Raw genomic sequence first — 72,089 nt, forward strand, 5'->3', positions numbered from 1 at the left:
GTGCTGGTGGAGGCAATTTGGCCCTTCGAGCCAGCACCGCCATTCATTGTGATCATGGCTGAGCGTCCCCAATCAATAACCCGTGCCTGCCTTCTCCCCATATCCCCTGATTCCGCTAGCCCCTAGAGCCCTATCTAACTCTTTTAAATTCATCCAATGAATTGGCCTCTATTGCCTTCTGTGGCAGAGAATTCCACAAATTCACAACTCTCTGCGTGAAAACGTTTTTTTTTTCTCATCCAGTTTTAAATGGCCTCCCCTTTATTCTTAGACTGTGACCCCTAGTTCTGGACTCCCCCAACATTGGGAACATTTTTCCTGCATATAGCTTGTCCAGTCCTTTTATAATTTTTTTGTAGACCTTTCTTCAGTGGCAACCCGAAACGCCATCCATTCCTTCGCTCCAGAGATGTCCCGCTGAGTTGCTCCAGCATTTTGTGTAAGCCAGCATTTGCACTTCCTTCCTACACATGCCAAGCGACACAGCAAGATATCAGCAAAAATAGCATGATTCAAAGCCATCAGTTTCCTCTTCACAGGGAAAGCAGCAATTATAACGTACAATGCGTGTCCTAATTCTGTTTCAATATAATTACTAAGATTAGACATTGTTCAGTGACTTGTTGGAACTAATAATATAAAGCAAGCAGAAATATATTCAATAATTTTGCAAATAAAATAGCTTTGTCAAAACTGAAATGGCTACTTGTTGTCATCCAGATGCCAGACAACTTAACGTCTTGGGTCTGAAGAAGGGACTCGACCCGAAATGTCACCCATTCCTTCTCTCCATTCCCCTATCTTCTCCCCATAACCCGTGATTCCCATACTAATCTATCTCTGCCTAAAAAATATTAATTGACTTGGCCTCCACAGCCTTCTGTGGCAAAGAATTCCACAGATTCACCAACCACTGACTAAAGAAATTCCTCCTCATCTCCTTCCTAAAGGAATGTCCTTTAAATCTGAGGCTATGACCTCTGGTCCCAGACTCCCACTAGTGGAAACATCCTCTCCACATCCACTCTATCCAGGCCTTTCACTATTCGGTAAGCTTCAATGAGGTACCCCCTCATCCTTCTAAACTCCAGTGAGTACAGGCCCTGTGCCGACAAATGCTCATCATATGTGAACCCACTCATTCCTGGGATCAATCTTGTAAACCTCCTCTGGACCCTCTTCAGAGCCAGTACATCCATCCTCAGGAATGGGCCCAAATTTGCTCACAATACTCCAAATGCAGCCTGTTCAGGGATTATGGAGCAGAATCTAAATAAACACTGCAATGAAATGGACTTTTTACCTATCTTACGCTAGTTTCAATGTATTATTGCATGAATGTTTTCCTCCTTAAGATCCAACTCTTGTTTCTATACAAATACAAAATGCTGGAGCAACTCAGCAGGACAGGCAGCATTTCTTGTTAGAAGGAATGTGTGATGTTTCTGGTTGAGACCCTTCTTCAAAAACGTCACCCCTTCCTTCTCTCCAAAGATGCTGCCTGTCCCGCTGAGATACTCCAGCATTTTGTGTCTCTCTTCGGTGTAAACCAGCATCTGCAGTTCCTTCCTATGCACTTATTTCCCTACGTTGCATTCCTCCAACATAGCCTGAATAGGAAACGATAATATTTAACCTAACGTGCTCCAAGAAACACCAATAAAATTTAATTCTTATTGGTTCAAAATTGATAAAATCCGTAGGAGAAATAAGTTTAGAAAACACATCTGATTCACAACATCACATTGCATTCACCTCTACTCAGCTGTCACCAATTAACACAAGTAAATAGAAATGAATCAATGGACTCCTTTGTTTCATATTATGCTTATTTTCTCTCTGTTGTATTTTTAGGTTGTCTTAAACAGATTTCAACCTTAACTTGATCCCTTCTCTCAACACGGAAGCAGCTGCTGTTGAAAGGGGTGGCACGGTGGCACAACGGCAAAGTCGTTGCCTTACAGCGCCAGAGACCCGGGTTCGATCCTGACAACGGGTGATGTCTGCACAGAATTTGTACGTTCTCCCCGTGACCTGCGTGGGCTTTCTCCGGGTACTCCGGTTTCCTCCCACACTCCAAAGACGTACAGGTTTGTCGGTTATTTGGCTTCAGTGAAGATTGTAAATTGTCCCTAGTGTGTGTTGGATAGTGCTAGTGTGCGGGGATCGCTGGTCGGCGTGGACTCTGTGCTGTATCTCTAAACTAAACTAAAATGTATATTTTCAGATACTCACACATTCAGCGCGGAGTATTTTACTGTTTAGAGTGGGTTGATTTGTGTATTTGAAAAGTAGCAAATCCGTTAAGATGCATTACATTTTATCTAATAAAGAATGACAAGGATAAAACTTCCAGGCAATTATCCCGAAGGAATAAGTCGGCAAATATACAACTTCAATAGACTTCTTATTCTTTTATTATTTTCCGTCACAAATGGAATTTGATTTATTCATGAATTACCAGTGAAATCAATGGCTCAATGGGGTGGGAGATTGCAACCTTCACGTGGCCCGCCCTGTTTCGACAAATGCAATCAATCCGGTGTGCACAGTCAAATAGAACAAGTTGTCCTACAACTTTAGGCTGTGCACGCCATACGCAAGAAGAAGAAGAATGGCTCAATGGTTCTTTATTGTCACGTATGTACTTCATGATGAAATTATTTTGCACAACTTACACGTGCACAGTCCACATTTTTGGCGTCAATTACAAAAAGATAACGAAGAAGTCTATAGTCCACAGGCTGTTCCACACGCTGGAGGAACTGGGGTACCTCTGATTCAGGTGAGCCCAGGTTAGCCCCAGGCCCATGATCCGACGCCCTTCTCCTCTCCTGAACAACTCTGGGGATGCCTTCCATAGCTGACCATGAAGTTGCTGGGGACAGTACCCCGGTCCCTCTTCTATCGAGCCTCCTCGCCGCCAGCGGCTCCTTCTTCTCCCACTCTTCGTGTACGAGCCTGGTTGCCTCCGAGCTTCCCTTGTACGCAGCAGCCCGCCCAGTCCTTCTTTGTTCTCCGTGGCCCACCAGGTCTGTCCGTGTTCTCGACATCTCGCCAGGATGTTCACAGTGGCCGCAGGGTCATAAGGTCATAAGTGATAGGAGAAGAATTGGGCCATTCGGCCTACCAACTCTACACCATTCAATCATGGCCAATCTATCTCTCCCGTAATACGTGTTTTGCGTAGGAGTAGGCCATCTTGCTCCGCTATAAGATCCTTGGTGCTAGTGTGCGGGCTTCGCTGGTCAGTGTGGACTCGGTCGGCCGAAGGGCCTGTTTCAGCGCTGTATCTCTAAACTAAGCTAAAAAACTTTGCTTGGGGTGCCATCAAGCCTTGGAGAGAACAGCTCATTGTAATTTTTGGCAGCGTGCATGGATATCCCACCTCTTGACTATTATTTATCTGTGGCGATACAAGTATCTTGCCAGATGTCTGTGCGGGTCCCGATTTAATCATTTGTCCATGGCACATGCTGACAAAGCGCGGTGCCAAATAAAATATCAGTGTTACATTGGGAATTGCAATCAGCAATTGACAGTGGCAACACTGCAAATCACTCCAGCCCTATATTTATTGCGAGCTAAGCAACAAAACATAAAAGCTAGGCAGCATAGATGATGCTCTCCAGTTTGCTCTTCCTGGCATGGGATTAAGTTACCGCTATTCACCCATTAGTGTCAGGTGGAAGCTGTTTCGCCTAGACACTTACATTTATGATATTAATGTATTTCCAACATGCAGGTTTTTAAGAGAACTATCGGGAGGCAATTTGCGTCCAACGTTTCAGAATTTTTGCTGCCATTTTTCATTCAAGACTTCTGTATAACCCACATAATTCCACAAAGTGGTTAGCAGAGGGAGAAGGCAGGAGAATGGGGTTAGGACCCCATTCTCTTGCCTTCTCCCCATGACCACGGGGTCCATCGCCATTCAACTCTGCGGTGCATTGTGGCAGGTTTTCTGCCCTCATTATACACTCTCATCATGATGATTACTCGTGAAGATCTCCTTGTTCAATATTTCTCAGTTTAAAACAGAGAGAGATATCCCACCTCCTGATATTTCCTGGTACCTCCTGGTATCAGGGCCGTCTTAATGGGCAGTTGCCTGGGGCCCCACGACCATAGGGGCCCCTTGCTAATCTATGTATTGTAGAATGCCATTGCAGAAGATGAAAATGGAGAAGAACATGGCAAGTGCATGACGGCATATTTGATTTGGCATAAAGAAACTGGAGGTGTAGGGGCCACAGTGTATTGCTTTGCCCGGGGGCGTATAATGCTGTTAAGCTGCCCCTGTCTGGTATCTGCGCATATTAGTATAAACTGGCTAGAAAGATATTTGCAGCAGGCATAATCCCTCTGCTAACCACTGGAATTATGTGGGTTATACTGAAGTCTTGAATAAAAAATGGCAGCAAAAATTCTGAAACGTTGCACGCAAATTGCCTCCCGATAGTTCTCTTAAAAACCTGCATGTTGGAAATACATTAATATCATAAATGTAAGTGTCTAGGCGAAACAGCTTGCACCTGACACTAATGGGTGAATAGCGGTAACTTAATCCCATGCCAGGAAGAGCAAACTGGAGAGCATCATCTATGCTGCCTAGCTTTTATGTTTTGTTGCTTAGCTCGCAATAAATATAGGGCTGGAGTGATTTGCAGTGTTGCCACTGTCAATTGCTGATTGCAATTCCCAATGTCACACTGATATTTTATTTGGCACCGCGCTTTGTCAGCATGTGCCATGGACAAATGATTAAATCGGGACCCGCACAGACATCTGGCAAGATACTTGTATCGCCACAGATAAATAATAGTCAACAGGTGGGATATCCATGCACGCTGCCAAAAATTACAATGAGCTGTTCTCTCCAAGGCTTGATGGCACCCCAAGCAAAGTTTTTTAGCTTAGTTTAGAGATCAGCGCTGAAACAGGCCCTTCGGCCCACCGAGTCCACACTGACCAGCGAAGCCCGCACACTAGCACCAAGGACCTTATAGCGGAGCAAGATGGCCTACTCCTACGCAAAACACGTAGTACGGTCATGGGCAGATTCATGGATGATTATAGGACCCATTTTAGCAACCAGCCATCGCCATCTTGCCTCCGCCATCTTGTTCCGCCATCTTGCCTCCGCCATCTTGCTCCACCATCTTGCTTCCGCTATCTTGTTCCGCCATCTTGTTCCACCATCTTGCCTCCGCCATCTTGCTTCTGAACAAAGATCGGATCTTTGCTTCCGCCTCCGCTCTGGAATCTAAAGAATCTTCTCTTTGCCCATGGCAGCGTCCACATCTACTATTCCTGCTGTAAGTTGCTCCAATCAGCAATGTAGGCGACCCGACTTGTCTTTCTCCAGGTTCCCCGTGCGGGGAGTCTGGCCGGGATCAGCACGGCCGAAGCACCAAAGTGAAGTTGCGGGGAGGTTTACAATGTTTTTTATTTAATGTTGTCCCTTGTCTAGTCTGAAATAAAATTCATCATTGGATATAAAAATCGAACAAAATGTAAATGCGTGTGTTATATTATTATATACATCTAAATCAAATTCATGTATGTGTGTTCTTTCCAGCACAATCTAATCAGTTGTATAGAAACATAGAAACATAGAAATTAGGTGCAGGAGTAGGCCATTCGGCCCTTCGAGCCTGCACCGCCATTCAATATGATCATGGCTGATCATCCAACTCAGTATCCCGTACCTGCCTTCTCTCCATACCCTCTGATCCCCTTAGCCACAAGGGCCACATCCAACTCCCTCTTAAATATAGCCAATGAACTGGCCTCGACTACCCTCTGCGGCAGAGAGTTCCAGAGATTCACCACTCTCTGTGTGAAAAAAGTTCTTCTCATCTCGGTTTTAAAGGATTTCCCCCTTATCCTTAAGCTGTGACCCCTTTTCCTGGACTTCCCCAACATCGGGAGCAATCTTCCTGCATCTAGCCTGTCCAACCCCTTAAGAGCTCGCTGAATAAAACCGTCCTTAAGTTATACATCCTTTGTAAATCGTGCTTAACCAAATTTAATTTAATTTAGATAACCCCACCATTTACAGACAGATCTCATTCCACTCTCTGGCTATTGGGAAGACCAGACCCATTTTATTGTTGAGAAACAACTCCATAGACACAAATACATTAAGTAACATTTCAGGGCTAGAGCAACTGGAATCTTCAATTTGCTATTATTTTCCCAAATACTGCAGTTGTGAACAGTGTGATTAGATGAATGAATTACAGAGTGCAAGGGTAATACAAAATCAACTCAAACACAGCATATGAGCCATTTAAAAATAAATTATTTAAAAAACATTAAAAAAAAATTACCAGAGTCAAATTTTATAAACATTTTATTCTTTAAAAAGAAATAACAGAATTATGAATCTAACCCTATATCACACACACACAAACTGTTCCCCCGCAACGTTGATTACGCTGTGGGTCGGGTCGGGTAGGTTCCGGTTACTACAAAATCAACTCAAACACAGCTTATGAGCCATTTAAAAATAAATGATTTAAAAAACATTAAAAAAAAGAAAATTACAAAGTAAAATTTTATTCTTGACAAGAATTAACAGAAGTATGAACTAACAGTATTATGAATCTAACCCTATGTCACACACACATACTTTTCCCCCGCAACGTTGATTACACTCCGGGTCGGGTCGGGTCGGGTCGGGTCGGGTAGGTTCCGGTTACTAAAATGATGCGCAGGATCCCCTCCGTAGCTACTACACGTGACGTCAGCCCATTGCATTTCGCAGGAGTGGCCTATCTTGCTCCGCTATAAGATCGTTGCTAACACTATCCTGCAGCCACTAGGGACAATTTACAACCTTTACCAAAGTCAATTAGCCTACAGACCTGTACATCTTTGGAGTGCGGGAGGAAACCGGAGCATCCAGAGAAAACCCACGCGGTCACAGGGAGAACGTACAAACTCTGTGCAGACAGCACCCGTAGTCAGGATCGAACCCGGGTCTCCAGCGCTGCGTTTGCTGTAAGGCAGCAACTCTACCGTGACCGTCCAAATTTGTTGTAAGTTAGACCTTACCTTATTTGTAGTTAACTTTTAATAAATGTTAACTACAAATAAAGATGCCCTCTATTTATTCTTGATACCGTGTAACCTACAAAATATATATAATGTGAATTATTTGATTAAACTCTTTGCTTGATTGATTAGCATTAACTTCAGTGTGCAATGAAATACTTCAATGCAAAACGGGTTCATTTTCAGTGTGATTCCTTTCTTTTAGAGAAAGAAAAATATCATACATGAGGCAGTACGGTGGCGCAGCGGTAGAGTTGCTGCCTTACAGCGCCAGAGACCCGGGTTGGTCAGCTGGTCAGCGCGAACGAGGGGCTTGTTTCCACGCTGTATCTCTAAACTAAACTAAACTAAATTTCAACAGGGTAAAGTCTATGTGATATTCTGGTCGGGACCCTTCTTCAGACTGATTGCACTCTCCCAATTACAGTCAGTCTGAGAAGGGTCTCGACTGAAAACGTCAACTATCCCTTTAATCCCAAGATGCTACCTGACCTGCTGAGTTACACCAGCGTTTTGTGACTCGATTTGGTATAAACCTGCGTCTGCAATTTTTTGTTATTACATTAGGGTAAAGTTTATCTTTTAGTTTCGGTGAAGAGGCAGTAGTAATGAACCAGATGTCAGAGTACACAATAACATAAATGGGAGCCAATCAGTCTTTTTTAGATGCTCTTCTGTTTTCTCAATGTTGTCATCTATTTTGCCCTCACATCTGATTATTATTTGAAACATACACATATAATGTGCCACAGCATGGTGGTGAAACTGGTGGACTGGGGGCTCAAACTGTGTATCTGGGCCTGATGAAATGTCCCCATGAGCTGGTAGGAATTCCATATCATTAGCAATATCTGTAAATTGACCAGGTAATGGGGGCAGCACAGTGGTGCAGCGGTAGAGTTGCTGCCTTACAGCACCAGAGACGCGGGTTCAATCCTGACTACGGGTGCTGTCTGTATGGTGTTTGTACGTTCTCCCCGTGACCTGCATGGGTTTTCTCCGGGAGCTCCAGTTTCCTCCAACACTCAAAATACATACAGGTTTGTAGGTTAATTGGCTTGGTATAATTTTAATTGCCCTGTCCCATGGTATGAGTTCATTCCAAGAGTTCTCCCGTGTTTGCCCTGATTCGAACTCTGAGATTTACGGTAATGGCCACTCGTCGGTACTCGGGGCTATTGTGGACATTTTTCATCATGATGAAAAATCTTCACGAGTCTTCCCGTGCTTACCTCCCATTAGCGAGTCTTCCCGAGTACCTGCCGTTAGCGCTAAGTGACGTCCCTGAGCTCCGACGTACCCGCTACGTTCATTCTCCATGCTTACCACGAGTTTGATTTTTTTTAAACTCGGGAGAGCTCTTGAAATGAACTCGTACTGTGGGACAGGGCTTCAAGTTGTCCCTTGTGTGTGTAGGATAGTGCTAGTGTACAGGGATTACTGGTTGGCACAGACTCGTTGGGCCAAAGGGCTGGTTTCCATGGTGTATCTCTAAACTAAATGAAACTAAACTAAACTAAAAGGAAATAGTGTAACAAGGAACTGCAGACACTGGCTTAAACCAAAGATAGACACAAACAGCTGGAGTAACTCAGCTGGACAGGCAGCATCTCTGGAGAGAAGGAATGGGGTGACGTTTCGGGTCGAGACCCTTCTTCGGACTGGTGGAGATATAAAGAACAATGAATGAAAGATATGCAAAAAAGTATCGATGATAAAGGAGACAGGCCATTGTAAGCTGTTTGTAGGGTGAAAATGAGAAGCTAGTGCGACTTGGGTGGGGGAGGGATGGAGAGAGAGGGAATGCCGGAGCTACCTGAAGTGAGTGAAATCAATATTCATACAACTGGGCTGTAAGCTGCCCAAGCGAAATATGAGATGCTGTTCCTCCAATTTACATTTAGGCTCACTCTGACAATGGAGACAAAGGACTGAAAGGTCTGTGTAGGAATGAGAAGGAGAATTAAAGTTTCCAGCAACCGGGAGATCAAGTAGGTTCATGCAGACTGAGCGAAGGTGTTCCATGAAAGGATCGGCCAGTCTGCGTTTGGTCTCGTCGATGTATAAGAGTCCACATTTTGAACAGCGGATACAGTAGATGAGGTTGGAGGAGGTGCAAGTGAACCTGAAAGGACAGAGTCGAGGTTGGAGTGTTATTTTGTAATTTTTAAGATTGTGTAACACAGGAGGTCCTGTCTAGAATGTCACACACATCTCAAAGTAGGTAAAGACACAAGAACTGTAGGTGCTGGAATCTTGAGTAAAACACAAAGTGCTGGAGGAACTCAATGGGCCTGCGGAGAAAATGGACAGATGACTGATGTTTATGTTTAAGTCTTGGTTTATTATGACGTGTACTGAGATATAATTCAAAGCTTCGCATACTATCTAATCAAATCAGCTCATAAATACAATTAAATAGTTAAATACAGTTAAATACAATTAGAGTAAAGGGAAGATGCAGAGTGAAGAATATAGTTCTCAGCATTGTAATGCAACAACTCCTGAGACATTGTCCAATGTCCATCATGAAGTAAAGGAGAAGTGGTCTGTAACCAAGCTCATGGGACCATTTAGAAGTCTGATAACATAGGGAATAAGAAGGTCTATTATTCATCATAGAAACATAGAAAATAGGTGCAGGGGGAGGCCATTCGGCCCTTTGTACCAGCACCGCCATTCATTGTGATCATGGCTGATCATCCCCAATCAATAACCCGTGCCTGCCTTCTCCCCATATTAATTGATTCCACTAGCCCCGAGAGCTCTATCTAACTCTCTCTTAAATCCACCCAGTGACTTGGCTTCCACTGCCCTCTGTGGCAGGGAATTCCACAAATTGACAACTCTCAGGGTGAAGAAGTTTTTTTCTCACCTCAATCCTAAATGGCCTCCCCTTTATTCTAAGACTGTGGCCCCTGGCTCTGGACTCGCCCAACATTGGGAACATTTTTCCTGCATCTAGCTTGTCCAGTCCTTTTATAAATTTACTTCGCAGTCACGCGAGTGACTACGTGAAGAAGCCCGCCACGACGCATGTGTGTCATATCGCTTTCACGCTTGCGAAACGACAGGCGGGGTGGAGCGTTCGCCCGCAGCGGTAAGTTTGAAACCGCGACCTGCAGGTAAGTGATTTACTCTACGGTAGTGTTTGTCCCCGCGCTGTTTTTACACAGGGGGGGGGGGAATCTGGACAAAATAGTGTCCACAAGTGCTGCGAGTGAAGCTGGCTAGGGAGGATCGCGAAGTTGCGGGAGCCAGCAGCAGCTGAAGGCACAAGCCCCGTAAGTGGGATCAGCTGTGCCGATTTCCGATTCCGCGCCAGCCAGAACACCACGGCCGGGCGGGAGACTATTCAGAATGGGGCCGTCGACTTTTGACAAGTCGATAACGGCAGGAGGCGGGGTGGAACGACGTTCCCCCGTAGCGACAATTTAAACCAGGACCTGCAGGTAAGAACTGCGGTCTTTTTGTGTTTTCCCATGCTGATTACAGGTGGAGAAGACAAGGTCTGCGACAAAGCTGGTGAGGGAGGACCGCGGAGCAGCGGGCAGCCAGCAGCAGCCAGCGGCACTCGGATCACCGATAGTGGGATCAGCTGTGCCCGATGTCGCCTCCACACCGGCCTGATCCACGCAGCCGGGAGGAAAGGCTAGACACAAAAACAAACAAGGTCATGGATTCAGAGGAGTCCGACTTTGAACACCCGCGGGCGGCCAGCGACCGAGAGCGCTGGAGCTGGATGGAGCGGTGTGTGGAGCATTTGCTCCAACGTGACAGACTCCGGGAGATGGAGTCGGGTCACTGTGGGCCCTATGATAAACCCACAGCAGTACCTCTTGAAGGGCTGCACAGTGCTTCTACCTCATCAGAGGGGAGCACTGCGGGTCAGTTCTGGGCTGACCTGGAAGAGGGGTCCGCAGAAGGAAAGACAAGTGTGCAAGGAGTGCAGGAACGAGAGAACCTACTGGACTAATAAAAGGGACTCCAACAAAAACCCACTACAGCCAAAGACAGCACCCCTACGCACCCACCAGCAGAACTGGTGAAAGCTCAAAGGCCCGGTACTCAAAACATGTCTTTTTTAGGCCATGGCCCAGGCCGGCCTTCTTCGAAGATGCGGGGACCTCCAATGCCAACCAAACCAAAAATCCAGACACCAGCGCAACAACAGCAGCGAAGAACCTACAAAAAGAAGTAAACCTGCCACTGGTAACTATGGAGGTAGGTGGGTCTGGTTCCCTACAAAATACAGGGAGCATGGAGGTTAGGGGGAGATTACACTCTTTTCTGAATGCATGGAGCATGTTAATAATAATAATAATAATAATTTTATTTATAGAGCACTTTAAAAACAAACATAGCTGCAACAAAGTGCTGTACATCACTAATCATTGACAAAAAAGTTAATACACACCAAAAATAACAATCAAAAGAAATAGTAGGAAAAGACATGTAAAATAAAGAAACATCAAAAACACCACAAACAGAAGCAAAGCCTCAGGCATGGTCAAAAGCCAGAGAGTACAAATGCGTTTTAACACTGGATTTGAAGATGGACAGTGAGGGGGCCTGTCTGATGTGCAGCGGCAGGGTGTTCCAGAGTGCCGGAGCAGCAACAGAGAAGGCTCTATCCCCTCTGAGCCTCCGACTAGACCTCGGTACCTCCAGGAGCAGCTGACCAGCTGACCTGAGGGACCGGGCAGGAGTGTATGGGTGGAGCAGCTCAGAGAGGTAAGGCGGGGCGAGCCCATTCAGAGATTTAAAAACAAATAACAGTAACTTAAAATGAACCCGAAAGTGCACCGGGAGCCAGTGTAGGGAGGCCAGAATTGGCGATATGTGCTCCCTCTTTCGAGTCCCTGTTAAAAGGCGAGCAGCAGCATTCTGAACCAACTGGAGACGAGCCAGTGAAGAACGAGCAACACCAAAATAGAGCGCGTTACAGTAATCCAGCCTAGATGTAATAAAGGCATGGATTACTGTCTCAAAATGCTGCCGCTCGAGAATGGGCTTCACCTTCGCCAGCTTCCTTAGGTGAAAGAAGCTGGACTTAACCACCGCGCATATTTGGCGATCTAATTTAAAGTCACTGTCCATCCTAAAACCCAGGTTCACAACTGTTGGCTTCACGTACCTTGACAATGGACCTAAATCAACAAATGGAGGTTCACGGCAGCCATTGGGATCAAATAAAATTAACATCCAATACTTACATCTTAAGCAGTATCCAGGGATATACAATAGAGTTTATACACAAGTACAGCCCTCCAGTTCAACGTATACCGAACCGAATGTTCGTGCTTTCTGATAAAGAAAAATCAAAAGCGTAAGCTGAACTGGAGCGGCTTTGCATAAAAGGTGTAATTGAGAAAACTCAACACGAACCATTAGAATTCGTGTCCAATATATTTACCAAAAACAAAAAGTAGTTGTCGCATCATCATAGATCTGACAAAATTGAATACATTTGTACAATATATTCACTTCAAATGGAAACCTTTGTTACTGCTAAACAATTAATTTCCAAAGGTTGCTTCATGGCCAGCATCGATTTAAAAGATGCTTACTATACAGTGCCTATACGAGGTGACCACAGACGTTACTTAAAATTCAACTGGATGGGACAACTATGGCAGTATAAAGCACTGCCAAATGGATAATCATCAGCCCCAGGCTGTTCACAAACATTTTGAAACCAGCCCTAGCGTTTTTACGTAAACGTAAACACATGGTAATGGCATATTTAGATGACATACTCATTGTGGGCAAAACTTTGGAATTGGCCAAACAAACTGTAACAGCCACAAAACAGTTATTTGAAAAACTGGGATTTATTATCCATCCAGTTAAATCTAAACTAACGCCTTCCACTACTATGGACTATTTGGGGTTCACCATTGACTCAGTTCACATGTCAGTGACTCTGCCCAAGGGAAAGGCTAGAGATTTAATAGAGGCTTGCAATAACCTCATTGACATCAGCAAACCATCCATCAGATTGGTAGCAAAAGTAATTGGCAAAATGGTGGCTGCCTTTCCAGCCACACAATTTGGACCTCTACATTACCAAAACTTGCAGAGAGCAAAAATACAAGCACTCTAAATGAATGCAGGTCACTTTGACAGACCTATGAAACTACCAATCAAAGCTAAAATGGAACTAAAATGGTGGATAGATAACATTTGGCTTTGTTCCAATCCAATCATTGTCAGTAACCCTTCCATGGTACTACAAACTGATGCCAGTGCACTTGGGTGGGGAGCCACCAATACCATCACCAGCTGTGGAGGTAGATGGACATTTCAGGAGGCATCATTATTACACACTGGGCATAAACTACCTGGAAATGTTGGGTGCATTCCATGGCCTAAAGCCATATTGTACTGGGTCATATCACCAGCATGTTAGACTACAGATAGACAATACCACCAACAATACATTACATTAACAATACAATACATTAACCACATGGGTGGAAACAAATCGACATCATGTGACAATCTGGCTAATACAATTTGGCAATGGTGTATCCAGAGAGATATTTGGATATCAGCCACTTACGTACCAGGAAGACTAAATTTAGTGGCAGACACCAGGTCATGCAAATTTAATGAAAACACCGAATGGATGTTGAATAAAAAAGTATTTGCTGATATTACAGCAAAATATGGAACACCAGATATCGATCTATTCGCATCCAGACTTAACCACCAGTTATCAAATTATGTTTCATGGAAACCAGACCCTGGGGCAGTGGCGACAGATGCATTTTCGCTGCATTGGGGGAAAATTGTTTATTTACGCATTCCCTCCTTTCTGCCTCATCAGTCGGGTATTAAGGAAAATACAACAAGACTCTGCGTCTGGTATTTTGGTAGTACCCGATTGGCCTACTCAACCATGGTTCCCTGTGGTATTAAACATGGTATTAGAACCATGGATCACCATCCCACATAGACCAGATTTATTGCTATATCCCGTAACAAGGGATAGCCACCCATGCCATAAACATTTGAACTCATTAATTTGTAGAGTTTAAAAACACCTCACTACAACTGGGACTGATGGACCGAACAGTGAACATGACCTCGGCGGCCCAAAGACAGTCCACCACAAACCAGTATCTGGTCTATATCAGGAGGTGGGAGATGTACTGCCATAAAAACAACATCACCTACAGAGACATGAACATCCCGTCTGTTCTGGAATATCTGGCAGGCCTCCACTATGATGAGGGGCTCAGTTACAGTGCCATCAACTGTGCCAGAAGTGCCCTATCAACTTACCTATGGCAAGGGACAGAGCGTTACACTGTTGGGACTCGCCCACTGGTAACAAAACTTATGAGGGGAATTTTTAATACTAATCCCCCAAGAACCAGGTACTCCCAAATATAGGATGTAAGTATTGTCCTGAAGATGCTCAGGAATTGGTCTCCAGCAACAGCTCTGTCCCTACACAGACTGACATTAAAAACAGTCATGCTAATGGCATTGGTCACGGCACAAAGGGTACAGTCACTGCATAAACTAAGACTGGACAACATGACTTCCTCAACAGAAAATATTACGTTTCATATCTATGAGTTAGTAAAGCAGAACAGACAGGGATCAGCAGGCCTCAATATAAGGTCATACCCAACAGATGACCGTCTGTCTATAGTAAGACATCTGTCATTATACATGGAGAAAACGAAAATCCTAAGAGGCAATGAGAAGGCACTTTTTGGTCAGCCACAAGCAACCACACAAAAGAGTGACGGTCCAGACCATCTCAAGATGGCTGAAACAGGTGCTAACACAGGCTGGGGTGGATACTAATATTTTAAAATCTCATTCCACCAGGGCTGCAGCTACATCGGCAGCGATACAGTTGGATGTACCAATGGACGAAATCCTCAAGGCAGCAGGATGGTCTGGGGAAAAAACATTTCAATTATTTTACAACAAACCAGTAATGAAACCTGGAACGTTTGCAGAAACAATTTTAAGTTTAATTTAAACCCATAAAAATGGGTTATAATTTTGTGTTAATACATTTTATGATTTCAATGTCGAATTCATGTCCAAATGATGTTAACACAATTCCTCCTATAGTCATCAAGGCAGATGTGATGCATGGACTCGTTTCCACAGCAAGAAATCACAGCTTTGAAATCTTCACGTAGTCACTCACGTGACTCCGAAGTAAAATAGTAAGATTAAACGAGAACTTACCAGTTTGAAGTTTGATCTGTATTTTATGAGGAGTTACGATGAGGGATTACGTGCCCTCCGCTTCCCACCCCAACCATTACAGTTATCTGTGATTCCACACCGCTGCTTTGAAGAATGACACGCATGCGTCGTGGCGGGCTTCTTCACGTAATCCCTCATCGTAACTCCTCATAAAATACAGATCAAACTTCAAACTGGTAAGTTCTCATTTAATCTTACTATTTTATATGTTTAGATATAATTTTATATATTTCATCAGCGAGATCTCTTCTTTCAATACCACTATCCCGACCAAGCTCACCTCCAAACTGACCACTCCTCACTGCAACTGGATCATGTTCATAAGAGATAGGAGCAGAATTAGACTGTAGACAAAAGGGCTGGAGAAACTTAGCGGGTGCAGCAGCATCTATGGAGTGAAGGAAATAGGCAACTTTTTGGACCGAAACGGCCCGAAACTTTTGTCTACCTTCGATTTTCCAGCATCTGCAGTTCCTTCTTAAGCAGAACTAGACTGTTCAGCCCATTGAGTCTGCTCCGCCATTCAGTCATGGCTGATGTTCCCAGGAATAAATGTCACCAGGAATTAGTCCTGGAGCAGCCACTTTGAAGCTATGGCCAAGAATGTACATCTGCTTCCTTTGAAGGCTTCGAACATTTGGCATGTCTCCAACAACCCTCACCAACTTCTACAGAGGTGCCGTAGAAAGCATTGGAGTCTGGTTTGGGAACAGCTCCATCTAAGACAGCTACACTTTGCAAAGGCTCGTTGACGTAGCCCAGACCATCACACAAAGGAACCTTCCATTCATTGACTTTGTCTACACTTCATGCTGCCTCAGCAAGGCCATGCACAAGGTGGAGGACCAGTCTCACTGCAGTCAGTCCCTCTTCTCCCCTCTTCCATCAGGCAGGAGATACGGAAGTTTTATAACACATACCTCCAGATTTAGGAACAGTTTCTTCCCAGCTGTTATCAGGCAACTGAACCATCCTCTCATCAGTTGAAGTGCAGTCCTGACCTCCCATCTTTAGTTTATAGTTTGGTTTGGAGATACAGCGTGGAAACAGACCCTTCAGTCCATCAGGTCCCAGCTGACCAGTGATCCCTGCACTATCCCACACCCACTATGGACAATTTTTACATTTACCAAGCCAATTAACCTGCAAACCCTTACGTCTTTGGAGTGTGGGAGGAAACCGAAGATCTCGGAAAAAAAACCCACGCAGGTCACGGGGAGAACGTACAAACTCCGTACAGACAGCACCTGTTGTCGGGATCGAACCCGGGTCTCTGGCGCTGCATTCGCTGTAAGCAGCAACTCTACCGCTGCGCCATCGTTATCTATCTCATTGGATAGCTTTGGACTTTCTTTAATCTGACTTTATCGGACTTCAACGTTATATCTTTGCAATAAATGTTGCACCCTTTATTCTTTCTCTTTGTACTGTGGACAACTTGATTGTATTCAAACATAGTACAGGAAGGAACTGCAGATGTCGGTTTACAATGAAGATGGACGCAAAATGCCAGAGTAACGAAACGGGACAGGCAGCAACTCTGGAGAGAAGGAATGGGTGACGTTTCGGGTCGAGACCCTTCTTCGGAGTTGATCTCAGCGAGGTTCTGCATTTACTGGTGTAACACATTTGGCAACTTCTCTCGCTGAATAAATAAATCTCAGGTGCTTTCAAGAGAGAGCTACAGAGGGCTCTTAAAGATAGTGGAGTCAAGGGACACGGGGAGAAGGCAGGAACGGGCCGAGACCATTCTGCAGATTCAAGTATTCTCTTTTTTTTGATTGGATAGTATGCACAGAAAAGCTTTTCTCTGTATCTCGGTACACGTGACAATAATAAATAAATAAATAAACAAACAAGCTGTTCGTGAGTTTGGTGGTGAGCACTTTCTTCTGCCCGACAGGCATGAGGAGAAGAAGGAATAGTTGAGTCGGAAAATCATTGGTAAACCGTTTAATCTCTTTATCCCTGTCGGGTCTCCAGTGCCATTGGGCCTAACATCGTGGAGCCGGCGGCGGCCTCCAACCAGAACCAACCTGAGGGCTCCAGTCGCGGAAGCTGCGGACTTCGCCATCGTGGAGCTGGCCGACTTCAGAGTGGGAGGAGCTGTGGTGGCGCACGGCTGCGACCCGACTTCAGAGCTTCGGAGGCTCCAGCCGCAGGCCCGGTGGACGGGAACATCGGGAGCTCGCAGGTCCCTGGTGGGAGACCGCTTTTCAGAGCTCCCGCAACGGCAACCTCTCCCACTGGAATCACGGGGTTTAAACGACTCCCAGCGGGGCTTAACATCGCCCGGCATGGCTTAAACGGCCGCGGGATTTACCATTGCCCGCTGGGGTCTTTAACATCAGGAGCCCGAGTCGCCTCAACGCTGCAGTTGGACTGCTGGACTGCGGGAAAAGAACAAAGGGAAGAGATAAGACTTTTGCCTTCCATCACAGTGAAGAGGTGTTGTGGATTCACTGTGATGGATGTTTGTGTAAATTGTGTTAAGTGTGTGTCTTGGTTTTTTTTTTGTAATGTCATGACTGTAGGAATGAAATTTCGTTCAAACCTTGTCTGGTTTGAATTACAATAAAAGGCATTCTATTCTACTATTCCACATGACCAAAATGGTTCTTCATGATCTAAAGTCTAAAGCCGACTTTGCCTGCTCTGCATATGGAAAGTTAAAATCCCTGTATGTTTAAATAATCAGACTTTTAATGTAAATATTAAACACCACATCAAAATTAAATGCATATCTCTTACCTATTGAAAAATACCTCGTACAATAAGGCTATTTGAGTTTGATTTTTCTTTGCTTAAAGCTCATCCCACCTCCCTACTTTTCGCTAATGACCTGTTGATTTGATTACTTTAGGCTCCCAAATGCTTTATACGCTTGTGTTTGGCTTATTTCCACAAATCATCTATTTGTATTTTGTTGGTGAGGAGCCCTCTTCTCTCATGCGTGGCTGTTGCTATGGTGATCTCAAAATAGAACAAGTATCAAATGGATCAGTCTGGTTGAAAATAAACTAACCCTTTCCATAAAGGTGATAGCTAGGATGTTTGCTGAATGAATTACTAAGTTTTAGCAACACAGCACGCATAATAAAAGTTCTAATAATGGAAATGGACAAATTATTAAAACTAGCACCTCATAATTCTACTTACAACTGTAATGTCACTTACAATATCACAAGTCGGACTGAATTCACCCAAGATACAAGACACAAGATACATTTATTTGTCACATGTGCCAGTTGGTACAGTGAAATGTGATCACCATACAGACATACAAATAAAATAAAGAACACAACACACGATAGAGATCAACATAAAACATCCCCACACAGCAGAATCAAACGTTTCCCACTGTGAGGGAAGGCACCAAACTCAATCATCTTCCTCTGATGTTCTTGATGTTCACCCGTGGTCGGGACATCCCGAGCCCTCCGCAGTCGCCGCTACGGGCGGCCCGCTGCTAAGGCCCGCTCGCCGGGATGATGGAACTCCGACGTCGGAACGGGAGGACAACCTCAGCGGCTTGGACCTCCGAATCGGCCACTTCCAACCGGAGTCCGCGGCTTCCGAAGTCCCCAGGCCGCGCTGGGCGGAGATTTACGCTGGCGGCCCTCGGCAAAGGGCCCCAGGGACTCCGCAATGTTGGTCAGCGCTGCCCGCGCTGGGAGCTCCACAAACCAGAGCTTGGCGATATTGATGCTGCAGGCCCAACACTCTGGAGCTTTAAACGGCGATCCAGGTAGGCATCGCCTCTCCGCGGTGAATCCAGCGCTGCACCACCGCTGCTGAAGCTCTGGTCCCCGGGTCCCTGGGCCCTGGCAGGAAAAACCGCTCCAATCCAGCTGGTAGGCTGCGAGGAGGGGGCGAGGATGCAACTCGGAGAAGTCACAGATTCCCCCCTTACCATAACCCCCTCCCCCACATAGAAAAGCTAAAGAATCCCCAAAACAAACTGTTAAGACAAATTAAAATTAAAAAAAAGATAGAAATAACGGACAGACTGTAGGCAGAGGCTGCCATCAATGCAGCGCCCCTCGGCTTATGTAAAGCTTATGATGAATTGGCTGAAAAAATTGCTACAAATCCAATCTCAATCCAAGGCTAGCAGCATAATGAAGGACGGGTTGCACCCTGGTCACTCCCTCTTCTCCCCCTCTCCCATCATGCAAAAGGTATAGAGGCGTGAAAACGCACACCTCCACATTCAGGGGCAGTTTCTTCCCAGCTGTTATCAGGCAACTGAATCACCCTACCACAACCAGAGAGCAGCGCTGAACCCCCATCTACCTCATTGGTGACCCTTGGGTTATCCTTGTTTGGACTTTGCTGGCTTTACCTTGCACTAAACGTTATTCCCTTATCATGTATCTGTACACTGTAAACGGCTCGATTGTAATCACGTATTGTCTTTCTGCTGACTGGTTAGCATGCAACAAAAGCTTTTCCCTGTACCACGGTGCACGTGGCAATAAGCTAACCTGAAAGGGAGATTCCCATCCATGCCAAATGGAGCTTACCCAAGAAAAATATCATTTACTTTCCACCAGTTATTGCTGCCTTTTGACAAACAGCATGGCTGGGACAAACACTCAACGGATGTTATCAAGCAAATGCAGAGACAGATATCACACATCATCTTGCTGCCTCGTTTAGCCTGTTTTATTGTCACCACCAAAATGAGGACTGAACCTTCTCGTGACCTGGTCTGACGTAGGACTGACATTTATAGCCGGCATTACACTTATCAACTATGAATCACCCAGAGATTTGTGAATCTGTGGAATTCTCTGCCACAGAAAGCAGTGGAGGGCAAATTAACTGGATGTTTTCGAGAGAGAGTTAGATTTAGCTCTGAGGACTAGGAATCAAGGGATATGGGGAGAAAGCAGGAACGGGATACTGTTTTTGGAAGATCAGCCATGATCATATTGAATGGCAGTGTTGGCTCAAAGGGCTGGATGGCCTACTCCTGCACCCATTGTCTACGTTTCTATGAATCATTCTGACCATTATCCCCCCATGCTAAGTGGTCAGCCATGAGTGAATGCAGAATTTTCTGCCTCAGCGGGTTGTGAGTGCAAACACACTTTAATGTATAATCTACAAACCAGGGTGACATTGAGGGGGCACAACAGATCTTTTAGTGTAGATGTAAGGTGGAAGTCCCTGTCTGTTGTCTAGGGCAGGGTAATGTGAGGGAAAACAAGTTGCATGGAAATGCATGGGACTGCTCTGAGTACCAGCATGGACTCCTTCAATGTTACATAGAAAATAGGTGCAGTAGACGGCCATTTGGCTTTTCGAGCCAGCACCGTCATTCATTGTAATCATTGCTGATTATCCACTGTCAGTAACCCGTGCCTGCCTTCTCTTCATATCCCTTGATTCTAACTCACTTTAGTTTCTTCCAGTGAATTGGCCTCTACTGCATTCTGTGGTCAGGCTAACTGGTCTATAGTTCCCTGTTTTCTCTCTCCCGCATACCTCGACTATTACCTCGGATAAGTAGGAGGGGGTGTCTGAGAGTTGTCGCCTGGCCTCAACCCGGTAGAGGTCAGCGCACCGGACTACCACGGCACCTCCTCATCTACTGTATCTGCTGTTTCAGGTGTCAACTTCTGTACATCGGTGAGATCAAGCACAGGCTCGGCGATCGTTTCGCTGACTCCTCCGCTCAGTCCGTCTTAACCTACCTGATCTCCCAGTTGCTCAGCACTTTAACTCCCCCTCCCATTCCCACACTGACCTTTCTGTCCTGGGTCTCCTCCATTGGCAGAGTGTGGCCCAGCACAATTTGGAGGAACAGCGCCTCATATTTTGCTTGGGTAGCTTACACCCCAGCAGTATGAACTTTGACTTCTCTAACTTCAAATAGCCCTCGCTCTCCATCCTCTCCCCCTTCCCAGTTCTCCCACCAGTCTTACTGTCTTCAGCTCCATTCTAGCTCTATCCCACCCACTCCCTTGACACTAGTCTGAAGAAGGATCTTGACCCGAAACGTCACCAATTCCTTCTCTCCAGAGATGCTGCCTCTCCCGCTGAGTTACTCCAGCATGTTGTGTCTACATTCGATTTAAACCAGTATCTGCAGTTCTTTCCTAAAACATTAGCAGCCATGATATTGAATTGTGGAACAAGCTTGAGGGTTCTTATGACTTTTTCTTACTCCAGATTTTTATATTTTTAAGTGCGTTGATTGAAAAGGTTGCAATTATCTCTTTTCAAAATTCATCACACCTGTTTGATAAAGGAGCTTAATTGTTGTTAGTGACCCAGCATGTCTTCAGAGTTGACCTGAACTATGCTAACGTTCCACGTAGAACATTGAACATAGAACAGTACAGCATTGACACAGGCCCTTCAGCCCATCATGGCTGTGGCGAATAAGATGCCAATCGAACTACTGCTACACCCCTCCAGTCCCTGACTATTCTCGTGCCTGTCTAAATGAATCTTTCATATCTGCTTCCACCACTTTCTCAGGAACTGCATTTTAGTCATCAACCTATCTCTGTGCAAAAAACTCACCTGATAAATCTTCCTCCTCTCTCACCTTAAACCTATGCCCTTTAGAAAGGAGTAGGAATGTCTTTAGGTTTGAATCATCTTTGCCATAGAAGACTGTGGAGGGTCAAAATTTATTCAATTATTTACCAACATAGAAAATAGGTGCGGAGGAGGCCATTCGGCCCTTCGAGCCAGCACCGCCATTCAATACGATCATGGCTGATCATCCAGGTCGTTGACAGGTGCCAACCTTTTATCAGAATTCAGAATGGGATTTTTCAGAAGGAGCGTAGATTATGTTAGTAGTTAGTTTGGAGGGATTTTATGTGGGGCGACCTCGCTCCTTTAGAAAGGAGGTGAGAAGGAATGTCTTTAGGCCGAGGGTGGTGAATCTGTGGAATCCTTTGCCATAGAAGACTGTGGAGGCCGTCAATGGATATTTATGTCAGAGACAATTAGATTAGAAACATAGCAACATAGAAAATAGGTGCAGGAGGAGGCCATTCGGCCCTTCGAGCCAGCACCGCCATTCAATACGATCATGGCTGATCATCCAGAATCTGTACCCTGTTCCTGCTTTCTCCCCATATCCCTTGATTCCTTTAGCCGTAAGCTGCAGAGCTATACGGCGACCCGGTAAGGCATTCTCTCTTGAATGACCAGGTCCAGTGAATTGGCCTTCCACTGCCCTCCGCCTGTGGCAGAGAATTCCACAGGATTCACAGTAACTCTGGGTTGGTGAATTTTGGGTTTTGGCGCCAAACTCATGCGCAGTCCTGGAAAAAATGGCCGGTTTTCGGGCTTTTCCTAACACCGGATAAAAGGTTGTGCCCTGTATATTAACTCTCTCTTACAGTGAATTGACCTTCCAAAGAATGGATTTCTGGGTGGAGTTTTTCCCCCAACATCGGGCCTAACATTTTCTTAAACTGTGACCCCTGTTCTGGATTCCCCCAACATATTTTTCCCTGTCCAATCCCTTAAGAATTTTATATGTTTCCATAAGATCGCCTCTCATCCTTCTAAATTCCAGTGAATTCTTGATTAGTACTTGGTGTCAGGGGTTATGGGGAGAAGGCAGGAGAATGAGGTTACGAATGGGATTGATTCACTGCTATTGGTTTGTCACAGCCTCCAACGCTCCAAGGAAAACAATGCCATGTGCTCTGGGTATGAAAGAGACAAGGGGTGTGAGGATAGAAGGGGCCTGGGATTTGGGGTGGGGGGTTAAGGGGATGTACAGAACAACACCAACATACACCTTCGGGTTATTCTATATCTTGACCTGGGAACGGAAATAGTCAATTGAAATTTACGCTCACAAGGCCGACAAAACAATCCGAGGAAGATCGTGTCTACAAAGGACAAAGGACATGTATTGTCACATACCCCAATTTGGTGAGATTTGACTTGCTATTTGCAGCACACCAATAAAAATAAAACACAACATTAAAGAATTGAACATAAAACATAAAAACATCCCCCCACAATGGTTCCCACTGTGAGGGAAGGCAGCAAAGTCCAGTCCTCTTCCCCTTGTTCACCCATGGTGGGGCCTATTGAGGCCTCCTCAGTCGCCGCAATGGCGGCCCGATGTTCAGGCCCTCTCGCCGGGTGATGGAGTTCTGGCGTCAGGAGAACATTCTTCAGCGGCTTGGAGTGTCTGGAACGGCTGCTTCCTCCCCGGAGACTGCGGCCCCCGAAATCCACTGGCCGCGCTGGTCGGATCTCCGACACCGGCGATCTCGGCGAAAGATCCCAGGCTCTGCAGTGTTTAAAGTCAGCGCCGCCCGCGGCTGGACGCTCAGCAGCGACAGCTCCGCGATGTTGGAGTCGGCGGTCCAGGCACTCCGGAGCTTACCACATGGCGACCCGGGTAAGGCATCGCCCGCTCCGCGATGGTGCCTCAGTGCTGTGCCACCGCCAAAGCTGAGGTTCTGGCCGGTTCCGGCAGGAAACGCCGCTCCAGGCCCGTTGGTAGGAAGGGGCGAAGTTGCGGCTCGGAGTTAAGCCGCCTCTCCAACCAGGTAGGGACTGAGAAATACAGTTTCCGCCTCACCCCCCCCCCACATTAAAAGACTAAAACCTCCAAAACAAACACTTTTAGCACACTAAAAATAAAAAAAGGGTTAAAGGACAAACAGCTGCAGGCCCCTACGACAGCCATTGGATCAAAAGGAGAGATAGCAATTGGGCTGCAAGTTGAAGACAGGAGGGTCTGGAATTGAGGGGGCGCCAGGTATCACCGTTGAGCCCTCTGGCGATGTTGTGGGCTTATCAATGAAACATCAAAGAAGGAGGGTGCCCACCTGATACCCCTGATGACGTAACTACCCTACTTTCACCACTCCAATCCCACGGCAAATAGCAGGAGTGCCGACTTACTACAGGGATTGAAACATCAAGTCCTATTAGCTCTACTATTGTGAGTATCAACCAAAGTAAAACGAGAAAAAGGCCTGAACAGAAATATAACAACACCTCAGATTGATGTGTTGCCTGTTCATGGTGAACTATGCCTGAGGGCTTCCAAGGAGCTCAATCAGATGAAGTACCACACCTTACGTCAGGCAGGTGGTTCAATAATACATTGCAGCACACATTTATCACAGTGATACAGAATCTCCCTTAAGAAAAGTTACCATCATTTCTTTCAATTTGTTTATGAACAAATTGTGGGGATGTGTCCCCTGAATATCCTTAAACAAGCATCTTGTGAGGGTTCATATTTAATTTGTGTTCGTAAACCCGTTTGGATTTTGAAACAGCAATGAGATTCCATTCCTATTCTGTTTAAGCTCCTGATGGTAAATTGCTGCTCTATTCAGAGAACACAGGGCACGCACCGTCTAGAGTGCAGCTATATTTCATCAGCACTCATTTATTTGCTTGCAGCTATTTTATGGATTTTTTTTATAACCTCTGTTCTTAAAAACATGCATTATTAATTTAGTAATTTGGCAACGTACAATGGTTTGGGTATTGAATACACTATTCAGACCTTTTGCACTGCGAAATGCATTCTACATTGCTGACAACTAATACTCACATAATCCCAGGATAACATGGCTTAAAATCAACCTTAACAACAACCAACAAGGCTTTCAACTTTTCTTTCAGTTACAGTAAATAATTATTTGCCAATATGCAACTGGAAAGCCTTTGAGAATCGTGTAGGGGTACTGATTGGGGATGATCAGCCATGATCACATTGAAAGGCGGTGCTGGCTCGAAGCACTGAATGGCCTACTCCTGCACCAATTGTCTATTGTCTATTGAACTGCAGATGCTGGTTTACACCAAAGATAGATGCAAAAAGCTGGGGTAATTCAGCGGGACAGGCAGCATCGCTGGAGAGAAGGAATGGGTCGAGAAGAAGGGTCTCGACCCGAAACGTCACACTTTCCTTCTCTCCAGAGATGCTGCCTGTCCCGCTGAGTTACTGCAGCTTTTTGTGTCTATCTTAAGCTTTTGAGGGAGAATGGGGGGAAACACAGGGTTTGGTTAGTGCTATGTGTAATTACATAGCACTAACCAAATGGCTGTGAATCCGTTTGTGATTCTGCTGATTGCCGCCAATGAAATGTTCTCTATATAAATACTGAATGAATATTGCAGACCTTGCTCTGTTAGTAAATACTCTGTTTTTAACCTCATCTCACTTTGATATTTATGAAAGCCAAATGACTCTAAATGCTTGTCAATGATTGTAAAATTGCAGGTCACTTTAGAAGCTCTACACACAGAGCTAGCTTTGAAACAATGTGCGTAGGAAGAAACTGCAGATGCTGGTACACGCAAAATGCTGGAGTAACTCAGAGGGACAGGCACATCTCTGGATAGAAGGAATGGGTTTCGGGTCGAGACCCTTCTTCAGACTGGAGGGTGTCGACCCAAAACGTCACCCATTCCTTCTCTCCAGAGATGCTGCCTGTCCCGTTGAATTACTCATTGTTTCAAAGCTAGCTCTGTGTGAATTACTCCAGCATTTTGTATCTATCTTTGAACCAACATGCAATGAGGTGATGTAATGGTTTTGGTAAGAATACTGTAAAATTGTGATATTTCACAATGGTTGAGCTAATGAAGTCCAGACTTTCCAACTAGGTTTTTGTTCATCAGTGTCGATTACCGCACCACTCTCTCAAATCATGACTGATGTTATGGAATTATGATAAACTAGACCAAGTGAGACAGGTAGGGTCCCTCCCCTCAACGCGCGGTTGCGGGAGGATGGGGGCAGCGGCCTGCGTCCTGAGGCAGGCAGAGTACAGGGGCAGAGGCAGAGGCCAGAGGGCAGAGGCCAGAGGGCAGAGGTAGCGGGTAGAGGCACAGGAACCGAGCAGCCAAGCGAGCCAGCCGAAGAGCCGAGCCAGCCCAGCCAGCCAGCCGAGTCTTCTGAATAACTGGGGGGAGGGGGGGGGGGGGGGGGGGGGGGGGGGGGGGGTGACGTCACTTGCAGCGCATGGAAGAAGAGGACACGGAGCAGGCCCATGATGTCTTCAGTGAAAGAGTTGTTTTCAAATTCAAAGTTTTGTCAGATTTTTGCACATTTTCAGTAATAACTCGAGAAATAAAGCCTGAAATTTTCAGATAAGGCGATTTTGGACTCCACGGGAAAAATCTCTACCGGAATATGCAAAATAGGGCATGTTTTTTCGTGAAGATATGATTACACACAAAAATGCAAACAAATGAATACACATCCAAGATCAGAGATTTATAAGTATACAGATGTCGGCATTGATATTGGTCCATTCTTGTCCTGTCCATTGAGGTGCAGTGAACATCTTCATTTGGGGTGCAGGCAAATCATAGCATGCTGGCAAAATGTGTACCGAGGAAGTGCAGATGCTGGTTTAAACCGAAGGTAGACACAAAATGGTGGAATAACTCAGCAGGACATGCTGCATCCCTGGAGAGAAGGAATAGGTGACGTTTCGGGTCGAGACCTTTCTTCAGACTGAGCAAGGGTCTCAACCCGAAAAGTAATCTATTCCATTTCTCAAGAGATGCTAGTTTGACCTCCCAAGTTACACCAGCATTTTCTGTATTTATTCATACTGTGCAGGAGTTCATGAGGTCACAAATGACAATAGAACTCTGAATAGATCTGCCTAATAAACTATATAGAAACATAGAAACATAGAAAATAGGTGCAGGAGGGGGCTATTCGGCCCTTCGAGCCAGCACCATCATTCATTGTGATCATGGCACAATCAATAACCCATGCCTGTCTGCTCCCCATATCCCTTGACTCCACTAGCCCCTAGAGCTCTATCTAACTCTCTCTTAAATCCATCCAGTGACTTGGCCTCCACTGTCCTCTGTAGCAGGGAATTCCACAAATTCACAACTCTCTGGGTGAAAACGTTTTTTTCTCACCTCAGTCTTCAATGGCCTCCCTTTTATTATAAGACTGTGGCCCCTGGTTCTGGACTCGCCCAACATTGGGAACATTTTTCCTGCATCTAACTTGTCCAGTCCTTCTATAATTTTATATATTTCTATAAGAATTTTCTCGTTCTCCAAACTATGTTTAATCAAATCTAATTAGGATAAAGTAATTAGGAGAGGGACGTCGGTTTGCCTGCCGAGCCAGTCAAGGACGGCGGAAGAGGCCCTGCTGCATTGGGTGCCTCTCCAGTACATTGAGCCCTTGCGAATGATGCCAGAATATGATGACCTGTGTGATCTACGCTGAACGGATTCTCACTGTGCAGTGCACACATTTCAATATAGCAACACATTGAACATTGTTCTGGCATGCACGGTTTGATAGAGAGATCTCATACTCGTTCCAATACACCATGTGGTGGACAGCACTGGAGAGAAATGGCACTCAGGAGAACACAGTGCCAAAGTAATTTTCGCAAAGAGTTGCTGTTGCAGTTGAAGGTCCCACTGGGGTAAAGACCAGAGCAGATGACATAACGGTCTTTGGAGACAGGGAAAATGCAGGAAAGGCAGAGTTAGACTATGTCAGAGGCTATGGTGGACAAATGCATGGAAAGGCTAACAAAGTTGTACGAATCAACGTGAAGGACATCGTTGAAATGGTGCCACTGATCATCAGAGATGGTCTGAAGCTGGCTCGAGCCAAAGGCAAGATGCTGAGCGTGATGGATGTCAGTTTTGCACAGTGACGTTGGGTGCTAGCTGCACCATCTGACTGAGACGAGGAGCTCAGTTCAACCAGGCCACCCAAAGTTGTTGATTCTGGATCTTCTACCCTCCCTAGTCTGGGTCAGTAAAACACTGAATCGAACACTGGAGTCCAAACCCTTCTTTATTAGTGTTCACCGCGGGGCCGGCCTCTGATCCAATCACTCGAGCCCTCAACAGCCTCGTGCAAACAGAACAGAAGGAAAGACAACCAGCCCGCCCCAATAAAACAATTGCCCTTTTATACCCCTATACAGTGGCGGGAGACTAATGGCGCAAAGGTACAGGGGGAGGTGACCCCTACAAACCAATCACGAATACCGGCGGGAATATGCAATGGGAGGCAACTCCTTTGCCCAATCATAGATACAGAACAAGTGTCGGTATATTGAAACAAAACAGAAATCTCTTCAGGGGTCCAGACTTACTGGTGTCAGGTGGGTGACATGAATGGGGAGCAACCCCTTTGCCCAATCACAGACTCAGTGCCTAGAAACAAATTAGAAACAGCCTCAGGAGCCCAGAATCGGTGACAACAGGTGGGTCACATGATTACCAAGAACTGGGCCTCCACCCTATGATGTCACCACCATTTCACAGACCCCGCCCCCACCATCCCTGCAATATCATCAAAGACACCACCCACCCAGCACACAAACTGTTCACTCTCCTACCATCTGGCAAGCGCTACCGCAGCAAGCGGAGCAAAACCACCAGATTCAAAAACAGCTTTTTCCCTCAGGCCATCAGATTACTCAACACACTCAAGAAAATTCCATGAACATTTAACTTTAACTCAATGTCTGCAGTATGCTATTTGCACTTTTCTATATTGCACCTTTATTATTGCACTTTAATATCATACCTCAAAATTTTACTAGTGTCTGGCACACTGTGAATATTTTAAATAATGTATGTTGTCTATCTTATTGGTATATTGTCTGTCTGTGTTATAAATATTACTTGCACATTTGGAGTATGGGGAAACGCAATTTCAATCCAATTTATTTGAATTGACAATAAAGTTTATTTTGAACTTTGATATTCACAGAGTGATCTTGAAAGGTGTTGAGTGGATAAGCAGTGAGACAAATCAAGGAGACACAAGAGACTGCAGATGCTGGAATCTTGCACACAAAAGAAAACAAAACTGCTGGAGCAATTCAGCCCCACAATACATCTGTGGAGGAACGTGGATGGGATGACATCGCTGGTTGGAATCTTTCTTCAGACTGATGGAGCGGAGGAGGGGAGATAGCTGGAGAGAGGTGAGTGGGAGGAGTAATGGGGCCAGCTGGGAAGTGAGCTGGCAAGAAGGTCAGGGCAGAGGTCACGTAAGGCACGGAACTGCAGTTGAGAAAGTCACGGATCTGTAGAGTTATAGATCGAGACAGCATAAAACCAGGTTCTTCAGCCCACTGGGTCCGTGCCGACCATCAATCAATCATTTACACTATTTCCATATTAAACTCATTTTTTTAAATTCTCCTCACATTCTCATCAGCTCCCCCAGATTCTACCTACTCACAAGAGACAGTTTACAGTGGGCCAATTAAACCACCATCTTGACTTCTTGGGATCTGAGAAAAAACCATACTTTACACGGGGAAAGCTTCGTGGACACAGGAGAGCTGTGCAAACTCCACACCAACATCACAGAAGGTCAGGATTAAATATTGGTCCCTGTGAGGCAGCAGTACTCTGAGCTGTGGCATCGTGCGTATTTGCGTACAGTTTTGGTCTCCAAATCTGAGGAAGGACATTACTTGCCATAGAGGGAGTGCAGAGACGGTTCACCAGACTGATTTCCTGGGATGTCAGGACTGTCTTATGAAGAAAGACTGGATAGACTTGGTTTATACTCTCTAGAATTTAGGAGATTGAGATGGGATCTTATAGAAACTTACAAAATTCTTAAGGGGTTGGACAGGCTAGATGCAGGAAGATTGCTCCCGACGTTGGGGAAGTCCAGAACAAGGGGGTCACAGCTTAAGGATAAGGGGGAAATGAGCTGGCAAAACCAGAGACGTAAGGCAAGAACTGCAGTTTTTCACGGATCAGAGAGTAGGTGAGATCTCTAAAACCTCTCTGCCACAGAGGGTCCGTTGACCATCAGTCAATCATTTGGCTATTTCCATATTAAGACTCATTTTTTAGAATGTGGCCTCACATTCTCAGGGGATCAGGGGGTACCTGGAGACAAAGGCAGGTACGGTTTACTGAGTTGGATTGATCACCGATGATCATGGGATCTGAGAACACGGTGAAGGCTCGTGGACACAGGAGAGCTGTGCAAACTCCACACCAACATCACAGAAGGTCAGGATTAAATATTGGTCCCTGTGAGGCAGCAGTACTCTGAGCTGTGGCATCGTGCCGCCCAGCTTCCCAATCCATCTTTACTTCCAGAGGGTCATGACTGCATCTCAGTCTTCAGTAAGTTCACCACGGCTCTGTGCAGAAGGCCCAGCGGCCGTCCCGCCTATATGTGTAGGAAACTATTGCAGATGCTGGTTTAAATCGAAGATAGACACGAAATGCTGGAGTAACTCAGCAGGACAGGCAGCATCTGAAGAAGAGTCTCGACCTGAAACATTACCCATTCCTACTCTCCAGAGATGCTGCCCGTCCTGCTGGGTTACTCCAGCATTTTGTGTCTATCTTCGATTTAAACCAGCATCTGCAGTACTTTCAAACAAGAGGACATGACTTCAGAATTAAGGGACAGAAGTTTAGGGGTAATATGAGGGGGAACTTCTTTTCTCAGAGAGTGGTAGCGGTGTGGAATGAGCTTCCAGTGGAAGTGGTGGAGGCAGGTTCATTGGTATCATTTAAATATAAATTGGATAGGCATATGGATGAGAAGGGAATGGAGGGTTATGGTATGAGTGCAGGCAGGTGGGACTAAGGGGAAAAAAAAAAATTTGTTCGGCACGGACTTGTAGGGCCGAGATGGCCTGTTTCCATGCTGTAATTGTTATATGGTTATATGGTTATATGGTGTCTATCTTCGTTCCACCAATATCACTTTAGCTTATGGCTTACCTTTGGATCTTTGCATTGAGGTGCATGTACAACTGTTCCTTTCCCATTGAGTAAAGGTGGATGTTCCAGCCCAGGAACACTTTGCAGGTGATTAGCTCCATTGATCTTGTCAATCTCATCAAACCCTTTTAGGCTTTTCTTGGCAGACAAACCAAAAATATAATGGAACGTCTCTGAAGAAGAGCCTCGACCCGAAACGTCACCCATTCCTTTTCTCCAGAGATGATGCCTGTCCCACTGAATCCAGTGTTTTGTGTTTATCTTCAGTGTAAACCAGCATCTGCAGTTCATTCCTATGCTTACTAAATATTGATTGACTTTAATTACACCAAGTTACTGAAGGAAGCACATTGTTCCAGTGGAATTGGACCGATAGCTGACTCTGAAGAAGGGTTTCAGCCCAAAACGTTGCCTATCTCCTTCGCTCCATAGATGCTGCTGCACCCGCTGAGTTCTCCAGCATTTTTGTGTACCTCCGATAGCTGACTCGCAGCCTGAGCTCTGCTCAATGACCTAGTGTGGTTTAATGAATTAACTCTGGGCTTCAATGCTTCACAGCAGCAGAGATTGTGGGGCAGGTTTAGTTTAGTTTATTGTCACATGCATCAAGGTATATGAAAAGCATTTTGTAGCGTGTTTCCAGTCAACAGAACAACTATACAGGTCCAAGTTATGTCAGGACTTCTTTCCTTCATGATGGTCCAAGGATAACTGAGATCGCTACACCTGTGCACTGGGATTACCCCTCACCGTGAACTCTGCAACAGGTCAAGGCACTACCTCCCACCACCACCTTCCCGAAGGCTCTTTAATGCTGGGATTCAATAGCGATCTCATCACTACCAGCCACATCCCGAGACAATAACTACAATTTTTCTGTCCTTAAAGTAGCTCTCATACCAATTGACAACGCTCGTACACACTGCTGAACAAGCAAAGTGCACTGGCTCGCATCCACCTTCATCCCAGTGAGATGGACACAAAATGCTGGAGTAACTCAGCGGGACAGGCAGCATCTCTGGAGAGAAGGAATGGGTGACGTTTTGGGTCAAGAACCTTCTCAGAGTTGATGTCAGCGAGGTTCTGCATTTACCGGTGTAACACCTTTGGTAACTTTTCTCGCAGAATAAATCTCAGGTGCTTTCAAGAGAGAGCTAGATAGGGCTCTTAAAGATAGCGGAGTCAAGGGACATGAGGAGAAGGCAGGAACGGGGTACTGATTGGGGATGATCAGCCATGATCACATTGAATGGTGGTGCAGGCTCGAAGGGCCGAATGGCCTACTCCTGCACCTATTGTCTATTGTCTATTGTCTATTGTGCTGGCAATATTTACATGTTTACAACTTAGTTAACAATGTCAGCCACCAGAAGAGGGATGTTGTGAAGGAACGATGATTTCATAAAAGGAGACATGAAATCCAACACCCTTCATGGCCGTTTAAACACAAAGTTGCCTTGGATCTTCATTCCCTGTGATCTCTCATTTTCGCACCTTACCCTTCATTATCTCTGTGTCTCCCTCTCCCCTGACTCTCAGTCAGAAGAAGGGTCTCGACCTGAAACATCACCCATTCCTTCTCTCCAAAGATGCTGCCTGTCCCGCTGAGTTACTCCAGCATTTTGTGTCCATCTTCAGTGTAAACCAGCATCTGCAGTTCCTTCCTAGACATGAAATCCAATCTTCCTTTGTTGATCTTCTACCTAATCTAGTAAAATGATTGAAATGATTGAAACAGTCGCTCCTTTGTTGTATTCCAGGACACTGGGTCACAGATTGGGAGGGGAACAGTGTTGAGTGGCCTTTGTTTTGTGAATGTTCCTCTTTGGCATCTTTCCTGGTTGTTCCAGGCAACTTAGTGTTTAGCCAGGACGGATGCGGGCGGCAGCCTGGCAGGAAGAAGATTAAGTCACACAGCTATTTTCTTTCGGGAAATCCAAAATAAGAAAAGATCCCTGAATGTGTTGGCTTAGTGTGGTATTTATCTCTTACTGAATGGAGCCAAATAATGGGTGAGGGAGAGAGACAATTTTCCACTGAATTACGGAAATCACACTTCAATCCATAACAACGAGCCCTCTATTGCAATTCATAATTGGAGTTATAATTTTTTCCAATGCTGGTCACTCTCAGGGAGAAATCTTTACGGTGGTTATTTTAAACCACCTAAACTCTGATAGTCTTAAGGGCCTGTCCCACCAGCATGCGACTGCATGCGGCAAGCATGACATAATGTGGTCATACGACCTCGTGGGGCCGGTCTCACTTCGATCGCCAGAGCCGTATGGTGTTGTGCGGAGCTGGTCCCGACATCACGCGGGGCTCCGAAAAACTGACACTGTCCAAAAATTCCGCGTGGCTACGGCCTGCCGGCCCGCAGCCGCATTGAGGCCGTACGCACCGCCTCGACTGGCGTGCGCAGCGTCTCGACGCCGTACGCCGCGTCTTGCCGCCTAGCGCAAACTTCCCGTGGACTTTGCTCGAACCTCACGTCAACTCGATATCAATACCAATATTAAATTTGGGTTAGTCTATGCTTGAATGTGGCACTAGTCTCCAATACAACACAGCACTTAATTTCACTACAGAATCATTGCAAGAGTTCTACTATATCTTTCACTCAGTGTTCTTTATCTCTCTACATCATCGCCTATATCTCTCATTTCTCTTATGCCTAACCAGTCTGAAGAAGGATCTCACTCCTTCTCTCCAGAGATGCTGCCTGTCCCGTTGAGTTACCCCAGTTTTTTGTGTCTATCGACTTCTGAAGAAATCAGTACAAGTCCATGGGAGACATGCCGCATTGACTTTAGTTTAGTTTAGAGATACATTTAGCCTACAAATCTGTATGTCTTTGGAGTGTGGGAGGAAACCCATGCAGGTCAGGGAGAGAACATACAAATGCCGTACAGACAGCACCCATAGTCAGGATCGAACCCGGATCTCTGCCGCTGTGAGGCAGCGACTCTACCGAATTGTTGGTGATATTTACACGTAGGAATTTGAATCTCTCAACCATCTACATCAGCAAAACTCATGCTCCCACTCCTGAAATCTTTCAATAATAGAACCATCAGGAAATACACAGGCACAGAAATTAGTTTCCATGCCTGAAGCCAGTCCGGCCCCTTATGTGGGTCTATTACCGTGATTAGTGCGGGAGTTAGGGGTTATGGGCAGAAGGTAGGAGTATGGGGCTGGGAATGAGAGATAGATTGCCATGATGGAATGGTGGAGTAGACTAGATGGGCCAAATGGCCTAATTCTGCTCCTATCACTTATGACCTTATAATTGCCATTCTATTACCAGATTATATCTTCCCTAAAGAACAGCAGGAAGCTGTAGTCACTATACTTTATACAACATTTATAATGAATTGCCTTCAGTGATTAGAAGGGAAACTACTCAATGCTTGTGTACAAAAAGCATATTGGACATTTAAAAGCGGCATGATTCATTTTTTGTGTCATGCATTGTTTAACATGGAATGTGGAATTTAGACGTGAGATGTAACATACCAATGCTTCTCTTCCCTGGGGTAATAGAGAACTCTTTGATGTAACGGTGCAGTTGAGAAAAGAAAATAGTAAGATTAAACGAGAACTTACCAGTTTGAAGTTTGATCTGTATTTTACGAGGAGTTACGATGAGGGATTACGTGAAGAGCCCGCTCAGCACGCAGGCGCGGCATACTTCAAAGCAGCGGTGTGGAATCACAGATAGACACAGTTATTGAAGTAAACATAGTAAAGACAAGGAGACATCCGTTTATCAGTTTGACCCATATTATTGAGGGTGGGAGTGGAGGGCACGTAATCCCTCATCGTAACTCCTCGTAAAATACAGATCAAACTTTAAACTGGTAAGTTCTCGTTTAATCTTACTATTTTACTTCAGAGTCACGTGAGTGTGAGTGTGAGTGTGTACATGGCTGTGTAGGCCCTGGTCTAAAGAAGACTTTCAGTGATAGAATGTGGACCCCGAGCTTTCATCAGTCCCATATGGTAGACGTTGACTGATGGACGCGATGGGGTGCTGCTGCGTAGGAATTATTGTTTTTAGTTTGCTCGTCCCGGCCCTGCCCTCATGAGACCGAAGTTTTGTAAAACCTCTTTCATGTCCTTCATATGCTTTGTGAGGTTTTTGCCAAAGAGCAGTGGGTCTGGCTCAGTGGCTGGGATATGCACAACCCAGCAAATGTAGGATTTTTATGGCAGGTCTTTTGATTTGTTTACGAAGGTTGTGGACATCTCCGTATTTGTCCACGGAATGAGGAAAAGGATGTGATGGCTGTCGTCAGTCTTTTAACGGCCTCCTGCACGTGGGGTTACCACGTAGCTGTCCACCACACCTAGCAGCTCTCCCTGTTCCTGCCCCCCTTGCATACCCCCGAGATCTTCAGCCATTGTCCCCTGTTCTTGACCAGCCCAGTCCTGTTCACCAAAGCTACCCACGGGTAAGGAGGAAGCAATGGACAGTGCACAAGGCACTGTGGAGGGAGTGCCTGAACTCCCCCTGCGAGAGCGTCTCTCACGAAGCGCGTCTCGCTGGAGCTCCTGGTCCAGGAGCCGCTCCATGTGGCTCAGGCGGCTGCCTCCCCTCCCCGTGCGGGTGGAGAGACGTCCCCGTCCGACAAGTCGGAGCCACCGGCCGGACGCCTCTTCCGTGGCTTTACTTCCAGCCCGCTGCTCAGGCACTAGCGGGCTGGGCTCGGCACGGTGTCGGGGTATAGCGGGCCGCCCGGTAAGCGGTCCTACCGCCTTGTTGCTGCCCCCGCGAGATGGAATGCTTCTCCGTGGAGTCGAACGGGGGGGCAGGTCTGTTCAGGCGGCTGTCATTCCCCCCGTGCAGTGAGGGATTATGTGAAGAACCCGTCCAGCACGCATGCGCGGCATACTTCAAAGCAGAGGTGTGGAATCACAGATAGACACAGTTATTGAAGTAAACATAGTCTTAAAAGACAAGGAGTTTAATCTTACTATTTTACTTCATCACATGAGTGTTTGAAGATCATCTCTGTGTTTGACCCATATTTACTCCACTGCAGTTTGTGTCTATCTTCAGTTTTAAACCATTAACATCTGCAGTTCCTTCCCACGCTTAAATTAAATATTTGCCCTTATTTGATGGTTTTAATGAAAAGTCCTAATCTTCATCCTGCTTAATGTCCTGTAGCCACCGATTTGTTTGTAACTGTTTTAATGCTTGAGCCATCTCAAAATGTCTGCACCCCACATGAGGTTTTTTTATCAGGCGTTTCGAGTTGTGTCTATATAAGATTTATTTGAAGTGTGAAGCTAGCAAGCAGAGAGTTTCCATGCCCTGGTTCTGACCCAGGTCTTCACATGCTTAGGGCCTCGAATCAATACTTTACTAAGTTGTTGCTAACCGGACCACTGGGGCTCTTGTACTGTAGACTCCCGAGTCACTTCACATCATGCCTCCGGAGACTGTTAAAGTTTCTGAGAAGTTTGGCCAAAAACAGAGTCAACGGTGGTCCCATCTGAGTTTCCCATTTTTATTAGTACTGTTTGCAGATGATGGATGCTAACATGGTGTTCCAGTTTTATATAGCACGTATGTTTCCAAAGCATCATTGATAATGGGTTGGAGAGGTGGTTGATGCTGGCCTTAGGCGGACTCTTTAGGCAACTGCCAAGGCCTAGCTCTTCCTGTTTAATGGAATTCACGTACACCCTCTTCTTGACCAGGCCCCTGGCCAAAGACTATCCTCTGGAAACCTACAAGGCACTGTGGAGGGAGTGCCTGACCTCCTACGACTCCTGGGGTGCAACCTATGACAGCTCCAAGAACCGCTCCATGTGACTCATGCAGCTGTCTCCCCCCCGCCATGGGGAGAAAAATTGCCGCCACTGTCGCCAAAGATTTTTCACAATATTGAAAGTTTTGCCCAAGTATTGAAAAAATCGCCCAAGTTGGACAGGCCCATAACTATTCTTGCTGTTAGATTGCATAAACCTCAATCAGCATTTCAATACATGGCCAATAGTCCTGACTCATGCATTGATCAGTTCAGTTAATTTCAGTTTATTGTCACGTGCACCGAGGTACAGTGAAAAGCTTTTGTTGCCTGCTAACCAGTCAGCGGAAAGACAATACATAACTGTTTTAATTTGTGTCTGCTCCCACTATATCATTCGAGTTTTATTTGAAGTGTGAAGCTAGCAAGCAGAGAGTTTCCATGCCCTGGTTCTGACCCAGGTCTTGACATGCTTAGGGCCTCGAATCAATACTTTACTAAGGCACATACCAAGTTCTGAGTATTTTATTTATTGTAGCGGTAGAGCCTCCCCACTTAGGCGCCATTCACAGTGTATAGATACATGATAATTAGGTAATAACATTTATAGCGTGCAAGGTTAACGCAGCAACTGCTAAGTCCGATTAAAGACCTAGTCCTATTGGATGCCGAAATTTTTCATATGAGCCCAAGTATTGGAAAAATAGTAGGTTCAAGTCAGCATTTCAATTGGCCAAGGCCTGACTCACGAGAGTTAATTTTTTATTTGTCAAGGTACAGTGAAAAGCTTTTGTTGCCTGCTAACCAGTCAGCTAGGACAATACAACAAGCCATTCAGTGTTGCTGATAAGGGCTTCAGGCACAATCCGATTAAAGATAATCCTAGGCATAGATAGTATACAAGAACAAGAGATCATGTGTGTCCATGATACTTGCATTAGCACAATATATAGTAGGCATATATACAGACACATATACCATTAATATACACATAAAATATACAGTAAAGTGTAAAGAAACAGATAAAGGGCTATTAATGTTCAGAGTTTTGTCCGAGCCGAGGTTAATAGCCTGATGGCTGTGGGGAAGTAGCTATTCCTGAACCTGGCCGTTGCAGGCCTCAGGCTCATGTACCTTGTACCTGAAGGTAGTGGGGAGATGAGTGTGGGGCCAGGATGGTGTGGGTCCTTGATGATGCTGCCAGCCTTTTTGTGGCAGTGACTGCAATAGATCCCCTCGATGGTAGGGAGGTCAGAGCCGATGACGGACTGGGCAGTGTTTACTACTTTTTGTAGTCTTTTCCGCTCCTGGGCGCACAAGTTGCCGAACCAAGCCACGATGCAACCGGTCAGCACTGCTTTCTATTTGTGGTAGGATGGTCCAGTTGATAACAGCTGGGAAGAAACTGCCCCTGAATCTGGCGGTGTGTGTGTTCACACTTCTATACCTTTTGTCCAAAAAGGAGAGGGGAGAAGAGGGAGTGATTTGCACTGTTTGAGCACAGCTATGAAAGCAGATTGCACACATCCTTTAAGCCTGGTAGTTGGTGAGGAGAAAGCACTCTGGGCATGAAGCAAACCATGTTAAACGTTTCCCAGAGAAATGATAATATGTTTCTGAACCAGAATTATACTTCAACTCAGAATGAGCAGCAGGAATACCTGGATTACAAATCTCGCTGATTTTGGAGCTGCTGCACTTGAAACTCAAAGTATACTTTGCTCAGAAATAACACATTCTTGATTGCAAATTAAAATTCATTTGAAAACACTTCTCATCAGTCCAAGTGCAACCGCGTAATGGCAGCCTGGTGGTAATATACAAACTGCCCAGCCGTTGGATTTTCACATGCAATGCACTGAAAACAGTAGTTTCTAATGTTATTCTATTTTTTAACAATTGCTGACTCAGTGGTGAGGATGGAAATCCCCAGGAGTTGTCAGCAGCACTCTCATTAGTCACCCGAGGAGACACTTGTTTATGTGTAGGAAGGAAGTGCAGATGCTGGTTTAAACCAAAGCTGGAGTGACTCAGCGGGTCCGACAGCATCTCTGGAGAAAAGGAAGAGGCGACTTTTGGGTTGAGACCCTTCGTCAGGCTCATGGGAAAGGTAAATGAGTCACTCGGGTGGACTGAAAGCAAGGAGATGCAACCCCTGTCCTTTCACCTCCTCTTCTCACCATCCAGGGATCCAAATAGTTATTCCAGATGAAGCAGTCATTGACTAACACTTCCCTCTGTACAATCCCTGTTCCAGGTGTACACTGGCCCCATCCCCGAATTCTATCCCCGTTACATTGACGGCTGCATCGGTGCTACCTCCTGCACCCATACAGAACTCGGATCATTAACTTCACTGCTAATTTCCATCCTGCACTCATATTCACTTGGACCATCTCCGACACCTCCCTCCCCTTTCTTGATCTCACAGTCTCCATCACATGAGATAGACCTATCGACTGATGTCTATTAGAAACCTACTGATTCCCACAACTATCTGAACTACACTTCTTCCCACCCTGCTCCCTGCAAGACTCTATCCCTTACTTCCAATTCCTCCGTCTACACCGCATCTGCGTCCAAGATGAGGTGTTCCATACCAGGACGTCCGAGATTCTTGGGGGAATGGGGGTTCCCCTCTCCCATCATAGATGAGGCCCTCACTCGTGTCTCTTCGGTACCCCACAGCTCCACCCTTGCTCCCCCTCCCCCTAGTCGCAACAGAGACAGAGTCACCCTAGTTCTTACCTTCCACCCCATCAGCTGTCACATACAACACGTAATCCTTCGACATTTTCACCACCCCCAATGGGATCCCACCACTAGTCACATCTTCCCATCTCCACCCCTTTCCGCCTTCCGCAGAGATTGTTCCCTCCGCAACTCCCTGGTTAACTCATCCCTTCCCACCCAAACCACCCCCTCTCCAGGTTCCTTCCCCTGCAACTGCAGAAGATGCAACACCTGTCGCTATATCTCCTCCCCTCGACTCAGTCCAGGGACCCCAGCAGTCCTTTCATTTTAGGCAGAGGTTCACTTCTACCACCTCCAACCTCATCTACTGTATCCGTTGTTGAAGATGTGGGCTCTTATACATCGGCGAGACCAAACGCAGACTGGGCGATCGTTTCACGGAACACCTTCGCTCAGTCTGGACCAACCTGATCTCCCGGTTGCTGGACACTTTAATTCTCCTTCCCATTCCCACCATTCAGTCCTCGGTCTCCTCCTTTTTCAGAGTGAGGCTAAACGCAAATTGGAGGAGCTTCTCATATTTTGCTTGGGCAGCTTACACCCCAGTGGTATGAATATTGATTTCTCTAACTTCAAGTAAAACCGGCATTCCCTCACTCTCCATCCCTCCCCCACCCAAGTCACACCAGCTTTATGTTCTTATCCAGCAAACAGCTGACAATGACTTGTTTCCTTTATCATCGTTTCTTTTTTGCATTCATTGTTCTCTATACATCAGCGTGTATATCTCTCGTTTCCCTTTCCTGTGACTCTCAGTCTGAAGAAGGGTCTCGACCCGAAACGTCACCCATTCCTTCTCTCCAGAGATGCTGCCTGTCCCGCTGAGTTACTCCAGCTTTTTGTGTCTATCTTGGCAAACCTGGCATCCAGGGTCTTTGTCTTCTCAAGAAATACAGCAGCAGATAAGAACTTCTGGAAGTATTTAAAAAAGGAAGAAATAAGATAAACTTTGGTCACTCAAAGGATGAAACGTTCTCTAGCAATAAGACGGAGTGAACAGGAAGCTGGTCCAGCAGTGAGTGGGCAGATGCAAGAAGTGGGTGAACAGAAAATATTTACCTGGATGTTACCTGGACTTGTGGCCTTGAGTTAGAGAAAGAGGCTTGATGGGCTGGGATTTCTTTCTTTAGAGCATGAGGGTGACCTGACTGAAATGTACGGTACAAGATGATGAGACGCATTAATAAAGTGGAAAGCTGACGGTCTTTTTCCCATGGCAGAGGATGCTAAAACTAGGGGACGTTGGCTTAAGATAAGGGAGGGGAGATTTAAGTAAGATTTCAGGGGCAATATTTCCACTCAGAGGGTAGTCCGTATCTGGATGTCAGAGGAAACTATAGAAGTGGATGCAATTCTAACTTTCAAAAGTCATTTTGATAGATATATGGATAGGCACAAAATGGTGGAGTAATTCAGGCAGCATCTTTGGAGAGAAGGAATGGGTGATATTTCGGGTCGAGACCTTTCTTCCGACCCATGGTTGGCATGGATAGAGATAAGAGATAAGATAAGATATAATTTATTGCCACACAACCAGGGTCGGTGGAAATTTGGGTTGTCAGCAGCGATACAATAATAAAGAACACACAACCACAATAAAACTGTAACACAAACATCCACCACAGCATTCATCACTGTGGTGGAAGGCACAAAATTTGGCCAGTCCTCCTCCATTTCCCCCCCCCGTAGACAGGACCAGAGTCCAGAGTCAGTCCAGGATCGGCTCTTCCTTACCGGAGACCACAGCTTTAAGATAGTGTAGGCCGATCGGTCGAGATTTAAAGACTCCGCTGCAGCCAGAAGCACCGTAGACCGCAGAGCAGGCGGTCGAAGCTCCCCTCCAGGGGTGTTGGTAAGTCCATGCCGGCCCCGCGGTAGAAGTTGGCCGCGGGCCGGCAGTGATGGCTTCTTCTTCCCCCGGGTCCCACACGAGGGATCCCGGGCTGTAGACGCCGCGCCAGCTGGAACTCTGCAGACCGCGGCTTCAGGCTGCCGGCAGCCCCGGGCCAGCGAAACGGAGCGCTCCCCTCCAGTGAGCCCCAGCGAGGGCTCACCCGCTCCACAACGAGAGTCCACGCTGCGCCTGCCGCTGAAGCCCCGGGCATGTCTCCAGGAAAGGCCGCACCGGATAGAGGATCGGTTTGGTGGGATTTAGGTCTAATGGGACGAGTACAGAATGCCAACTTGTTCAGTATTGACTAGATGGGCTGAAAGGCATATTTCCATGCTGTATAGCTCGATGACACTCTGACTCTAATGGCTCAGCGGCTGGAAATATAGAAACTGCTGAAACACAGCTCAATGTTAGAGCACGGAAACACACAGAAATCTAGTGGCAGCAGTGACCAAATCCCTGGTCTCATTTGGTGACAGGTAGGTCCATGTCACTGAATGTGTGATAGAGGAACCAGGAAGGGGGGGGGAGAGAACTGTTCCAGGTGATAAAAAGTGGACCTGGTCTGGTTTTAATATGGTCCGCCACATTCGGCAGCATAAGGCCAGTTGCCTGCCATTTCCATTGAAGACTGCATCACTTGGATTAACGGCAGCAGAGCTGAGGCTGAACCAGTGGGAGCAGCCAGCATGAGAGAAAACAATGGTTTCAAAGGGGACGTTAAACAGATCCTCAGCTTTGAAATGTTCCAACTACACAACATTTCCACAGCTACCAATCTACTCAAGATGGCAATGGGAAAAATATAGTGATGGGCATTGATAGAATGTGTGTGTGAGATGGCACTGGCTGGGTTTATGGAGCTTCATCCCAATGCCTGCATTACTTCTCTGATTATTCCTGTCAAACAGGAAGCGTTTGAGAGGTTGGGGGGAAAACCAAGGTGTCTGGTGGAATCACCTGGAGTCACAGGATGAATGTGCAATCCGTACACACATGGGTACAGAGGTTGGGAATGATCTGAGTTTTCACAACATTGATGTGTTTGCAACATTGGCCCAGAGATAGACACAAATATGCTGGAGTAACTCAGCAGGTCAGGCAGCATCTCTGGAGAAAGGGAACAGGTGACGTTTTTGGTTGATACCCTTCTTCATCGCCATTCCTTCTCTCCGGAGATGCTGCCTGTCCCGCTGAGTTACTCCAGCTTTTTGTATCTATCTTTGGTTTAAACCAGAACCTGTTGTCCCTTCCTACACATTTTGTTTGATCCAGTGATCCGGATTAAATCCAGATGGAAATTTTCAATTCGAATAATTAAATAATTCTGGTATATTTAAAAAAATGGCAAGGTGGGAATGGATAAGTGTAGGAAGGAAATACAGATTCAGATTGAACCCGAAGATAGACACAAAATGCTGGAGTAACTCAGCGGGACAGGCAACATCTCTGGAGAGAAAGAATGGGTGACGTTTCAGGTCGAGACCCTTCTTCAGACTGAAGAAGAGTCTCGACCCGAAACGTCACCCATTCCTCTCTAGAGATGCTGCCTGTCCCGCTGACTTACTCCAGCATTTTGTGTCTATCGTGGGAATGGATCAATTGCATTGTCGTCATTACCCTTCAGCGACTGATGTTCTGAAGAAGGATATTTGATCTAAATGTTAATGTTTCTTTTTTCACAGATGTTATCTGACCTGTGATGAGTGTTTCCACCATTTTCTGTTTTTATTTCCGATTTCTAGCATCTGCGGTTTAAAAAAGATATTTACACCTTCAGAGCAGTAAATTTGCCATCCCTGCCAAGTCTGGTCTACGTGTGACGTAAGGGGTGTGTTCTTTTGTTAGCGGAGCCTGGCGCAGACTCTCAGATGAGAAGTTTTCTACCATGATCACGACAGACACGTTACGATACGACATACGACGGAACAGCGATTAAGAACGGACATTTATGAGTTATTTCTTTGGTTTGTATTACTTCAATAAAAAGGACAATTAATCAAGGAACGACATCTGGAAGATTCATCTTTGCTGTCGGACGTGTGTCATGGAGTGCGCTAGGCTATACCTCCAAATCATCTCCGATAATTAATGGCTATCGAAGTTGGACTTTGAGAACATTGTAAAGACTGCCGTTAGAGCAGCGATGGACAGACTTGTGCAAAGATGTCTAGTCTCGACACACCAGCTATAGGGTATTTGTATATGGATGCATGGAAGACACGATGAATTTTGCACATTGAACATAGTCAAGAGTGTTTTATTGTCATATGTCCCAGATAAAACAATGACATTCTTACCTGCAGCAGATCGACAGAATAGGTAAGCATAGTACTCTGTAAACAATGTAATAAACGAGAGAGAAAAACAAGTTCAGTGTGTGTATATATATACACATCCTCACAAATACACATATATACAGATTTTACTTCAGAGTCATGTAAGTGACTACGTGAAGATGGGCCGTCCATCTGCATGCGCGTCATTATGTCTGAACGCAACGTGCACAATGGACTGGCAGAGGCACTGCGTCCTCCCAGCCGTTGGGATTTTATAAAGGCGGCAGGTAAGGAAAGTTGAAATACTTATCTGCGTTCTTTTTTGGGCTTGAAGTTATTGTATTTCAGAGACCAGATGTTGAGGAGACGGTCCGTGGGTCCGCTGAAGACCGCGGAATTCCCAATAGCGGGCGACGGTCTTTGTCCCCGACATTACCACCGGCAGCAGAACTGGCAGCAGCAGACTTGGAGCGGGAGGAGAGCACCCTGGTGGTCCCGGCGGGACGTAAAGCCACCCGCAAGTCTGTCAGACCCATTGACTCGGATGAGTGCGGGGAAGAGGGATACCCTCCCTCAACAGGAAGCGTCTGAGGACGACTCTCCCACAAGGAGCAACTTGTGGAGAAGTTGCTCCACAATGATCTGCTCTGAAGGAGGGAGCAGCATCAGCACGGGTCTCCACAACAGACCGTGCCAGCAGCCTCGCACATGGGGCAGCACAATGTCTTCCCCATTGGAGGGGGGAGTACATATGGAAGAAATTACTCTGTCAGAGTATAGAAGTACAGGGGGGGAACATTCCCAGGGACGTGCAGAAGAATTACCTCTGCAATCATCCAGGTTTGCCATTACAACGCCACTAGGTGCTCCCCTGGATGAAGATCTGGCTAGTAATATCAATTACCTAGCATCCCATTAACTTAAAGATCTGGCCATGGAAGAAACCATGAACAGCTACTGTGCTTCCCTGAAGGTCCAAGCAGTGAACCGTGTCATCTGGGGACAGATTGGACCTATCATCCGAAACCACGAATTAAAATTCCAGAAGGTATTAAACCTACTGGGGTCTGGCATCACATCATTTGCAGGAGGAGTGGAAGGAGGACTCCTCACTGACAGAGAACAGGACAAAATGGCACTATTGTGTAATGCCCACTTTGAGATTAATTGTATTCGGAAGAATGCAATCAAACCATCGATTAACTCGAAGTTTGCTGTCCTGTGTAAAGCCAGCAATGTCCAGCCCGCAAACTACCTGTTCTGGGAAGACCTGCCGAGACAGGTACGGGATTTGGACGACGAGGCAAAAATGATCCGCCTCATAACCAGAGGTCAGGTTACCCAAAAGTGTCCATCGCCAAGGATGCATCCTTACAGCTCTCGGCGATTCACGCCTAGAGGGCCAGGCACTGGAGGAAGACCCACACCGGAGTCAAGGTCTTTTTAGGGGCAGGCCCCAGCCGGCCCACAGCGAGGATGAGGAGAGAACAACCACCATCTCAACCTCCCAAACCTCGTGAACGAAAACCTGCGCCATACCGCCAGTAACATCAGAGGTCAGTCAAACCAGTTCTTTAGGGAACACCCCAGACAGGCCTCACGTACAGATGGGAGGAAGGTTAAAATATTTGTGGACAGAATGGTGTTGGGTCACAACGGATCTGTTTGTACTGCACAGGATACAAGGGTTCAAAATTGAGTTCATTTTGAATTCATCACCACCCACAACACATTCAAATTTACGCACATATGTTTTCTCTCAACAAGAAACTATGGATATACAGAAGGAGATTGGAACTTTATCTGACAAAAATGTCATTGAGAGGTCACATGCAGAACCTCACCAATTCATATCCAATATATTCTCAAAAGAGAAAAAAGATGGAGGGGTCCGCATCATTTTGGATCTTACAGAACTCAATACATATGTGCAATATAAACATTTCAAAATGGACAATTTTGGAACAGCAACTCAGTTGGTTTCCAAAAATGGTTACATGGCATGCATCGACCTCAAAGATGCATACTATTCAGTGTCTATTCACAAAGAGTACAGGAGATATTTGAAGTTTAACTGAATGGGTCAATAATGGCAATACGAGGCTCTGCAAAATGGGTTGACATCAGCTCCTAGACTATTTACTAAACTACTGAAACCAATTCTGGGTCTACTAAGGTCTCAGAACCACATAGTCATGGCATATTTGGATGACATTTTCATTTTTGGAGTCACCAAAGAATTGGCAGAAGCATCAGTCAAAGCAACCAAAACCGTGTTTGAAAGACTTGGTTTCCTCATCCATCCAGTTAAATCAAAATTGACACCTACCAGAGTAATTGATTTCCTAGGATTTGCTATCAATACAGTAAATATGTTGGTGACTTTGCCTAGGGGCAAACAAGAAGATTTGAGTAAAGCCTGCAATGACCTGATAGTCAAATACAAGCCATCTATCAGGCAAACAGCGAGTGTAATTGGCAAATTAGTAGTTGCATTTCCAGCAGTACATTACGGGCCTTTGCATTACCAGAATTTACAGCGAGCAAAGGAACGAATACTCAGATCCCATGCAGGCCAATTTGGCAAACCTATGGATTGCCAGCAGAGGCCATTGTTGAATTACAATGGTGGATGAAGAACGTGAGACACAGCTCGAGGGAAATCTTGCTCGAAAGTCCATCGGTGGTTCTTCAAACCGATGCAAGCGGTTTAGGATGGGGAGCTACTAACACAGTCAAGAGCTGTGGGGGCAGATGGAATGAGCAGGAGTCTGTGATTCTCCAACAACATAGAATCAATTACCTGGGCACATTATGGGCCCAAGGCTTTCTGTAGCAACATGCAACATGTGCATGTTCAGATTCAGATTGATAACACTACAGCGGTGGCATATATCAATCACATGGGTGGTGTTAAATCTGTATCTTGCGACAGATTGTCAAAACTCATTTGGCACTGGTGTATCGAGAGGGATATTTGGGTTACGACGGTCTATCTACCAGGTAGATATAACACGGTGGCAGATGCTAGGTCACGAATGTTTAATGATAACACAGAATGGATGTTGAATCGGGCAGTATTTAACTAAATAACTTCTCAATTTGGCATACCAGATATTGATCTGTTTGCATCTAGATTAAACCATCAGTTACCCAGATATGTGTCCTTAGAGCTGGATCCAGGGGCAAGGCAGTGGATGCTTTCTCCCTCAATTGGGGAGGAATGTTTATGTATGCTTTTCCGCCATTTTGTCTCATAAACCGATGCTTGACCAAAATCAAGCAAGACAAAGCCACAGGTATTTTGGTAGTGCCAGATTGGCCTACACAAGCCTGGTTCCCAAAAATGTTGGGAATTATAGTCCAGCCATTAATGGCTGCACCTAAGAGCAGGGATCTCCTAGTGAACCCAGTTACAGGGAGCAATCATCCACTACATGACCGTATTAATTTGTTGGTTTGCAGATTCTGAGGAGGCCATTTCAAGGTATTGGACTGTCCAAATGAACTGAGGATGTCATCACTACGGCATGGAGGGACAGTACTAAAAAACAGTATGCCACAAATATTAAGAAGTGCGAAATGTTCTGCAATGACAGTAATATAACATACAACACAGTTCGGATAACGGATGTCTTGGAGTCCCTATCAACTCTGTCCTATGACTATAAACTAAGTTATAGTGCAATCAATAGTGCCAGAGGCGCACTCTCCTCCTATCTGATGCTGGAGGCAGGACACGGGTCGATAGGAATGCACCCCTTTATAACAAAATTTATGAAGGGAATTTACAATTTAATACCTCCAAGGCCAAGGTACACGGACACATGGGATGTGAGCGTGGTTCTAACCCTACTTCGACAGTGGGGATCGCCAATGGCCTTATCATTATCTAAACTAACCCTGAAGGTGGTTATGCTGATGGCAGTAGTAACAGCACAAAGAGTCCAGACACTGCAAAAGCTACGATTGGACTACATGACCACCAATATGAACAACATAACATTCGTTATCAGGGACCTGATAAAACAGAGCAGGCCAGGAATGCCAGGGATGAAGATTCAGTTATTGGCATATCCAGAGGACCAACAGTTGTGTGTGGTAACATACTTACACCACTATCTGAGAGTTACGTAGAACCTCAGAGGCTCAGAACAATCGGTCCTCATTAGCCATAAAGAGCCGCATCAGAAGGTGTCAACTCAAACCATCTCCAGATGGTTAAAGGAGGTAATGGCGGTAGCAGGAGTGAACATTCATATCTTTAAATCTCACTCCACCAGGGCTGCATCTACGTCGGCAGCAAGAGCAATGGACGTGCCCCTTGACGACATCCTAGCGGCTGCAGGATGGGCGAATGAACGAACATTCCACTGGTTTTATAACAAACCCATAACCGGCACGGGGGTGTTTACACGTACCATTTGAAGTTCTGTCTCCTAGTTTCCCCCCAGGTTGGGAGGGGTAACTATTAAAAAACAAAAATTTCATTTAAAGCATCAGTGTCTTTACTTAACTACGTTATGTCTGAATGCTTTAATGATTACACGCATCCATGGTCAATCCATTCAGTGTGTGACACCTGGATTCGTAACCGGCGTAAAATCACAGAGCTTTGATATAGTCACGTAGTCACTCACGTGACTCCAAAGTAAAATAGTAAGATTAAACGAGCTTACCAGTTTGAAGAGGAGTTACGATGAGCGATTACGTGCCCACCGCTCCCACCCTCATACTATCAAGGTCATCTGGAAGTTCTAGTTTTTTCACAATCTTACAATTCTCAGGTCTTTTTATCTGTGATTTTACGCCGCTGCTTTGAAGATTGACGCGCACGCAGACGGACGGCCCTTCTTCATGTAATCGCTCATCGTAACTCCTCATAAAATCAAGATCAAACTTCAAATTGGTAGGTTCTCGTTTAATCTTACTATTATATATGAACTCAACTACCTCCCCTGGCAGCTTGTTCCATACACCCACCACCTGTGTGAAGAAGATACCTCTCAGATTCCCATTAAATCTTTTTTCCCACCACCTTAAACCTATGACCTCAGGTCACATCTTCTCACAGACATCAGAAGAATGAGAAGTGACAGGTTAGATTTGCATTGACCTTTAGCTGTGGAGAGTCTAGACCCAGAGATCACAATCTAAGAATGTGGTCAACCATTCAGAAGAGAGATAAGAATGAAACGCTAAAGCCAGAGGGCAGATAACCTCTGCGATTCTTTGGCTGAGGAGACTTTTGATGCTGAATGTATTCAAAACAGAGGAGGATAGTGAGGATATCTTGATAGTGAGGGGAGGAGTGAATGGGCCAAGTTTAGCAAGGATTTATAATTTGGTGCTGTCGGGAAAATATCCGCCCTCACTGAACTCCTGGAAGTGCGGAAAGCTGTGTGCAGAGGGACATCTGCAACTCTGGTCCTGGGTTGTGGCTGAGATCCACCCTCTGGTAACAGTTACAGTTTAGTTTATTGTCACGTGTACCGAGGTATGTGCTATCCAGTCAGCAGAAAGACAGTACATGATTACAGTCGAGCCATTTACAGTGTATAGATACATGAAAAGGGAATAACGTTCAGTGCAAGGTAAAGCCAGCAAAGCCCGATCAAGGATAGTCCGAGGGTCACCAAAGAGGTAGATAGTAGTTCAGGGTAGACAAAAGTGCTGGAGAAACTCCAGCACTTTTGTCTACCTTCAATTTTCCAGCATCTGCAGTTCCTTCTTAAAACAAATAATCATTCAGCACTGCTCTCTAGTTGTGGTGGGATGATTCAGTTGCCTGATAACAGCTGGGAGGTCCTGTGTGCTTCCAAAAGCAGACTCAGAACTTGTGCTCAATCAGCCAAAGCCAAGACAACCTGCAGCTTTCTGCGGGAGATCTGCCTCTGCACTGGGGCATGGATTCTGCAATGGGGAACCCTCCAGGCCATTTGCTTGTCCACGACACATCTTCCCATTCACAGATTTATAGAGTCATAGTCATACAACGTGGACACATGCCCTGAATCTGGAGTTGTGCGTTTTCACACTTCTATATTTGTGCCTGATGGGGGAGGGGAGAAGAGAGAGTGCCCAGTGTGTGACTCCTCCTTGATTAGTCCCACCCTGGCTAAGATGTACATTATGGCAAACCCTACAGACCCCTGCAACCATTCATATTGTAGAGAGGAATGTAAGCAGGTGACAATAAATGGAACAGGAATAGGTTTGCTTCTCATTCACTGAGATTAAAGCTGATCTTTGACTCGGAGCCACATTCCTGGTCCAGCGATCAACTGCGAAAGCAGGAACGGGGTACTGATTTTAGATAATCAGCCATGATCATATTGAATGGTGGTGCTGGCTCAAAGGGCCAAATGGCCTACTCCTGCAACGATTTTCTATGTTTCTATGTGCACTTTTTTCTTGAAGGCTCGGTGAATGAGGAGGATGAGGGGTGATCTTATAGAGGTGTATAAAATCATGAGAGGGGTAGATCGGTGATCCGCACAGAGGAGGTGAGTGGGCGGTACTTTGGAAGAAACTGCCAAATCAAATCAGCTTGCACCCTGCAAAGACAGATTACTTATTTGCCACAAGAATTGTGAGATAATTGGATTAAAAACGTCATTTTGAAATCATGAGAGGAATAGATCAAGTTAGATGCACAGAGCATCTTGCCCAGAGTCAGGGAATCGAGGACCATAGGCTGAAGGTAAAGATTTAATGGGAATCTGAGGGGTAACTTTTTCACACAAAGGGTTGTGGGTGTATGGAACGAGCTGCCAGAGGAGGTAGTTGAGGCAAGGAATATGCCAATGTTTAAGAAACAGTTTGACAAGAGCATGGATAGTCCATGTTTGGAGGGATATGGACCATACGCAGGCAGGTGGGACTACTGTAGCTGGGACATGTTGGCCGGTGTGGGCAAGTTGGGCCGAAGGGCCTGTGTCTTCGTTGTATGACTATGACTGTATAAATCTGTGAATGGGAAAATGTGTCATGGACATGCAAATGGCCTGGAGGGTCCCCCATTGCAGAATCCGTGCCCCAGTGCAGAAGCCGATCTGCTGCAGAAAGCTGCAGGTTGTCTTGGCCTTGCCTGCTCGAGCACAAGTTCTGAGTCTGCTTTTGGAAGCGCACAGGACTACAAAGCTCAAACACCACCACTACCTCCACACCCAGCCACAAAAAACCTTGCATTGACATTGGAGGATGCACCTGTGCCCACATGTAGCTGACACACACCCTTAGCTCAAGACTCAGCTGCATGCCTAAATTCCTAGGCAATTGAGTGGGACTTTAAACTGCTGCCCAGCTCTGGAAAGGCCAGAAGCAGTTAAGCATTTCAGAAGCCACATCTATGAAGGTGTGATTACTGGGCTGAAGATCTTGAAGGTGTGCGGTTAGAGTGGGCAGCCAGAGACAAACATAGCACCGATGTTGGATAAAGTGTGTGTGAATCTTTGTTCAGGAGCCAACCTTGGTTGGAGCTGATGAGGCAATGGTCACAGGCACACTCAGATTTGAGCACTGGTGCATCTCAGATTAAGAGGACTTCAGATGACGAAAAATAGACACAAAATGCTGAAGTAACTCAGCAGGACAGGCAGCATCTCTGGAGAGATGGAATGGGTGATGCTTCTAGTCGAGACCCTTGTTCAGACTAAACGGTTTGACATAAAGTGGTCCTTGTCCCTGCTCTGATATTTAATCAGGTTATGGCTAAATTTGTAAGAAAGAACTGCAGATGCTGGTTTAAATCGAAGGTATACACAAAATACTGGAGTAACTCAGCAGATGAGGCAGCATCTCTGGAGAGAAGGAATGGGTGACGTTTTGGGTCGAGACCCTTCTTCAGACTGATGTCAGGGGAGTCGGTGGGACAAAGATAGAATGTAGTCGGAGACAGTAAGACTGGTGGGAGAACTGGGAAGTGGGAGGGGATGGAGAGAGAGGGAAAGCAAGGGCTATCTGAAGTTAGAGAAGTCAATGTTCATACCGCTGGGGTGTAAACTACCCAAGTTGCTGTTTCTCCAATTTGTGCTGGGCCTCACTCTGTGAATGGAGAAGGCCCAGGACAGAAAGGTCAGATTGGGAATGGGAGGGAGAGTTGAAGTGCTGAGCAACTGGGAGATCAGATGGGTTATTGTGAACTGAGCGGAGGTGTTCATCGAAACGATCGCCGAGCCTGCGCTTGGTCTCGATGATGGAGAGAAATTGACACCTGGAACAGCGGATGCACTAGATGAGGTTGGAGGAGGTGAATTGGCTTTGTCACCTAATCCCCAGATTTGATTCTGTTTAATGTCCAAAAATGTATTGATTGTCTTCTCAAAAATAATCAATGACAGAGCATCCGCAGGCCTTTGAGTAAATGCCAGTGGCTACAGCAAAGATATTTCCCTTTTCCTTGGTCTAAAATGGGTGACCACGTTAGCTGAGCCCTTGCCTCCAATTCCAGACCTTCCCATTGGAGGAGATGTCCACTCAGCATCAGCGTCACCTCCCAGAATCTTGCAAAGCTTCCATTTGCTGTCAAGCACTTTGGGAGGTTTAGAAAGTGAACAGGAAGAGCTGTGGAGAAAGAGATAAAAATGTACTTTCTTCTCCAATGCAATATACCGCAATCATCTGTGCACACAAGCTAACTCAGTCTTAAGGTCGTAAGGTCATAAGGTTATAAGTGATAGGAGCAGGATTAGGTCATTTGTCTCATCAAGTCTGCTCCACCATTTAATCATGGCTGATCAATTTTGCTAGCCCTTACTGTCTCCTCCCCTTCCTTAACCCTTGAGCTGTCTCCTCCCACCCTCCTATCCGCCCGCCCTCGGGCTCTTCCTCCTCCCCTTTTCCTTCCTTCTTCCCCCCCCCACCCCCATCCGAAGAAGGGTTTCAGCCCGAAACGTTGCCTATTTCCTTCGCTCCATAGATGCTGCTGCACCCGCTGAGTTTCTCCAGCAATTTTGTGTACCTTCGATTTTCCAGCATCTGCAGTTCCTTCTTGAACACTATCCCTTCCTCCTCACCCGATTCTCCTGCCTTCTCCCCGTAACCTCTGACACCCGCACTAATCAAGAATCTATCTATCCCTGCCTTAAAAATGTCCATTGACTTGGCCTCCACAGCCTTCTGTGGCAGAATTCCACAGATTCACCACCCTCTGATGAATGAAATTCCTCCTCATCTCCTTCCTAAAAGAACGTCCTTTAATTCTGAGGCTATAACCTCTGGTCCTCGACTCTCCCACTAGTGGAAACATCCTCTCCACATCCACTCTATCCATGCCTTTCACTATTCAGTAATGGGGTGTGAGATTGCAACCTTCACATAGTCAACCCTGTTTCGCCGACTGCAATCAACCCGGCGCGCACAATCAAGTAAGATCAAATAGAATAAGTTGTCCTACAACTTTAGGCTGTGCACGCCATATGCAAGAAGAAAAAGACTATTCGGTAAATTTCAATGAGGGGTTCCCTCATCCTTCTAAACTCCAGCGAGTACAGGCCCAGTGCCATCAAATGCTCTTCAGTCTATTTGAGCAAATTACGACATATTAAAGTTATCCTACTCTGCATCGAATATGTTTGTAGATGCATTCAACATGTTGGTCACACTGTAGAAACTGCAGAGGATGTGAGGTTATCTGATACACTGTAGATGACTCGATTGTAATCATGTATTGTCTTTCCACTGACTGGGTAGCATGCAACAAATGCAACCTCGGTACACGTGACAATAAATAAGCTAGACTAATGAATAAACTAAACTCAAATGAACCCAAAAGGTTCCATGCACCCATATTTGCACCTAATTTCCTGTTCAAGCAATGTGTGGCAGTAACCCAAAAATAGACACAAAATGCTGGGGTAACTCAACGGGACAGGCAGCATCTCCGGAGAGAAGGAGTGGGTGACATTTCAGAATGAGACACTTCTTCAGACTCGTGAGGTGTCACCCATTCCTTCTATCCAAAGATGCTCCCTGTCCTGCTGAGTTACCCCAGCATTTTGTGTCTATCTTCGGTTTAAACCAGTAACTGCGATTCCTTCTTACACACTCCATGTTTCCCCATTGGTTTCAGAATAGGCCAACAGATGGCAATTTGTGACAATTTACATGAATTCCAATTATTTAATGTCAGACTGCAGAACCCTTCACATTTGTATACTTAAATGAAACATGGCATTAATATGCTGGCTAATCAATCGCTGTTTAATGTGAATATGAACGAAGATGCTTAAATTCATAATTCTGAGAAAGGCAAGCCTATTTGTATTTATTTGCATATTTAACATGTAGCAGGATCAACTTGTGTCAAAAAACATTCAACGTCTAAAGGGCCTGTCCCACTTGGGCGACCTAATCGGCCATTTTTGGCGAGTTTGTGAGTTTTGGCGAGTTTGCCCTCGACTCATACTCACAGCATGGTCGACACGAGGTCGAGACGCGGTGCTGGCTTGAAGGGCCGAATGGTCTCCTCCTACACCTATTTTCTATGTTTCTATGCAGGAGGTCTTCGTAACTCTCCTTCATGCTCGACAGTGGTCTCTGCGTACTCGACGTCTCAGTTAGCTCTCGCCGTTTTTTTCAATATGTTAAAATATGCCCGCGTGTAAAAAAAGGTCGCCATGGAAAAAATCGATACTTTTTTTTAGTCGTTAGTCGTAGTAGGTCGTACGTAGTAGGTCGGCATGTTAGTCACAGGTAATCAAGGGTAATCGAAGGTAGTCGAGGGTAGTCGTAGATAGTCTTCAACATAGTCGAAGGGAGGTTGAAGGGAGGTCGAAGGAGATTGAAGGAGGTCTCCACTTCACTCTCCACTTTTCGGTTTGCAATTTTTCCGAAGTTAGTCGTAGCTAGTCGTAGCTGATCTTCAACATAGTCGAAGGAGGTCAAAGGAGGTCCTTAACATAGTTGAAGGAGGTCTTCAACATGTCAATTAGGTCGCCCAAGTGGGATAGCCCCTTAAAGCAGGAGAATATAAATCAGCGCGGATCTACAGTTGAATCTTTGGAATTTGCCTTACAATTTCTTGTCTGAAAGCATATGCGGTAGAAGCTGTAAACAATGATTGCTACATGAAAGCTGCTGCCCCTTTGGAAATTCTGTCATGTTTCTAATCATACTCTGTACTGCAACAGTGTGTGCAGAAAACTGCAGAGACAGACTCTGAACACCCCTTCGATGAACTGCATCTGCGGTGAACTTCATTCAAGGTGCAAGCAGTTTACGCTGGTCACAAGAATGGCATGGCAGGGACTCCCTGCCAATAATAATGACAAAGTCATTGAGGATGTCAAGTGACTTCATGGCGGCATTGCTACGATGATTCTTTAGGTTTTTTTAGTTTAGATTAGAGATACAGCGCGGAAACAGGCCCCTCGGCCCACCGAGTCCGCGCCGACTAGCGATCCCCGCATATTAACACTATCCTACACACACTAGGGACAATTTACAATTTTTAACAAGCCAATTAAGCTCCAAACTCTGCACGTCTTTGGGGTGAGGGAGGAATCTGGAGCACCCGGGGGAAACCCATGCAGGTCACGAGGAGGACGTGCAAACTGTGGAGAGACAGCACCCGTAGTCAGGATTGAACCTGCGTCTCTGGCGCTGTAAGTGCTGTAAGGCAGCAACTCTGTGAGATCATGGTTTATTACACCTAGTCTGATGTGCAAATTCTGAACATGATAAGAAAGGCAGAGGCTGCAACGTCTATCATGAACAAAAAGAGAAGTGTGATAGATGCCGCAATGATGGACCATGCAAAACGGCAGTTCATTCCCATAACATCATTCTCATTACATGGTGGGAGTCCATCCACTCAGGTTTCAAATGGATTAAGTAGTTGTCAGGACAAATAACGACAGAAATGTAGAGGACGGGGGGGTGAAAAGGTTCATGACAAAGCCACACTTCCATTCAAAGAGGTTATCCTGTTAGAAGAAATATAGCGAGATAGCTTAGTCCCGAACACCTCCGCTCGGTCCGCATTAACCAACCTGATTTCCCGGTGGCTCAACACTTCAACTCCCCCTCCCATTCCGAATCCGACCTCTCTGTCCTGGGCCTCCTCCATTGCCAGAGTGAGCACCACCGGAAACTGGAGGAGCAGCATCTCATATTCTGCTTGGGCAGTCTGCACCCTGGTGGCATAAACGTTGACTTCTCCAATTTCCGGTATTACTTCCTGGCTCCTCCCCTTCTCAGCTCACCCTCAGCCCTCTGGCTCCTCCTCTCCCTTTCTTCTTCCCCCCCCTCCCCCCCCCCCTCCCCCCACCCACCCAGCATCAGCCTGAAGAAGGGTTTTGGCCCGAAATGTTGCCTATTTCCTTCGCTCCATAGATGCTGCCACACCCGCTGAGTTTCTCCAGCAATTTTGTCTACCTTTGAATAACTTAGTTTTAGGTTAGGTTTATTATTGTGATTAGTTTGGTTTAGTTTAGAGATAAAGCGCTGAAACAGGCCCCACGGCCTACCGAGTCCGCACCGACCAGTGATCCCCGCACATTTACACACACTAGGGACAATTTTTACATTTACTAAGCCAATTAAGCTACAAACCTGTATGGGAGAAATCTTTACAGCGGCTATTTTAAACCACCTGAACTCTGATGGTCTGAGACTGACTAATTGTTCGTATTTGTGTACAACTAACCCAGCATGAGCAAGTGCCTGATCTGTTCTGTTGTGCTGAAGCAAAACAAGAATTTCATTGTCCTATCTGGGACACATGACAATAAACTCTCTTGAATCTTGAATCTTGCCTGAGTCAGGGAGAGGGAGATATAGAAGGTGAGAGAGAGAGAGAGATATAAAACAAATGATTTAAAGATGTGCAAAATAGTAACGTTGATAAAGGAAACATGCCATTGTTGTGTGCTGGGTGAGAATGAGTTTAGTTTAGTTTAGTTTTGAGATACAGTGCGAAAACAGGCCCTTCAGCCCACCAAATCCGCGCCGACCAGCGATCCCCACACACTAACACCATCCTACACCCACTAGGGACAATTTTTACATTTACACCAAGCCAATTAACCCACAAACCTGTATGTCTTTGGAGTGTGGGAGGAAATCGAAGATCTTGGACAAAACCCACGCAGGTCACGGGGAGAACGTACAAACTCTGTACAGACAGCACCCGTAGTCAGGATCGAACCTGGGTCTCTGGTGCTGCATTCGCTGTAAGACAGCAACTCTACCGCTGCGCCACCGTTGCCCAACTGACCTGCACCCCATGGGATGATAGATCTTTCAGCTTTTCATCCCAGTGATGTTGAAGGTTCTGTGAGGCTATACCAGGAACCTGTCATTAGGAGAGATCTTTCATGACTATCTCTGATATTTTGTGCTCTGCAGGAAGGAACTGCAGATGCTGGTTTAAACCAAAGATAGACACAAAATCCTGGAGTAACTCAGCATATCTGGAGAAAAAGAATAGGTGACGCTTTGGTTCGAGACCCTTCTTGAGTCTGAAGAAGGGTCTCGACCTGAAACGTCACCCATTTCTTTTCTATAGTCTGACCCGCTGAGTTACTCCGGCATTTTGTGTCTATAATTGACTCTCTTTTTGCTTAGAAATGCAGTCAAAGAGTGATACAGAGTGGAAACAGGCCTTTCAGCCCAACTTGCTCACATTGACCAATATGTCCCATCTACACTAGTCCCTACCTGCATTGGGCCCATATCCCTCTACACCTGCCCTATCCATGTACCAGTCTAATTATTTTTTAAACTTTGGGATAGTCCCAGCCTCAACCACCTCCTCTGTCAGCTCGTTCCATTCACCCACCACACTTTGTGTGAAAAATCTTAAATCCATTCCCCCTTCATCTTAAAGCTATACCTTCTGGTTCTCGATTCCCCTACTCTGGGCAAGAGACTCTGTGCATCTACCCGATCTATTCCTCTCATGATTTTATACACCTCATTCTATGCAGTTGAGCGTAGAATTACAGGTGTGACATGATTTTGTCGGCGTTGTTACAATTAAGGGCTTGTTCCACTGACGTGACTTTTCAGCGACTGTCTGCGACCTTCAAGCTCGAGGGCACTCGCCAGAAAAACCTCGAGCTGGATCGACCGTCAGCGACGAAACCGCGACACACACACACACACACACACACACACACACACACACACACACACACACACACACACACACACACACACACACACACACACACACACACACACACACACACACACACACACACACACACACACACACACACACACACACACACACACACACACACACACACACACACACACACACACACACACACACACATCGCAAAGGCAGGAGCCAGGGAAAGCGGGGGAGCGCTGTCTCAAATTCAGACCCACGATGAACAGGAAGGAAAAAGATGGCCGGCACAGTTACGGAAGTCCTTTAGAGAACGCGGAGGGGGGAGAGAAGGGAGAGAAGGGGAGAGGAGGGGAGAGAAGGGGAGAGAAGGGGGGAACATTTTTCAGCATCTAGGACCACGTGTCAACCATGCTGCGATTTTGAGTCGAGCGCAAACTCTTCCAAACTCACAAATTTGGTCGCCATAGTGGGACAGGACCTTTACATCCCATCCTTCTAAAGAGTGCATGCCCAGTCTGTTGAACCTATCCTTGTACAACAAAACTGTCAGCTAAGAGTTTGTGCGCAGTGGGTTGTTAAACTCCAATGTCATCTATTGCAAAGTCTGCAGACACACACACACACAAGTGAGGCACCCTCACATGATATGTGTGTTGGTTATACGTGGGATCTTCCGAGACTGCTTCTGAACACTTTAGAAACATCATCACAACCTGAGAACAGTCAGATTGTATTCTACAAAAAGGTAGACAACCTTAAGGGGCTGTCCCACTTGGGCGACCTAATTGGCGAGTTTAGAAGAGTTTGAAAAAATGACATGTTGAAGACCTCCTTTGACTATGTTGAAGACCTGCTTCGACTAGCTACGACTAACTTCTGGAAAATTGGACACCGAATAGGGGAGAGTGAAGGTGACCTCCTTCGATCTCCTTTGACCTCCCTTCGACTATGTTGAAGACTATTTACGATTACCTTCGACTACCTTCGACTACCCTCGATTACCTACGACTAACATGCCGACCTACTACGACCTACTATGACTAAACCTACGAGTAAAAAAAGTATCGATTTTTTCCATGGCAACCTTTTTTCACTCGCGGGCATTTTTTAACATATTGAAAAAAACGCCGCGACCTAGCTGAGGCCTCGAGTACACGGAGACCACTCTCGAGCATGAAGGAAAGTTACAAAGACCTCCTACAACTATGTGTCGACCATGCTGCGAGTATGTGTCGAGGGCAAACTCGCCAGAACTCGCAGATTAGTTCACCCAAGTGGGACAGGCCCTTTAGACAACCCGTTACTTACAACCTGTCATCTTTTCAATTTCATACCCTTGTCATTAAATAAAACGTAACATAATTTAATATATTTACACATTTCAGTTGAGTTGAGTTTATTGTCACGTGTACCAAGGTACTGTGAAAAACTTGCGTACTATCCGTTCAGCAAAAAGACAATTCATGATTACAATCGAGCCATTTACAGAGTATAGATAATGTTTTGTGCAAGGTAAAGCCAGCAAAATCCGATCAAGGATGGTCCAAGGGTCACCGATGGGGTAGATAGTAGTTCAGCACTTAACAGAGTGATAGTTTTGTTCAGTGTGGCAATGGCATCTGTGTTGCTTTGTTGAACCTGGATTTACCAGATAGCAAAGTATCATCCATCCCTGTGCTCAGCCTTGTGTTATCTTGACTTGTCAGAAATAGTGCTTGTTGCTTCTTAATCATTGTGCCATTCAACATTAGGAACATACTTTTATAATAATATATTAAATAGAGAATTACCTTCAACAGAAGCACTAAGAGAAGAGTGGGAACATGAGCTAATGATAAAGATCTCGAAGGATAGATGGGAAAAGTATTTGATGAACACACATAATTGTTCTAGTAATGCAAGACATAATTTAATTCAATTCAAATTATTACATAGACTATATTATTCAAAAACGAGGTTGAATAAATTTTATCCAAACGTCTCTCCCAGGTGCGATAAATGTTTGTTTCAAAACGTTAATATAACACATTCATTTGTAGGATGTACAAAGCTGAATAAATTTTGGAGTGATATATTTGATATATTTACAAAGCTTTTCAAGTCCACAATAGAACCTAAAACGGAATGGATTATATTTGGAATAATAGGAGAAGATACCAATTTAAATAAAGACCAAAACGTTTTTTTTAATTATGGGTTAATAATTGGAAAGAAATTGATATGTAAATTTTGGAAAAATACAACCATACCAACTGTTAAAATGTGGATTAGGAATATGATGGACATAGCACGCCTTGAAGAAATGAGACTCCGACTAATAGATAAATATGACCAATTCTTAAGGAGTTGGTCTCCTTTCATCGACTTTTTGGAATCATGTGATGCAGCGGTACCGTAAAAATTGCTGATTTCAGTTCATGATGCGGATAGATCTACATCTCCGAATAAAGATTTGAAAAATTCTCTTTTAAGGGGCCTTCTCTTCTATTTCTACTTTCCACTTTTTCTTTTTTTTTATATACACACTTCACGTTTTTCTATTCTCTACCATCTATTTTTCCACTTTTTCCCCTTTCTATTGTTTTCTTTTTCTTGTCTTGCTTACTTCCTTCTCATAACATAAAACTAGAGGTTGTACATAGAATGGATTACGGTATGACATAGTTGGCACCTAAAATTAGGTTCCACTGTACTGTTTTGTACTGTATTAACTTCTAATAAAATAAACAAAAAAAAACAAAAAAAAACTTTAGGAACATCTTAACTCTCACAGTCTTCTTCATAATTCTCCTGAAACCCATGCCCTTGGTGCAAATTATCGCACAGGTGGCACAGTGGTGCAGTGGTAGAGCTACTGCCTTACGGCACCAGAGACCCAGGTTCGATCCCAACTACGGGTGCTGCCTGTATAGAGTTTGCACGTTCTCCCTGTGACCTGCGCCTGTTTTCTCCGTGATCTTCCGTTTCCCCCCACACTCCAAGGACGTACAGGTTTATAGGTTCATTGGCTTGGTGTAAATGTGTGTAGGATAGTGATAGTGTGCGTGGATCGCTGGTCAGTGCGTACCCGGTGGGCTGATGGGCCTGTTTCTGCTCTGTATCTTTAAACTAAAATCTACTTGGGTAGCACAGTGGTGCAGCAGGTAGAGTAGCTGCCTCACAGCACCAGAGACCCAGTTTAGGTGCTGTCTGTTTCTTCTTGTGATTGCAAGGGTTTCCTCTGGGTGCTCCAGTTTCCTCCACATACCAGACATGCAGGGTTATAGGTAATGAGCCTCTGTAAAATGCCTCTGACTTGTAAGGAGTGATCTAACATTGAACTATTGTTCCCTGTGGTTGATGATCAGCATGGACTTGATGGGCTGAAGGCCTAATTCCAAATTGTATCTTTCCCTCAGTCAAATTCAATATACTTCTCAGATTCCCTCAACGATCCTCATTGGATTATTTGTTGGGTAATTTTGAGAAGTGGGTACTTCCTTTATTTCCTTGATGCGCTGATGACCTTTTATCTCTGGCCTATTGCGAAGCCTCTACGCATGGTCTGTCAAGCAGACTAAACCTCTATCCTTAAGGATGGACACCAAACGCTGGAGTAACTCAGCGGGACAGGCGGCATCTCTGGAGAGAAGGAATGGGTGACGTTTTGGGAGGAGACCCTTCGTCAGGCTCGACCCGAAACGATACCCATTCCTTCTCTCCAGAGATGCTGCCTGTCCCGCTGAGTTACTCCAGCATTTGGTGTCTATCTTCGGTTTAAACCAGAATCTGTAGAATCCTTCCTACAACACTATCCTTGAGTTTTGTGTTGTGATGAGTATACTGACCCATCTTCCATCTTCTTTGGCATTGTTAGACTGAATGAGATCCAGCCATATGTTAGGTCTCCTGGATCTTATGGGCCTGTCCCACTTAGGCGACTTTTTAGGCGCCTGTAGGAGACTATGCGGTCGCCACATGGTCGACACGTGTTCGCGGGTGGTTGCCGGGGAGTCGCCTTCATGGGCGTGAGAAATTCTGGGAACTAGTCGCGGCCTCATTATGGTCGCCGTGAAGTTTGCAACATGTTCAAAAATTGTCGGCGACCAGAATGAAGCCGCCATGGAGAGTAGCGAGAATTCTCGTGCCGTAGGTGCAGTGGTAGTGGGTCGCCAGGAGGTCGAAGGTTCTCGTTGGTTCATGCAGGTTGTAGCCGTTGCTGACTGGTGAATTTCATTGGCTCATTGGGAGAAAAAAACGTAAGCAGTAGTTTTCAGAACCAAGGATAACCGACCGGTAATGTTAATGTCTGACGAGCTTCACTGCCGTGTATCTCTGGCTTCTTAAAAGTTGTCTCCACTCTTTCTCCCTCCTTCTCCCTCCTTCTCCCCCATCCCCTTTTAAAGGACTTACCATACACTGTGCTTTAGCCGACTTAATTACAACGCCAACCTTCCTGTTCATCGCGGTGTGTGTCTGTATCACATTGGGTTTGCACCGTGTGAATTTCTCTCAGAGAGCGCTCCCCCCACTTGCCTTGTTCCCCGCCTGCATAATGGGCCGGTGAAGGAAGAGATGTGTGTGTGTGTGTGTGTGTGTGTGTGTGCGTTCCACTCTGACAGTCAGCGTTCCAGTTGCCGGTTTTTCAATCGCCGGCAGTCGCCTGAAAAATCGCCTAAGTGGGACAGGCCCATTAGCCTTTCTGTTGGGAAGTTTCCAGGCATGGAGATTGTGCTGGCTTTAAGCATTGGAAAAAACTGTGAATCAGTGCTTGACATGAGTGAATGGTTTAAGGGCCTGTCCCACGAGCATGCGGCAAGCGCGACCTAACGTGGTCGCTTGAGCTGTATGGCCTCGTGGGACCGGTCCCACTCCGGAGCCATATGGAGTTCGGCCGAACGCACTATGGGAACTTCACTCGCCCCCCTGCAGGAACTATACAACAGGAGGTGCAACTCCAGAGCAAATAAAATCATGGGAGACCCCTTCCACCCCTGCAACAGACTGTTCCAGCTGCTACGGTCAGGCAAACGCCTCCGTTGCCATGCGGTGAGAACGGAGAGGTTGAGAAGGAGTTTCTTCCCAGAGGCAATTCGGACTGTAAACGCCTATCTCACCAGGGACTAACTCTACAGAACGTTTTTCCTTCCATTATTTATTATGTAAAAGAATATGTGTGTTATGATTGTGTTTATAATTTGTTTGGTTGTTTTGTTGTTTGTCTTTTGCGCAAAAGTCTGCGAGCATTGCCACTTTCATTTCACTGCACATCTCGTATGTGTATGTGACAAATAAACTTGACTTGACTTGACTTGACTTGAGTCGTGCGGAGCTGATCCCAACATCGCGCGGGGCTGCGAAAAACTGACCGTGTCTAAAAATGCCGCGCGGCAACGGCCTTCCGGCTCGCAGCCGCCTTGACGCCGTACGCACCGCCTTGACGGGCATACACAGCCGCCTCGACGCCGTGTCACTCACTCGACCTCCGCGCGGCTCCCGCTTCTGGTTAGGTCCCGCTTGCCGCATGCAGGTCGCATGCTCGTGGGACAGACCCTTAACATTCCTCCTATCTTTCTTCCCTCCCCTCACCTCCAATAATTACCTACAATTGGTCTGAAGAAGTGTCCTGACTTGAAACGTCACCTATGCATATTGTCCAGGGATGGTGCCAGACCCACCAAGTTACTCCTGCATTTTGTATCTTGTTTCCCATCAGCATGGGAATCAGCAGCTGCAGACGAGAACACCCCACCACCCAGATGATCACCTTCGTGAAGGCCGGAGTGCAGCTGCCAAGAACCACAGCAGCCAGGAATCCGTCAGGAATCCTGGCAACTGCGCAGAACTGGCAGCTTTCCGTAGACCTGGTGAAACAGCTGAAGTTCCCACAGCACATTGCCACGACCACCCTGAGGCCAGACATCCTCCTGGTCTCAGAGGCGACCAAAAACATCGTCTTGTTGGAACTGACAGTGCCGTGGGAGGACCGTCTGGAGGAGGCCCACGAGAGGAAGATGGCCAAGTATGAAGAGCTGGTCATAGACTGCCGCAAGCAGGGCTGGAAGGCAAGGTGTATGCCCATCGAGGTTGGCTGCAGAGGTTTTGCAGGGCAATCGCTCTACAAAGCCTTGAGTGCACTGGGCATCAACGGAGTGGCGAGGAGAAGGGCCATCAAGAACACCACAGAGGCAGCGGAGAAGGCCTCGAGATGGCTCTGGATCAGGAGAGGAGGTCCATGGGGAGGAGCGAATGCCACCTGAACACAAGTCGTGGTCTGATCAACCACGGCTGGGTCGCCTGGGTGAGGGTGTCTGATGTTGAAAGACCCGAAACACCCAATGACCCCAGGTTACATCACTGATGATGTGTTCAGGAGCATCAAGACATGTATTTTACCAATTAAAGTGTAAACCAGCATCTGCAATTCCTTGCTTCTTCCATGACCTGAGTACAACATTTACATTGCAAACTGACCTTTCTGCTTCCCCTTATGAAGCTGGCTGCTAAAGAGAAATGAAACAATGCTTTAATCTCTGTTATCTCACTTTAGCATCCACTCCCTACACACTGGAGGAAACTTACAAGGGCCAATTAACCTACAAACCCGCACATCTTCGGGTGGAGTCTAGGGCACCCAGAGAAAACCCATGCGGTCACAGGGAGAGTGTGCAAACTCCACACAGTCAGCACCCGAGGTCAGGATTGAACCCGGGTCACTGTCGCTGTAAGGCAGTAGCTCCACCAGCTGCGCCACTATGCCGCTCATATAAATGTGGACCATTGACTGAAATAACTTCCTCACAAAACCCTCGCAAATATAGATCTGGTCAAATATTAAATTGGATCTTAATCAGCTTGGGAAGTGGGCTGAAGAATGGCAAATGGAGTTTAATGCGGGTTAGTGTGAGATGTTCCATTTTGGCATGTCAAACCAGGGCGAGGCCCTGGGGAGTGTTGTAGAGCAGAGCAATTTAGAAGTGCAGACACATCGTTCCTTGAAAGTAGCATCATAGGTTGATGGGGCGGTAAAAATTCTCTTGGCACAATGGGATCATCAGTCAGGAACCTGAATATAGAAGTCGAGACCGAAGATAGACACAAAAAGTCGCAGTAACTCAGTGGGTCAGCCAGCATCTCTGGAGAAAAGGAATAGGTGATGTTTCGGGTCGAAACTCAGGTGCAGGAGTAGGCCATTCGGCCCTTCGAGCCAGCACCACCATTCAATATGATCATGGCTGATCATCCAAAATCAGTACCCCGTACTTGCTTTCTCCCCGTATCCCTTGATTCCATTAGCCCTAAGAGCTCTATCTAACTCTCTCTTGAATACAGCCAGTGAATTGTCCTCCACTGCCTTCTGAGGCAGAGAATTCCACAGATTCACAACTCTCTGGGTGAAAAGGCTTTTCTGCATCTTAGTCCTAAATGGCCTACCGCTAATTCTTAAACGATGAGCCCTGGTTTTGGACACCCCAACATTGGCAACATATGAAATATGCATGGTGCTTTTGCTAGAAGCCATTATGTCTCGATCTGCCTCCAGCCTGGTACCCTGCAGACAAGTTCTTCCAGAAACTTCACATGCCTGTAGTCTCAGTTTGTAAAGTAAAAATGACCGCACTTTACCAGAACGAGCAAAGCATCTGTGACTCCATTCATTGTTCTTTGCTCACAAAACACATGCCGACTGACCCGCATGTGGTTCGCAACAGATCGCTTGCCTGATAACCAGTCTTGCTTGAGTTGGCGTTCTTCCAATGTCTCATTCAATCTTGAGATCCATATCGCCTGCATCATAAGAGGTTGCTTGCTTCCACTTCAGCAGTATGGTCCACATCTGCCTTGCCTTAGCCCTTCTCCTGCTGTAACCCTTCCTCAACGTCTAGCCACTCCGGACGTAACTATTCCAATGTTTCCAGGTCAAATTCCCATCCGCCTTGTCTGTAAATGCACCCCAAACTTTGCGGCCAGAATCTGCTCATCCACTTTTCCTGACCTTGTGAAATACTCGGAATGAAAGCTTTAGGGTCAATGTTGTCATTCGTGTATTGAATGAAGCGCTCCATTACATCTGAGGCACAGGGTGCTTGGCACGAGTCCATGAGCAGCTAAGATATTCCCTGTTGAAACGAGATGCTGAGGGATTTAATTTATTTCGGCTCTGATGATGGTTAATGCATTCAGATTAAGATCATTTCCAGTCTATTTGTCATATTATTTACTAAATTGAAAATGGTTTATCACAATGGGTGGTGGGTGTATGGAACATGCTGCCAGAGGAGATATGTGTTGGAAGGAACTGCAGATGCTGGTTTACACTGAAGATAGACACAAGCTGCTGGAATAACTCAGCGGGACAGGCAGCATCTCTGGAGAGAAGGAATGGGTGATGTTTGTGTGCAGGGTCTCGTCACCCATTCCTTCTCTCCAGAGATGCTGCCTGTCCCGCTGAGTTACTCCTGTCTTTTGTGCCAGAGGAGATAGTTGAGGCTGAGACTATCCCAAAGAAATAGTTAGACAGGTAGACAATAGACAATAGACAATAGACAATAGGTGCAGGAGTAGGCCGTTCGGCCCTTCGAGCCAGCATCACCATTCAATGTGATCATGGCTGATCATCCACAATCAGTAACCCGTTCCTGCTTTCTCCCCATATCCCCTGACTCCACTATCTTTAAGAGCCCTATCTAGCTCTCTCTTGAAAGTATCCAGAGAACCGGCCTCCACCCCCCTCTGAGGCAGAGAATTCCACAGACTCACAACTCTCTGTGAGAAAAAGTGTTTCCTCGTCTCCGTTCTAAAACACGGATCGGACAGGTTTGGAGGGATATAGACCAAATTCAGGCAGGCGGGATTAGTGTGGAGGGGACAGGTTGGCTGGTGTGGGCAAGTTGGGCTGAAGGGTCTGTTTCCATGCAGTATCACTCTGTGTTGAAATGGCATTTGATTGAATTTTGTTTTGACATTACCCTGGTGCTGAGTGGACGGTAATGAAGTGCATTGCCACAGGTTTCTGCAGGTGTATAGGCCATGGGCAATGCCTTTTCTTATTGCTTTGCATGTCATGCCGTTTGTGATCTGATTTTCTATGACTCAAACACTCAGACACTGTCGTTGATTTTCAATGGGAGGAACTGCCAAATCAAATCAGCTTGCACCCTGCAAAGATGCAGATGAGAGATTTGCCACAAGAATTGTGAGATCATTGGATTAAAAACATCATTTTTAAATCCTGAGAGAAATAGATTGGGTAGATGCACAGAGTCTCTTGCCCAGAGTAGGGGAATCGTATATTGAATGTCTGACCAAGATCACTCCTGAAGAAGGGTTTTGACCCAAAACATCACCCATTCCTTCTCTCCAGTGATGCTGCCTGTCCCGCTGAGTTACTCCAGTATTTTGTGTCTATCTTCAGTGTAAACCAGCATCTGCAGTTCCTTCTTACACATGGTAGCTTTTTCAGGTTGCCTGCCAGTGACTGATGGAGTACAGCAAGGGTCGGTGCTGGAGCCACTTTGCTTCACGTTATACATTAATGATTTGGATAAGGGGATAAGGCCTTCAATCCCCTTATCCTAATCATCAACATTTGCAGATGATAGTGAGGTAGATGGAGGGGCAGGCAGTGTCGAGGAAGCAAGCAGAAGGATTTAGATAGGTTAGGAGAGTGGGCAGAGAAGTCGCAGATGAAACTCAGTGTAGCAAAGTGCGGAGTCATGCATTTTGGCAATAAGAATAAAGAAGCAAATCATTTTCTAAATGTAGAGCGAATCCGGAAATTGGAGGTACAAAAGGACTTTGCAAATCAAATCGGTAGTAAGGAAGGCAAATTCAATGCGAGCATTTATATCAAGAGGGCTTGTATACAAAACAGGGATGTAATGCTGAGGCTCTATAAGGCGCTGGTCAGGCTGCATTTCGAGTATTGTGAGCAGTTTTGGGCTCTTTGAGTTTTTACAAAAAGTTAGTCTTATTCTTATCCAGTAATTTGTTCTACATTAGGTTACACAGAAAAGCTGGAGAAACTCAGCGGGTGCAGCAGCATCTATGGAGCGAAGGAAATAGGCAACGTTTCGGGCCGAAACCCTTCTTCAGACCATAGATGCTGCTGCACCCGCTGAGTTTCTCCAGCTTTTCTGTGTAACCTTCGATTCTCCAGCATCTGCAGTTCCCTCTTAAACACATTTGTTCTACATTGCCTGATATTTTACTACTTTTCAAAGCTTCTTGCTTATGGCGTGCACAGCCAAACGTTGTAGATCAAGGGTAGGCGTCCAGGCCAGGACAGCATCAGTCACTGGGTGGATGGCTTTGATGCCCCCAGGGACAAGCTTCAGTGGGCAGTCATTCACAATGTGTGGGAGGGTCTAGTCTGGTTGTCCACAGTCGCAAGCAGGGGCTGTCTGTCATCCCCCACTTATGCAGGTGATGGGCTGTTCTTGCATGGAGGGTGTGGATTCTGTTCAGGGTTTTCTGCAAAAACTTTTCAAATGAAAATTCTCAATAGACCACATTTGCAGTACCAGTACCATGCTGTTAAATGAAATGAGCGAGGTGAACGAGGATCATTGGATTCTCATAGAGTCATAGAGTGAGACAGTGTAGAAACAGGCCCTTTGGCCCAACTTGCCCACACCGGCCAACATGCCCCAGCTACACTGGTCCTACCTGCCTGTGTTTGGTCCACATCCCTCCAAACCTATCCTATCCATGTACCTCCCTAACAGTTCCTCTTGATACTCTCTGAGAACATCACTCTACAATTGTTCAACAGACACTTTCCACAACACGAGAAGAAATTCTGAAGTTGTCTGTAGAGTTTCCATTCCGTTGTCCGGCCTGTTAAGCCCCTGTCCAACTTACGCGTCCTTGGCACGCTAATTACGCGACCTCATGGTCGCTTTGAGGCGCGACGGTCCCGCGAAGGATCGCGCGCGACTTCATTCGCCCACACAGGCGTCTGCAGCGCGTGATGTCATTTGAAGATGGACACAAAATGCAGGAGTAACTCAGCGGGACCGGCAGCATTTCTGGAGAGAAGGAATGGATGATGTTTCAGATCGAGACTCTTCTTCAGTCTGAAAGAAGGGCTACAAAATTTCGGAGCACCGCGCGATACCGCGCACAACTCCATACCCCTACGTGCTTCTCAGTGGGACCGGCCCCGCGCAGCCACATGATGCCCTTGCGCCTCAATGCGACGACGAGGTTGTGTAATTTGCGTGCCAAGGACACGTAAGTGGGACAGGGCCTTTAGTCTTTTAAGGCCTGGAGGCTGATAAAACAACAATAGGTAGGTTAGGAATGTTTTATGGACCAAGAACATAGACACATTAAGCTGGAATAACTCAGTGAGTTAGACAGCATCTCTGGAGAAAAAGAATAGGTGACATTTTGGGTTGAGACCCTTCTTCAGACTGAGAGTCGGAGGAGAGGGAGACCCAGAGATAAGGAAGAGTAAGGTGTGAAAATAAGACATCAAAGAGGATGTTGATTAATGAAAAGTAGAAAAGATCACTGTTAGACTAGGGGAAGGTGACAACACAGCATACAGAGATACAATTTAATCAGTCAGACAGTCAGACTGTTCGGAGAGCTGGGAAGGGGGAAGGAAGGAGAGAGAGGGAAATCATGGGAAACTTGAAGTTAGAAAAGTCAATATTTATACCGCTGGTGTGTAAGCTGCCCAAGTGAAATATGAAGTGCTGTTCCCCCAATTTGCGCTGGGCTTCACTCTGACAATGGAGGAGGCCCAGGACAGATAGGTCAGTGTGGGGATGGGTGGGGAGTTAAAGTGTTTGGCAACTGGGAGATCAGGTAGGTCCAGACGGATGGAGCGCAAGTGTTCAGCGGAACGATGGCCCATGGACAAGCATTGATGCGGTGCATCAGGGCAGCTCATCACTGCAGTTAGCCACAACCTTTATTCCACATGTAAAGAGATGGCCGAGAATACAGGACACAGCAAAGCTATGGGAACAGACACCATCTTGGTTGTATCATTGAAGACTTTTCCTCCAGGGACGAGTTGTGCCTCCTGACAAGCTTTCCCCTCGTTACACCACTGGCATCTCTCCAACGATGTGATTAATTGTTTAGGCATGTTCTGGTCATAAGGTCAGAAGGTCATACATGATAGGAGTATAATTGGGCCATTTGGCCCATCAAGTCTACTCTGCCATTTAATCATGGCTGATCTATCTCTCCCTCCTAACCCCATTTGCCTGCCTTCTCCCCATAACCCCTGACACCCACACTAATCAAGAATCCATCTATCTTTGCCTTAAAAATATCCACTAACTTGGCCTCCACAGCCTTCTGTGGCAAAGAATTCCACAGTTTCACCACCGTCTGACTGAAGACATTTCTCCTCATCCTCCAGGGGCCACGGTTTATGAATAAGGGGTAAGCCATTTAAAACGGAGACGAGGAAACACTTTTTCTCACAGAGAGTTGTGATTGTGGAATTCTCTGCCTCAGAGGGTGGTGGAGGCCGGTTCTCTGGATACTTTCAAGAGAGAGCTAGATAGGGCTCTTAAAAATAGTGGAGTCAGGGGATACGGGGAGAAGGCAAGAACGGGGTACTGATTGGGAATGATCAGCCATGATCACATAGAATGGCGGTGCTGGCTCGAAGGGCCGAATGGCCTCCTCCTGCACCTATTGCCTATTGACTATTGTGTATTGGCTATTGTCCTTCCTAAAAGAACGTCCTTTAATTCTGAGGCTATGACCTCTAGTCCTAGAGTCTCCCACTAGTGGAAACATCCTTTCCACATCCACTATATCCAGGCCTTTCATTATTGTGTTTGTTTCAATGAGGTTCCCCCCCGCCCCTTATTCTTCTAAACTCCAACAAGTACAGGCCCAGTACCTTCAAACGCTCATCATAGGTTAACTCACTCATTCCTGGGATCAACCCCCTCTGTAAACCTCCTCTGGACCCTCTCCAGAGCTAACACGTCCTTCCTCAGATATGAGGCCCAAAATTGCCCACAATACTCCAAATGCGGCCTGACCAGCACCTTATAGAGTCTCAGCATTACATCCATCAGCATTGCTGCTGACAGAAAGCTATTATTGTCCTGTCAGGCTGATTCCAGTTGAAGGAAATTTCTGTCAGTATTGTCACCAAAATAGCCCGGCTTTGTTCTTTGTCCAAAATGGAGTTGAATTCCAGTGGTGAAGTGAGAGAGGCTGCTCTTGCTAACAGGGTACTCTGGCAAACTGGTCAACGGAGATAAAGGGGAACCCCTCCACTGGCTCTTGCCAGACATTACACAAAGGTCCTGTGAGTCTGTAGAAGCGTCTTAACATGAAACATCACCCATTTCTTCTATCCAGAAATGCTGCCTGTTCCGCTGAGTTACTCCAGCATTTTGTGTCTATCTTTGTTGTAAACCAGCATCTGCAGTTCCTTCCTGCACATGGTGTTCTGCAAGATTCAGGACAGTACGCTACAGGAGATCCTTCATCCCTGTGGCAAGGATTTTGGACAAAGCAGGCAGATGGGACTTGCTCATATAGGCACTGAGCCGAGTGGTGGAAAGGTGTATTTTTATGCTGTATATGTATGACTCTACGCTACAACCACAGGATATTTATGCTATTACCTTCTGTACAATCCTTCCAAACCTGCCACCTCATTATCACTGACACACTTTTCCAATCACTTTCCCTTGCCTTCTCCATAGTTGAGGCAGCCGCCAACGGCTACACTTGGCCAGGCTGGGACTGTGAACTGAATAATATGGTGCCAAACATGGCGGCACTGGCATTATCTGCAAAATGAATTTCACTGTGTAATGTTTAATTTCACGTGTGAATTAATATCCATTGAACCATCCAACCAATGTTACAATGGGGTTAAACTCAGTGGCAAAGCAGGTGATGCTCCATGGTTGCAGGTAAACAAGGCCTGTGATCCCTACTTATTCAGCACAGAAGCCATTGCATACTATTGCACACTTCTATTGAGGCCAAAATGCCAATAACTGTCTTGGAAGCATTATGAGAGAACCTGATCTCCCGGTTGCTAAACACTATAATCCCCCTTCCCATTCCCGCACTGGCCTTTCTGTCCTTGGTCTCCTCCATTGTCAGAGTGAGGCCAAACATGAATTGGAGGAACAGCACCTCATATTTTATTTAGGCAGCTTACCACACAGTGGTATGAATATTGATTTCTCCAAATTCAAATAACCATTGCATTCCCCCCCCTCCACCCAAGTCGTACCAGCTTCAAAGTTGTCTGAGACTCAAAATGCTGGAGTAACTCAGCAGGACAGGCGGCATCTTTGGAGAGAAGG

Source organism: Leucoraja erinacea, chromosome 7 (assembly GCF_028641065.1).
Source record: "Leucoraja erinacea ecotype New England chromosome 7, Leri_hhj_1, whole genome shotgun sequence".
Lineage (NCBI taxonomy): Eukaryota > Metazoa > Chordata > Chondrichthyes > Rajiformes > Rajidae > Leucoraja > Leucoraja erinaceus.